Raw genomic sequence first — 72,089 nt, 5'->3', positions numbered from 1 at the left:
GAAATATTTCCCTCGTCTTTCTCGATATCGAAACCCAAAGATTTCGATCCACGAATCATACATCAAGGTAAGCCAACCTTGACCACGTGAGTAAATCATCTCACGTGCTACTCCGCACGAAGAGACAAACAAAATAATCACCTTAGTCCAACAGACAATCGAGTTATACACCGCAATTTATTTCCAAAAGACATCAAATCTGAAAATTATAAGCCACGTAAGCATGTCATTCAGCAAAACAACTTAATCATTCCAAAAGACAATTATCAAGACATGCGAGGACAAGCTTTGAATTTTCGTATTAATATCCACTTGTAATCATATTATCTTTTAAGAGTACGCTTCAAAATTTATTTTGAAATTTAAAGTCCAATACGAAAACTTCCAAAAGTTTTAATTGAGCTCCACGGTTAAAACAAATCACAATTTGTAAGAGTCTCTTCTTATTTATATATTTCTTTAAAACGGATACCCAAGTATCTCAAACCATAAAATCATCGAGCTAGCCGAGTCATTACAACTATCAAGCTCAACTCCTAAATTTGGGTGACCCAAGTCGATCCCAAAACAATCGTTTATAAAACGTGTTCAAAATATTATTAAATCCGGAAAAATATTTAAATAAATTTTTTTTCCTTTTAAAATTAAGAGCTTAACAAACCCAAACGTGAAACAGAGATTTAAAAGTCAAATGAGAAATCTTTAATCTCAAACAACCATTTTGTAAATCCCAATATTCTAAGATGTGACAAAATAAAATTAACGTTAAATTTTTAACACGACAAATTATCATGTAAATAATAACCTTTAGAAAATCGTCGTTTGTCAACATCAAACAAAATATAATGTTTCAAAATACTATAATTTCTTTTACTGGTAATTTAACAAAAATCAAACTTATAAGGATATAAAATCAAACTTCTCCTTTGATTCTGTGTCAAAACACAAATCGAATAAAAATAACTTCCTCAATAAAAACCCTTAAAACAACATGTGATCAAACAAGTATGACCACAAAACATAATAAAAGATTTTATAATCGAAATTATTTATATTAGAAACAAGGCCAAAGCCTAACAAAATATTATTTTTTTAATTATCCATGTTCTCGGCCCAAGCCAAACTACTCACTAAATAACTCAAAGTTATTAAAATCATAAAATCCAAAACTTATCAAACAACATCATACCCAAGTATGAGTTTTAGAAAAATTTACCAACCCAAAATTTCCCGAGAAATCGAAAGCAATAATAACCACCCAAGTGAAATAATCTTAACATGATAAAACACAGCAAGTAACATCCAAGTGAAATTAATTGTCAATCATAACATTAACACCAAATAAAGACTGACAGACATCACCTATAGGATGTAGGCTGAAAGTTTGAAAATAAATGATGACGTTTTAAAGACAAGACACGAATCCTAATTCCGCAGTAGTTCCTATGATACGACACCACTTATCATGCCAAAACAAATAACAAATAACATGCATAAGGCCTTGGTTTGAAACCAAAGCTCTGATACCAAGTTTGTCACGACCCATTTTCATGAATCGTGACCGGCGCTAGGGTATGGGTATGGTTGTACCAAAACCCGTAGCAAGCCTTGCGGATAACCATATAAGTACATAAACCTGCAAGAAACCCATGCTCGGGGGCAACCGAGACTTCAGCCTAATTCTATCAGTTTATAATAATCACATTTATATAGTAAGTGCTCGAACAACTGCGAGTCTCCAACATGGCATAAATACATATTAACCCAAGTTAATATAAGAATGCTAAATAAAATATAAATCAATTGAAAATTTGTATAACAAGTATTAGACAAATAAGACTTCTAATTACTACTGCGGTCTAAGAATAAAATCAATTTAATAACTTTAATAAAAATAAGACCTCCGAGGAAATAAAGAATCGGAGACCAGCTGACTCGCTCAAAATCATAACCCTGGAAAAAATTGGGAGAACAACGGGGTCAGATATACTGAGATGAGTTCATATAACTATTTACATTTATTAAGTGAAAACCTTTAAAACACTTTTAAAACATTTATAAAGCAATTTATCATTATGGATAAGCATTGAAACCCTAAACCACAATATACTAAATCCATTGTCGTGTCGGTGAGACGTATCTCAATAACCGATCCCCGACTGTCACTCGACTAAAACATGTGAGTCCCAGGAGACGTATCTTCCACCGGCGTCCTCACTAGGTGAGACGTATCTCTAACCTACCTCAAATACCATATATGATCATACCGGTGCGCACACAGTCTCGATGATGCCCATCAAGTAGCCCGTTCCAATTCAGATCCATAATGCCGAAAACAGTTCGAAATCTGTTTATACAATATATACATATATACAAAATACAATTTACTTAATAAAGCGGTAAATAGCGATATAAACTCACTGCTTGCTAATCCACGTGAAAACTCCTGGCAAGCAGCCTAAACTCGGTTCGTCTCAAAAGCACGAACAGTCGACGAGTCTAAACAAATATAAATAATCATTAAAAACAGACCCTAACTCTATGGAGTACTAGACACCACATAAGACTAGCACAAACAACAAGTCAAGGTAAAGCCAAACAGAGTAAACGCAATACTCAAATAATTATATAGTTAACAACAAGTCAAGTTTATCGAGTTCTCGCTTTAAAGTCCTTTTCAGAAAATATTATTTAAATATTATTTAAATAATAAATTAAAAAAAAAATGGGTTAGCCGAGTTACCGTAACTGCCAGGCTAACCTCAAATGTCAGGCGACCCAAGTCCAACCCGATCCACACATTAATCCAAAATTATAAACCATAGTTTATAATTTAAAAATATACACATTTTTTAAAACAATAAATTTGGAACTCAATATCTTAAAATTCAAGTAATTATAAATTACCGGCAAGATGTCTCATTAAATAAATCAATAAATCATTAAATGGCTAAATTACAAATTTAGCCCAATTGGCACGCTAAAACAAAATCACTAAAATAATAATTAAATGATAAAGTCCAATTCTCATTTAATATAATCAAAATAAATAATTCAAATGAAAATCATTTAAATAAGATTAATATAAATTCTCAATTTAACGTAATGATGCCCCAAAGTATTTTAAAATCATAATTAGCAATTTAAATTGCCAAAATAAAAGTCGGAACTAAATCCGTAGATTAAAATCAAAAATCAATTTTTGAAAACAGTTAATAAATAGCTTAAGAATCAATATGTTTTAAGTCAAATAATCCAGGGATTTACAGAGCCTTTAGCCAAAAAACAAAACAATACAACCAATAACTAAAGGCCACATCATCTTCTTCATCATTAAGCATATCACAACTCACGTATTACAGTAACCAAACAAAATGAAGTTTGAGCTTTCATGAAATCTACCAAATCATTAAAAACCATAACAAGAATCAAGGACAATAAATCAAGAACAAAACCTAAAAGGAAGCTAAACATATGAATTCCACATAACAACAACTTGATACATCAAACAAGAACAACGGCAGCGACATGGAGTAATTCAACAACTGCCCGAATTCTACGACGGCAACGCACCATGAACAAATGCAACCAAAGCAACATGCTCTAATACTCTATCCAGTATAGGTTCAGATAAACAAAGTAATGGCAGCAGCAAATACCATAAGAACGGCATCAACAACACAACAAGTAACGACGAAACCGAACGGCGAAAGAAAAGGATTGAATCACGTACCAAAAACGATTCCAACACGTAGGGAATGATGAGTTCGTTCAGTGAGGATGAACGAAGTGAATGATCTCAGCAATAAGCTAGAATAAAAGTGTAACGAATCACAACGAGTATTGATCAAGAATGAATAACGATGAAACGAGAGCGATATACTTACCGATTCCGAAGCGAATGAAAGGGGGGAAGAACGAATGATGTTTTTAGAGTGTTTCTAATAATGGGTCGGCTAGGGTTCCTCTGAAATAAATTAGGGTTCTGAATAAAAGAAGAGATCGAATGACAACAGGTCTATTTATAGACCTGTTGCCCGCTGGTGTGCGATCGCACACTAGGTGTGCGTTCGCACACTCGAAAATTAATCCAATTCATCTTAAATTTTGATCCAACGGTCAATTGTTTGTCGTGCACAGCATATCCAAAGATGAGCCTGATCCAACGGTGCAATTGGGAGATATGCATGGTTTATCAAAACACATCAGATTTAGAAGGCACACAAACACAACATCGATTGTAATTCGGATACAAATCAAATCGTCATCGAAACTTCACGCGATACGTGCGACATATACAAGATACAACTCCAACCCCAAATAAAGTTTCACACTTGCTAAGTCCACCATTAATAATCCGAAACTAAGTCGGAAACACAACGAAACCATGACGGAAAAAATACGGGATATTACACCGAACCTATTCATCAACCTTTTGAGGAACTTCAAAACCACCTTGGCGTCATTGGTAGGTAGAGCTTCCGCTTCCACCCATTTCGAGACATAACATACGCCCACTAAAATATATAGGTTCCCATGCGACATCGGAAAAGGACCCATGAAGTCAATCCCCCAAACATCAAAGATCTCTACCTCTTGCACGGAAGTCAATGGCATCTCATCCCTTTTAGAAATGTTCCCAACCCGTTGGCACCTATCACAATGGCTCACAAAGTCCTTAGCATCACGGAATAAGGTAGGCCAAAAGAATCCGCTCTCCAACACCTTGGCGGCGGTCCTCGCCACTCCATAATGACCGGCATAATCGGATGTATGACAAGCCTCCAAGATGGGCATCATTTCCTTCAAAGCAACACATCGCCTCAACATTCTGTCTCCACATTCCTTATACAAATACGGCTCATCCCAAAGAAACCTTTTGGCATCGGAGAGGAATTTCTTTCTTTGATGGTGCGTCAAATCCGGAGGCATTACCTTAGATGAAAGGAAGTTAGCAATATCGGCATACCAAGGAGTTTCCAATTCCCGTATCACCATAAGCATTTCATCCGGAAACCACTCATTGATTTCCATACCGATAGGAATTGGCTCCGGATTCTCGAATCTTGACAAATGGTCCGCCACCACGTTCTCTGTTCCCTTCTTATCCCGAATCTCAATATCGAATTCTTGCATTAGGAGGATCCATCGGATGAGTCTTGGCTTGGCATCTTGTTTGGTAAAGAGGTATTTCAAAGCGGCATGGTCGGTGTAGATGATACACTTGGATCCAAGCAAGTATTGTCAAAATTTATCCAAAGCGAAGACTACCGCCAACATTTCCTTTTCGGTAGTGGTGTAGTTGAGTTGGGCCCCCGCCATTGTCCGGCTTGCATAATAGATCACGTGCACTTTTTTGTCCTTCCGTTGACCCAATACACATCCCAAGGCTTGATCGCTTGCATCACACATAAGCTCAAAGGGCAAGCTCCAATCCGGAGATGAAATAATAGGAGCGGTCACAAGGGCCTCCTTCAATTTCTCAAAGGCCTCTTGACACTCCTTGGTGAACTCAAATGGGGCATCCTTTACTAGAAAACTCGTTAATGGCCTCGCAATGGATGAGAAATCCTTGATGAACCGGCGACAGAAACCCGCATGGCCCAAAAACGCCCGGACTCCTTTAACCGTCACCGGAGCCACCAACTTCTCAATAACCTCCGTCTTTGCCCTATCTACCTCAATACCCGCTTCCGAGATTCTATGCCCGAGCACAATTCCCTCTTCTACCATGAAATGGCATTTCTCCCAATTAAGTACCAAGTTGGTCTCCTCACACCGTGCTAGAACACGCTCAAGATTTGCCAAACAACCATCAAACGAATCACCAAAAACGGAAAAGTCGTCCATAAATACCTCCATTATATCCTCCACCATGTCATTGAATATCGAGGTCATGCATCGTTGAAATGTGGCGGGTGCGTTGCATAGACCAAAAGGCATTCGTCGGTATGCAAAGGTGCCATAGGGGCAAGTGAACGTTGTTTTCTCTTGGTCATCCGGAAAGATCAAGATTTGGTTGTAGCCAGAATATCCATCGAGAAAGCAATAGTACTTGTGACCCGCCACCCTTTCAAGCATTTGATCAATGAATGGTAGCGGGTAGTGGTCCTTCCTAGTCTCCGCGTTCAACCTTCGATAGTCAATACAAACTCTCCACCCGGTAACCGTTCTTCTAGAGATTTGTTCCCCTTTCTCGTTCTCCACTACCGTCATTCCTCCCTTCTTAGGTACGCATTGAACCGGACTAACCCAACCACTATCGGAGATCGGATAAATAATCCCGGCATCTAGAAGCTTCACTATTTCCTTGTGCACAACCTCCTTCATGTTAGGGTTCAATCTTCTTTGCCTTTGAGTACACTTCTTGGCTTCATCCTCAAGGTGGATCTTGTGCATCACCACTTGAGGACTTATGCCTCGAATGTCAGAGATTTGCCACCCCATGGCTAACACATGCTCTTTCACTACTTGCACAACCCTCTTCTCTTGTTCCTTAGAAAGCTTGTTGGAAATGATTATCGGCAAAGTCTCATTTTCTCCAACAAAGGTGTACCGGAGATGAGACGGAAGTGGCTTCATCTCGACGTTTGGTGGCAACTCGGAAGATGGCGGAGTCACACCATTGTTCTTGTTCAAATTCTAAGGCTTAGGTTCATTATCTTCGGTGTATTCATCATTAGGATCATCGGAATGGAAGACAACATTAGAAACTTGCGAAATTCCCCCCTTTTCTGTGCTTCTCGATCGAGAAGTGGTTTGGGAATTGCTTCTCGATCGAGAAGCTCTTCTTTGGAAAAATCTGTCATTTTCACCTCTTCTTGTCGATCGAGAAGTAAGGAGTAATTCTGCTTCTCGATCGAGAAGCTCCTGATCATAGGTGAAATTGTCAAATCTTTCCAATGATCCCCGGTTGAATGCTTCCACATTTTCCTCGATTTGATCCTTCACAACCTCATCCACCATGTCAACTCTCATACACTCTTCTTCCTCGATGGTACCCCTCATTGCTTTCTTCATATCGAACTCAACCGTTTCCTCATCAATTCGCAAAGTCAATTTTCCACCATGCACATCAATCAAAGCTCTCCCGGTGTTCATAAAAGGCCGCCCTAAGATCATCGGGAATTCCTTATCCACCGCATAATCCAAGATAACAAAATCAACCGGGAATATGAACTTATCCACTTTCACAAGCACATCCTCAACAATTCCATACGGCCTCTTCAATGAATGATCCGCCAATTGGAGTACCATCGAGGTGCTCTTCACGGTTTGATCGCCACATAAAGTTCTGAAAAGAGTTAGAGGCATAGGATTAATGCTAGCACCAAGATCACATAAGCAATTTATTGAACTCATGTTTCCAATAGTACAAGGTATAGAGAAACTCCCTGGATCCTTTAACTTAGCCGGTAAATCATTCAAAATAATGGAGCTACACACTTCCGGAATAGGGACCGTGGAGCCACTATCCCAACTTCTTTTGTTGGTAATGATGTCCTTCAAGAACTTGGCATATTGTGGCATCTCCTAAAACGCATCCGCCAAGCTAAGGTTGATTTGCAATTTCTTGAAGATCTCAAGGAACTTATGAAACTTTTCGTTCCCTTGAGCTTTTCTCAACCGGCTTGGGAACGGGACCGGTGGTACAAATGGTGGAGGTGGTGGTGGTCTAATATATGGCTCTTCAACATCAATAGTCACCTCCTCACAAACATTAGGTGGATCTTGACCTGAGCTTGCTATGTCGATCACCACTTGAGGCTCATCCTCCTCAATAACATGCTTCTTCCCATTGGCTTTCTCAAGGTTCCTTCCGCTTCGAAGCTCTACCGCCTTGAGGTGCTCCCTTGGGTTGTTTTCCGTAGTAGAGGGCAATCCCCCTTGAGGTCTACCTTGAAGTGAGATATCCATTTGAGAAATTTGAGTTTCCAAATGATGAATGGTGGAAGCTTGGTTCTTCTCCCTTTTCTCCATTTTTTCCAATTTCTCAAGTACCTTGGCAAGCACATTTCCCTCATCCGTGTTCCGTGGTTGTTGAAAACCGGGAGGGTGTTGCGGTCTACCACCATAATTGTTCCCATGGTTTGAGTTTTCTTGGTAGTGACCTTATTGTTGTGGAGGTCTATTGTGACTTTGAAAGTTTGAACCCGCTTGATTAGATCCTTGAGCATTGCCTTGCCCCTCTTGATTCCGCCATCCGAAGTTTGGATGATTCCTCCATCCGGGATTGTAGGTGTTGGAATAAGGATCATTTACTTGCCTTTGACCCCCGACATAGTTTACTTGCTCACTTAAAGCTTGCCCCGTAACTAGGCATTCTCCCCCCGAATGGTTGAAATCACCACAAAACTCACACCCGACTTGAACATAAGCCACCGGAGCATTTCTAGGCGCAACTTGTTTTTTCAAAGCATCCAATTGTGCTTGGAGTGAAGCATTTTTTTCCTTGATAGCCTCCATCTCTCTAACTTGGTCAAGCGTCATTACCGACTTTTGACTAGCCGGTGCCCTTCTATCCGTGGGCCCCCATGTGCTACTAACCATGGCCAACTTTTCTACCAACTCAAGAGCCTCTTCATACGTCTTTTGCATCAAAGACCCCCCCGAAGCCGCATCAATAATAGCTCTAGTGGTGACATTCGTTGCATCATAAAAAATTTGAATCACATGCTCCTTGTTAAGCTTATGATTGTAAATCCTTAAAACGCTCCCAAGCTTCATAGAGTGACTCCCCGTCGAATTGCACAAACTCAAGAATGTCCTTGGTTAGCTTTGTTGTCTTGCCATGTGGAAAATACTTGTTAAGAAAAGCTTGAGCTAACTCCCTCCAAGTATGGATTGATTCATTGGGTAGAGATTGGAGCCACAAACTAGCTTTATCCCTCAAGGAGAAAGGGAACATCCGGAGCTTGATTTGGTCCGCGGTTATCCCATGAAGCTTGAATGTGTTAAGAACACCCAAGAACTTGGCTATGTGGGCATTCGGATCCTCGTGTTTCAACCCATAGAAAGCACAACGGTTCTCCAAGATTGGATAGTACTAGGCTTGATTTCAAAAGTCGCCGCTTGAACCGGCATAGCGAAACATCCGAACGTGGCGTTATCCACATCCGGCAAGAAAAACTCGCCCAAAGTTTGCCTCGGTTGATTTTGCACTTGCGGTTGCACTCGAGGGCGAACATCCCTTGGTCGCTCTTGTTGCCTTTGTTGATTCACATTCTCAAGAGGAGGAGGGGGTGGATATTGTTGTTCCCCTTCATCCACTAGAGGATTGAATCCTTCTTCTACCTCATAATCATGCCCGTCACCCTCCATAATTAACGGAATTCGGGCTCTTCTTCTCACGCCTCTTTCGTAACTACCGAGATCCTCTTGGAAAGGTTCTAGTGAAAGGTTAGCACGTCGTGTATTATGCATACACGAAGGGTAGATTCCTACACAAACAAAGACAAGAGAACCGAGCGTAAATCACGAAAACGTAAGAACGAACAATAAAAGTAAAAACAGAAAATAACGCTAACTCGACCGAATTTCAAAATACTTTCAATCAATTAAATGCAACCTAGTCCCCGGCAACGGCGCCAAAAACTTGTTGAGAATTAACCCAACTTGTAGTAACTCGACAAGTCGAGTGTCGATCCCACGGAGACAAGGGGTTTAAAGTGAATGAAATTGACTTTGATTTTCAATTCGGAAAGCAAAGAGTAGTTGGATTTTTGATTGAAAACAACGGAACTAAAAGTAAGCAATCACTGATTAGACTAAGAAGCAATTAAGAATTAAACAACTAATTGATTAAAGGATTAAAAACAATAATTAAAGCGCCTAAGGGTTGCTAATCATGCCAACGAGATTCCTAGGTAATAGGTCGGGTATACGGGTATTGGTTCAGGTCGAGCCATTCTAAGGTGTCTAAATCCGCTCTCTCGAGCCAGAAGTTGACGAACCGACAATTGATTAATGAGTCGAAATCCAACTCACTCTCGCACAATTGGATGTCGACTACAACAATCAATCCGATTAATCCGCAAACTCAAACAACCGCTAAATCCCTAAATCACTCTCGCGCATTTAGGTCTTAAGCTTATGCTCAACTAGGTCTATTCGATTAGCTTAACTCTCGCCCTCACTAATCAGACACAAATCATAAATTAAGAAGCTAACTTAATCTAAGCATTAAGATCGTTAAACACAACAAAACCCTAACCCATACAACCCTAACCCATACAACCCTAACCAATCATCTAGCAATCATATATAGCAATCATAAACAACCCCTAGACTAGGAGTTTAGCTACTCATGATTAAAGTTAAAACAACAACTAAGCAATAGTAAATCAACATAATAAAAGTGAGAAAGCTTACCTCAAATAACAATGAAGAACAATAAAGCATGAACAAGATAATGAAGATTCAATAACTAAGCTTGTATTAAAGATGAATTCAAAACCCAAAATCTGGAAATAAAAGCTTGAAATCCTTAACAATGGAGGAATCTCCAAGAACAAGTCACACCAACTAAGAGAATAATTGCTAGAGTATAAATTGTTGCTACAAAAAGAGGCTTAACCTAAAATGTGACATTGTTAGCAAAAATACTAACTTGTAGTAATCCGGAAATACGGAATCGATCCCACGAAGACAAGAGGTTTAAAGTGAGCGAACATGTAATTGGAAATTCAATTCGGAAAGCAATGATCAATTGGAATTATAGTAATGACTACGGAATTTAAAACTAGTGAAATCAACACTTTAAGCAATTAAAAACTAAAGCAATTAATTGATAACGGGGTAAAACAATAGGTAAAAGGCGTTTAGAGGTTGTTAAATCATGCCACTAACGAATCCTAGAAAATTGGGTATAGTAGTGTTATAGGTTCGGGTCAAGTTTTCCTAGATTGCCTAATCCGCTCTCTCGAGTCCGCAATTAGGTCTAATTGAGATTAGATTATCAAGTTGACATCTAAATCGCTCTCGCGTAATTAGAATTCAACAATGACAATCTAATCCAATCGCGAAGCTAACTTCTAACCACCTAATCCCTAAACCGCCCTAGCGTGATTAGATTTTAGGTTTGTGATCAACTAAGTCCGTCTAATTAATTGACTCTCGCCTAATTAACTAGTCTCTAAACATAGATTAATAGATCAAGTTAATCTAAGCATTAAGCCCCAATAATCACAACAAACTCCCAACACAACTCAACCCTAATCAACTATTCAACTAATCATGGCAATCATCAACAACCCCCAAACAAGGAGTTTAGCTAGCCATTATCAAAACTAAAGCAATAATTAAACAAGAATTAAACATACTATTAAGATGTAGAAAGATTACCTTTAATAAGTAGAAGAAAAACATTCAACAATAACTATAATAATGAAGCTTGAATAATAATAATCTTGCATTAATCACCAAAGTTAAGAACAAGAATTTGGAATTAAAACTAAGAACAATTGTATCTAAAAATCTGAGAATAGTAATAGGAAATGGGGGCTACAAATCTAAATCTAGTGCATAACCCTAAAAAGGGAAAATAAGGTATCCTTATATAGTACTACCCAAAATAGGGAATAAAAATACAACCCATCTAGAATGTTTGGCCCAATAGGGAAAGAAACCAAGAAAATCTGAGCTCCCTCTAGTACTATGGTCTCGAATCGAGACACTCAACTTATGAGTGTGTCTCGATTCGAGACACACCAAGCAGAAAAATCTGCTTCTCTAGGACTTGTGTCTCGATTCGAGACACCCATTTAAGTGGGATGTCTCGATTCGAGACACCTCTTCAGAAGGGGGAGGATTTGCTTCTTTTGCTTCCGGCTTTCGACTTCTTTCGCGCTCGACTTCCGCTTCCGCTCATTTTCCACTATTTCGGCCTCAAAACTCTTCGTAATGCTCTTGATTCCCTGAAACATAAACACCCTCTATAAGCTAATCAATTCCATATAAAAGCGGGGTGAAAACACATAAAAGCATACGAAAAGACATCCTAAAGATAGGAGTATTTCACTCCTATCAAACCTCCTCACACTAAAACCTTGCTTGTCCCCAAGCAAGAAATGAATCTCACTATCAACCACAACAATTAACAACCTTGGTGATTGTAAACACCAGACAACACACGAACTCCCAACCAATGAAGGCACAAGACAAATTTCTAGTGTTATCAATTGTAAGCGATGCAACCAACGATGAATGCAATTATAATGACATAGTCCAATGACATTGAGAATACTATTGGTAAGGCATTTGTGTTAAGCAAATTCGGAGTTACAATCATCTACGGGACATGCACACATTGGCCAAAGTGAAATGGTAAATCATGGCATTACTCTCATAGGAACCAAGCAAAGCACAATGAAACTCACAAGATATCACTCCAACACACAAGTGTTTAGGGTAAACAATTAAACTCACATCGTGCTTATTCACCATAAGCTTGCCTTTAGTCCCGAACTCCACTATTTGGTTCGGTAATCAACAACTATCATATGGACTTGTGAGGGTTGTAACTTGGCTATGGGTTAGGGGTAGGTAGATTTGGATACTTGGCTAAAACTTGATTTGAACGACTCTTTTCTAATATACTTTCGACCTAGCTCGGATTTTCAACACTTGTGAACTTTTGAATTATTTTTATTTATTGCCTTTGTTTATCCTTTCTTTCTTTTCTTTTCTTTTCTTCATTTTCCTCTTTTTATTTTTGTTTTCTCTTTTCTTTTTTTTTTTCTTTTTCTTCTTGAAATTGTTTTTATTCTTTCTTTCTTTTGATTTTCTTTTTTCTCGAGGCAAATTTCTATTCTTTTAACACTTTCACATTTCTTTCTAGTCATCAAGCTAGTGTCGCATTTTTCTCATCATTAAGTCATTCAAATCAAATTGGGTGTTTTAAGAGGTAAGTTGTTGAAATGAGTTGTGTGATTTGTGTTTGACAAGGAAAGGCTTAGGCTCAAAATGGTGATTCTAAAGGTAGAGGGTAGGCTTTTAAGTGATTTTGTTCAAAAGATTGGGGTATTCCTAATGCCATACTCATCTAGTCATTGACACTCAACCTCTATAGTTTTGAGCGGACACCAAGCAAGTTCTAGGAATTTAGCATGCAATCAATACTCACAACAACGAATAGGCTCAATAATCACTCAATAAAAGGGTGTCATGCCAAAAACTTAATTCCTATGAAAACATGCCAATCATACTCAACTTTCCAAAAATGGCACAAATTGTCAATTTAAAAGCACACATCATGCATCCGTATTAAGCACTACAACTTGTCAAAACACAACACCAATTAACATGGAATTAACTCGAATTTCATTGAACCATGTCATACAACTTGCATCTTATTAAACACATCCACATTTGATTGATTTAAACTAGAAAAATGCACTTGCTAACTTCATTGATCGGGAATAAAACTTTCATTTCACAAATACACCAAGGTCACTAATCATGCTTCAACATACACAAGCCAACGATTTAGTGCGAGGTGACTCAAAATAAACAACATAAAACAAACAAACTAGACTCCTACATTAAAAACAAAACAATAAAACCGAGACTCTAACGCATTCATATTTTCAACAACCCCTCCTCACACTATTTCTATGCTATGTCCCCATGGCAATGAAATAAAACGGAAAATTGCATGAGTTAGAGTTGAAGAAAGCAAATCTTCGAGTTCAATCGAACTCGGGTGGCTCCGGCGAAGGTGTAGGCGGGCTAATATGCGTCTTGTAAAAGTCCTATATCGCGCCACATCATCAATCCAAGTGATAATTTAAAGATCAATGAGAAAATTCGAGTTCTTCCCTCTTAAGTAGAGTGTCTCGAATCGAGACACCCTTGTTACTAAGGTGTCTCGATTCGAGACACAGAAGAAAAGGGGGCAGATTGATCTGCACCCCCTGTCTCGATTCGAGACAACTTACTAAGAAGCTTGTCTCGAATCGAGACAAGGTTTAGCAGAAAAAACTGCTCCTTTCTCTTTTCGTGTCTCTCGATTCCTCGTTCCGTTGATTCCCCGGACTCCTACACATCCAAAAACTGAACACACCCGACATCAAATCGAACATAAATAACAAAAAGAACAACATAAAAAAAACACAAAATTAAAAGCTAAGAACATAAGATAAAAGGTAGAAAATCGAACCTCTCGGGAATGCCTCCCGAGCGCGCTTGTTTAAAGTCGAAAGCTCGACTAGCAATCTTCAAAATCATGGAGGATCAAAAAGAGCGACTTGCTCACGGCCCTCATTCCTCAACACTCTTGGATATGGTTTGCACCATTCCCCAAGCACCTTAAAAACATCTCCATTGTCCCCCTCCAACTCAATCAAATCATCCTCCAATTTGCGTCGTGTTTTAAATGGTCCGCTCCATTGAGAAATCAACTTCCCCGCATGCGAATGCTCTTGGGAGGTTCGAACTTGGACGTACTCACCAAGAGTAGCAACTTCCTTGCACATTTGTCTCTTGCTTGCGGTTGCTATCCCATTGAGCTTCAACTTCCATGATGCCCAATGTCTTGGTTTTCCCTTCCGTGGCTTGACATGAGGTGTCATGTTAGTTTTGGCACACCCAATTTTGGGTTCTTTCTTATGAACCTCCTTTAAAGGCACATGCAATGTGGGTTTAATGGCATCAATCTTCATACATTGCTCCTCCTCACACTTGCTTTTTCCATGTCTCATGTCAAATTCCATGCTCTCGTCATTCATTCTCAATGTTATCTTTCCCGCATTCACATCAACCAATGCTCGTCCCGTATTTAGAAAAGGGCGCCCAAGAATCATGGGGCAATCTTTGTCGACCGCATAATCAAGCACAACAAAGTCCACCGGAAAGATGAACTTGCCCATTTTTACTAGCACGTCTTCCGCAACCCCGTGCGGTCTCTTGAGCGAATGGTCGGCCAATTGGAGCATCATGGAAGTTTGTTTTATCGGTTGGTTTCCACATATTTTCCTGAAAAGACACAATGGCATTAAATTTATACTTGCACCCAAATCGCAAAGACAATTAAGAGAAGTAGAAGTTCCAATTGAACAAGGAATAGTGAAACTCCCTGGGTCCTTTAGCTTTGTCGGTAGATCACTTTGGATAATAGCACTACAATTCTCCGTGAGGGAAATTGTTGCGCTTTGTTCCCAACTTCGCTTGTTCATTATTATGTCCTTCAAGAACTTTGCGTATTGGGGCATCTCTCTCAAAGCATCCGCCAAACTCAAGTGGATTTGAATTTTCTTGAATATTTCAAGGAACTTTTTGAACTTTTCATTGTCCGGAGCTTTTCTTAACCGGCTCGGAAATGGAACCGGAGGCACAAACGGTGGCGGTGGTACATAAGGCTCTTCGACTTCGATAACCACCTCCTCACATTCCCGAGGCAACTCTCGACTTGAACTTGCTATGTCAATTACCACTTGAGGCTCATCCTCCTCAACAACTTGTTTCTTTCCATTGGCTTTCTCCAAGTTCCGCCCACTCCGAAGCTCTACAACTTTGATGGCTTTCACATGCTCCCTAGGATTAGTCTCCGTAGTGGAAGGCAATCCTCCTTGAGGTCTCCCTTGAAGGTTGATAGCAAGTTGTGAGATTTGAGTTTCAAGCATTTGATTAGTGGCGGCTTGGTTCCTCTCTCTTTGTCTAGCATCAAGCTCTCTTTGCTTGGCTTCAAGTTCCATCCTATCAAATCTCTCAAGCACCTTAGCAAGCAAGCTTCCCTCATCCGGACTCCGTTGTTGTTGGAAACCGGGAGGGTGTGGAGGTCGATTGCCCAAATTGTTCCCTTGATTGTGATTGTGGTTCCCTTGATTGTTATGATAAGGGCCTTGATAAGGACCTTGTTGTTGTGGAGGCCTATTATTGCTTTGAAAGCTTGAACCCGCATGATTAGACCCTTGAGCATTGCCTTGCCCTTCTTGATTTCTCCACCCGAAGTTTGGATGATTCCTCCATCCGGGGTTGTAGGTGTTAGAGTAGGGGTCATTAGCTTGCCTTTGTCCCCCGATGTAGTTGACTTGCTCACTCAAAGCTTGACCCGTAACTAGGCATTCTCCTCCCGAATGGCCAAAATCACCACAAAATTCACAACCTACTTGCACATAAGCCACCGGAGCGTTTCTTTGCATCGGAGCGACTTGTTTCTTGAGAGCATCCACTTGAGCTTGAAGCGAAGCATTTGCGGCTTTGATGGACTCCATCTCCCTCACTTGATCAAGAGTCATGAGTGACTTTTGAGTAGGTGGCGCTCTTCTTTCCATAGGACCCCAAGTACTACTAACCACGGCCAATTTCTCCACCAATTCAAGGGCTTCCTCATAGGTCTTTTGCATAAGTGAACCCCCCGAAGCCGCATCGATAGTAGCTCGGGTAGTGACATTCGTCCCATCATAGAAGATTTGTATAACATGCTCTCTATTGAGCCGATGATGGGGTACACTTCGTTGTAAATCCTTGAACCGCTCCCATGCTTCATGAAGTGATTCTCCTTCAAATTGGACAAACTCAAGTATGTCTTTAGTCAACTTTGTAGTCTTGCCATGAGGGAAATATTTGTTAAGGAAGGCTTGAGCCAACTCCCTCCAATTGTGAATGGACTCATTAGGTAGAGAATGCAACCAAATGCTAGCCTTGTCCCTCAAGGAAAAAGGAAACATCCGAAGTTTAATTTGGTCCGCCGTTATCCCATGAAGCTTGAATGTGTTTAGAACACCCAAAAACTTGGCGATATGCTCATTAGGATCCTCATGACTCAACCCAAAGAAGGCACAACGATTTTCCAAAAGTTGAATGGTACTCGGCTTGATCTCAAAAGTTGCCGCTTGAACCGGCATTGCGAAGCATCCAAAAGTTGCATTGTCCACATCCGGCAAGAAAAACTCACCCAAAGTTTGTCTTTGTTGGTTTGGCACTTGTGCGTGCGCTTGGGGTCGATCATCCCTTGGGTGGTCTTGTTGCCTTGGTCGGTTCACATTCCCTAATGGAGGAGCGGGTGGATATTGTTGTTCCCCTCCATCCATTAGAGGATTGAACCTCCCCTCTTCATCATAATTGTTTCCCTCGTTGTTCATAACTTCGGGTATACGGGCTCTTCTTCTTACACCTCTTTCGTAGTTACCGAGGTTATCTTGGAACGGTTCTAGTGGTAGATTTGCTCGTCGCGTATTGTGCATACACAAAAATCAAATTCCCTACACAAACAACAACAAGAAAACCGAGTGTAAACCACGAAAGATAATTAATAACAAAAAACCAAAAACAGAAAATAACGCTAACTCGACCGAATTTCACAATACTTTCAATCAATTAAACGCAACCTTGTCCCCGGCAACGGCGCCAAAAACTTGTTAGCAAAAATACTAACTTGTAGTAATCCGGAAATGCGGAATCGATCCCACGAAGACAAGAGGTTTAAAGTGAGCGAACATGTAATTGGAAATTCAATTCGGAAAGCAATGATCAATTGGAATTATAGTAATGACTACGGAATTTAAAACTAGTGAAATCAACACTTTAAGCAATTAAAAACTAAAGCAATTAATTGATAACGGGGTAAAACAATAGGTAAAAGGCGTTTAGAGGTTGTTAAATCATGCCACTAACGAATCCTAGAAAATTGGGTATAGTAGTGTTATAGGTTCGGGTCAAGTTTTCCTAGATTGCCTAATCCGCTCTCTCGAGTCCGCAATTAGGTCTAATTGAGATTAGATTATCAAGTTGACATCTAAATCGCTCTCGCGTAATTAGAATTCAACAATGACAATCTAATCCAATCGCGAAGCTAACTTCTAACCACCTAATCCCTAAACCGCCCTAGCGTGATTAGATTTTAGGTTTGTGATCAACTAAGTCCGTCTAATTAATTGACTCTCGCCTAATTAACTAGTCTCTAAACATAGATTAATAGATCAAGTTAATCTAAGCATTAAGCCCCAATAATCACAACAAACTCCCAACACAACTCAACCCTAATCAACTATTCAACTAATCATGGCAATCATCAACAACCCCCAAACAAGGAGTTTAGCTAGCCATTATCAAAACTAAAGCAATAATTAAACAAGAATTAAACATACTATTAAGATGTAGAAAGATTACCTTTAATAAGTAGAAGAAAAACATTCAACAATAACTATAATAATGAAGCTTGAATAATAATAATCTTGCATTAATCACCAAAGTTAAGAACAAGAATTTGGAATTAAAACTAAGAACAATTGTATCTAAAAATCTGAGAATAGTAATAGGAAATGGGGGCTACAAATCTAAATCTAGTGCATAACCCTAAAAAGGGAAAATAAGGTATCCTTATATAGTACTACCCAAAATAGGGAATAAAAATACAACCCATCTAGAATGTTTGGCCCAATAGGGAAAGAAACCAAGAAAATCTGAGCTCCCTCTAGTACTATGGTCTCGAATCGAGACACTCAACTTATGAGTGTGTCTCGATTCGAGACACACCAAGCAGAAAAATCTGCTTCTCTAGGACTTGTGTCTCGATTCGAGACACCCATTTAAGTGGGATGTCTCGATTCGAGACACCTCTTCAGAAGGGGGAGGATTTGCTTCTTTTGCTTCCGGCTTTCGACTTCTTTCGCGCTCGACTTCCGCTTCCGCTCATTTTCCACTATTTCGGCCTCAAAACTCTTCGTAATGCTCTTGATTCCCTGAAACATAAACACCCTCTATAAGCTAATCAATTCCATATAAAAGCGGGGTGAAAACACATAAAAGCATACGAAAAGACATCCTAAAGATAGGAGTATTTCACTCCTATCAGACATAAGGTGCCTTTATATAGTAAAGCCCAAAAAGGAAATAAAAAACATCCTATTACAAGCTTGTTTGTCCAAAAGTGGAAGTGGGCCAAGAGAGCACAAGAACCCAAAAGGATTTAAAGTGCTGAGAACAGGGCCTTCTCGATCGAGAAGCTTCATTAAACTCAGCTTCTCGATCGAGAAGCATGAGGTCTTGAATCTCTGCCAAATTTGGCTCTTCTTCTCGATCGAGAAGCTCAGTGCAACTCTGCTTCTCAATCGAGATCAAGCAGAAGAAGGGCTTCTCGATCTTTACTTCGCTCCTTGCTTCAATCTAACTTCCGACTTCCAAATATCATCGATTCTTTGCTCTTTTGGACTCAAAAACCCTTCACATACGCTCCGTTTAAGCGATATAATCACTCGAAACATGCACAAAAGTACACAAAGCGATGCAAAAGTGACTCGTAATATAGGAGTATTTTACTCCTATCAATGAGCTATGTGGCATGCTGACTAATTGTCACAGTAGATCTGAGCAGAAATAGCATTTGTGACTTGTAGATCTTTCATTAAATAATCAATCCGTTGAACTTCACATGTTGTATTTGCAAGTGCTCTATATTCTGCTTCTGAGCTGGATTTAGAACTGTTACTTATTTCTTTATCTTCCAGGAAATAAGAGCTTCTCCAAGGAAAATGCATTAACCTGTTATTGAACTTATGGTCTCAGAACAGGTGGCCCAGTCTGAATCTGAAAAAGCTTTCAATTTCAAGGTGTTCTTTACTGGAAAGAAAATTCAAGATACCTTAACACTCTTGATATTGTAGCAAAATGATTCTTTGTTGGGCAATCCATGAATTGTGACAGTTGTTGTACTGGAAATGATATATCTGGACGAGTACTGCACAAATATACCAGCTTGCCTACTAGTCTTCTATATTCAGATATGTCTGGATGAGGAGCTGAATTATCTTCTTTTGTCAATCTTTTCATTGCTATCATAGGAGTTGCTGCAGGTTTTGATCCAGTAAAACCAGTTTCCTGAAGTAGATCAATAACATACTTGCGTTGACACAAATTTATGACAGACTTTGATCTAGCCACTTCTAATCCCACAAAGAATTTCAAAACACCAAGATCTTTTATTTTGAAAGTCTTGTCCAAATAATCCTTAACTTCTTGTATTTAATCTTGATTATTTCCTGCTAGTATTACATCATTAACATAAACTAGCATGGATGTAAATGATCCTTTTTGTTTCTTTGTTAATAAAGAAGATTCTGATATTGCTTGTGTAAATCTTTGAGTAATCAATGCCTCAGTTAACTTCACATTCCACTGTCTACTTGCCTGCTTCAAACCATACAGAGATTTTATAAATTTACAGACTTGATTTGGTTTTGAAGAAGACAAACCTGGTGGAACTTGCATGTAGACTTATTCATTGAGGTCTCCATGTAAGAAAGCATTGTTGATGTCCAACTGTTGTAAGAACCAACCATTTGCAAATGCTATTGCTAATAAAACTCTAACAGTTGTCATCTTAGCTATAGGTGAAAATGTTTTGTATAATCTATTCCATTCGGCTGTGTGTAACCCTTAGCAACTAATCTAGCCTTATGTCTTTCAATTGTTCCATTACTATTATATTTAACATTAAAGACCCATTTACACCCTATTGGTTCCTTTTGATATGGTAAATCAGTGAAAAACCATGTTTTATTTTGTTCTAAAGCACTTAACTCCTTTTGAATTGCTTCCAGCCAACAAGCATGTTTTATTGATTCTTCGTAAGTTTTTGGTTCTATTGTAACATCTGTATTAACAACAAATATTCTATGACAATTATTTAGTTTTTAATAAGACAAAACTTTTGATAATGCATGAGGTGTTATTCTTGTTTTCTGAGACAAAACATTATCATTTTTAGAAAGCTGACAAATATAATCCCTTAAGTGTACTGGTTCAGCTGTTTTTTAGATGATATTCTAAGAGGAGGATTTGTAACTACTTCTACTGGTTGAACTAAATCCTCAGTATGAATATCATGATTCCTATCTACATTAATCAAGTTGTAATCTATGTCAGGAATATCAATATATGCAAGTAAAACTACTGATGAAATTGAATCAAGCAAAATACTTAAATCTTTAAAAGGAAAAAGATGCTCATAAAATCTGACATCTCTAGAAATTAGAACCTGTTTTGTTTCAAGATTAAACAATCTATACCCCTTTGTATTAGCTGGATGACCAATAAAAATACATGGACTAGACCTAGGAGTAAACTTATGTCTAGTGTGCAGTAAGGTTGAAGCATAAACTAAACAACCAAAGACTTTAAGATCTTTAAAAACAGGTTGTTTCTTATATAAAATCTCATAAGTGTCTTATTATCTATGACAAGAGAAGGTACTTTATGAATAAGAAAAACAGCATTCATAATACAATCTAACCAGAAAGAAATATCAACAGAAGACTGAAACTTCAATGCTACATTCAATAAATGCTGATGCTTCCTTTCAACTATTGAATTTTGTTCAGGAGTATATACACATGTGGTTTGGTGTATAATTCCCTTTGAACTAAAGAAGTCTGACATATTTAATTCATGTCCATTGTCTGATCAAATGAACTTAATTTTAGCAGAAAACTGATTTTCAACATATGCACAGAAAGTTTGTATCATACTTCTTGAATCTGATTTTAATTTTAACATAAAAATCCATGTGTACCTACTCTTGTCATCCACAATAGTCAGAAAATATTTGTGACCATATATTGAATCAAACCTTGATGGTCCCCATATGTCTATATGTAATAAATCAAAACAATTATCAACTATTGAATTATTCAAAGGAAATGCATTCTTTTTCTGTTTTGTTAAATGACAGATTTGACAATAAGAATCAATTGGAACTTTTATTGATGAATCTATGTTTTGCAAACATTTAAGTCTTGAATTAGCCAAATGACCAAACTGATAATGCCACAAAGAATCACTACTAATAGAATTCACATAGGAAAATTTTCCAGATACATCAATCTCAGTAGACTTATTAATATCAAATGATGCTTTATCAAGTATATAAAGACCTTGGACTTTCTCATCTAATCCAATCATCTTCTAGCTCACATAATCCTATATACTACAAACATTTTTATGCAGAATAATACAATATTCATAATATGATGTTATTTTACTTGTAGAGATTAAACTGAATGCAATTTTTGGGAACATACAACAGATTATGTAATTTGAATTTTTCACTAAAAATACTGTACCTATATGTGTTACTTTTATCTTTTATGAATTAGGTAAAGTGACACTAACATTGTTAACAGGCTTATAGGATGTGAAAAAATTCAAAGAGCAATCAATATGATCTGTTGTTCTTGAATCTACTATCCATAATGCATTATCATGTTTGGAGACAAATGAACAAGCAGAAAAATGCATACCTGAATCTTCTGTTGTAGAAGAATAATTTGCAGATACAGTATTAATTTTGACAGAGTTTGCTGAAGCATTATGTTGCAGCATGCCCATAAGTTGCTCATATTGTTCTTGAGTAAACATTGGAACGGAATTTGTTGCAACATTTTTAGAAGTATTTGAAGAAAAAGTTTGATTATAATCAAACTCTCTCCTTTCTTTGACATTTCCAGTAGCATCTTCAACATAATAACCTTCATAAGTCTGACTTTCATAACCCTGATCTTGATCATTATAACCTTGATCTTGGTCATTTCCAATCATAGAATCTCCTACTTGATTAACATAATCTGCATTCTAGGCCTAGGAACGAAGCCTGGTGGATAACCATGCTTCTTAAAGAAAATGTCCACATTGTGACCAGAAATTCCACAAAAAGTACAAACTGGTTTGTCACTATTAGAATTAGAATAAAATCTCCTTTGCCCTCCCTGTGAGGCTGTGACCTATTATTATTAGAACTTCCAGAATTTCCATTAGCAAAAGAATTATTAGCACTAAAAGACCTATTTCCAGAATTATAAAAAACAAATTTCCTAGCTTGAGTAGCAAAAACAACAGGTTATACATTTTGAATTCTAGATTCTATGATTCCTAATCCCAACTGTCTTTCATGCTATAAGGTTAAAGAAAACACCTTATTGAGTTTAGGCTAATATTCTTTCATCAAAACTCGAGTCCTAATAGTTGCAAAATTTTCATTCAAACCTTTCAAGAATCTTATAACATAGTCTGGCTTTTGCTGGTTCTTAACAGATTTTAAAGCTTCACAAATACACTGAAGATTACAACTACACACATGAATCATTTATGAGTTTGAATACTCATCCCATGATATTTTTAACTGTGTGAAATAATATGTAACAAAATGATTATTTTGCCTAAAAACATATATCTCTTCTTATAAATCAGGAATTCTTACGGCATTACCTTGAGAAAATCTGTCAAACAAATCTTTTCAAACATCAAGAGTAGAATCAACCCACAAAATACTTTGAGCTATGGGTGGAGATAAAAAAACCTGACTATCCAAGAAATCACCATAGTATTACATCGCTCCAAAATAGGATACATATAATCTCCTTTAAATGGAACAACAATACTCCCATCTACAAACTTCAGTTTATTCTTTGACATTAAACACATTCTCATGGATCTTGACCAAGAATGGTAATTTTTCCCATTAAGCAATGCAGAAACAAAAACAAAAGATGGGTTTCCACTCAGATGTAGATAATAAGGACTAGAAAAATGATCAAAATCTTGATTAAAAGCCATGTTTCTAGGTTTTTAGAAACAAAAAAAATAAAATGAATCAGAAATTAAATTAAGAACTGAGTCAAAGATAGCTTTAATTGAAGAACGAGTTGATTAAGAAGAAAAGACAAAGATTACTTTGATTGAAGATGATTTTATTGTAACTTGTTGCTTTGATACCATATAAAAATTGAAGAATTGAGAGATTATAGAATGAAGAAGATGATTAAAGAAGGAAAAAATGAACTGATTCTCATTCAGAAATAACCGTTGCATCTGTTTACAATATAAAGAGAATGTATTTGACACTTGTCACACATGCATTGAGCTATTCTCCTAAATAGCTAAACAGCTATAATAACTAAAACAACTTTATTAACAATTGTTTAATACCTAACAAACTAACTGACAAACAGACTTTTATAACAAACTTCTATAACTAACTTAATCCTAACTTCTCGATTCTGATATTCTCTAATAATCGGAGTGTATTCGAACTAAAACAGGTCCGAATCATTCTAACCTATTTTCTCTTTTTCAGATTGATTGAAGGAGCTGTGGAAGCCACACCAAAATCATTAGTACTGATGGTGGATGGCGGTGAATGACTCTTTCAGATGATGAGAAATTTGTATATTCTATTTAAAACAATCGGATTTCTAATTAGAATGAAATTGCAAAGGATATTGATATTAAACATTATGGATCATTGAATTTATCTGTTGTTACAGAAGGAGCACCAAGCATCATTTTTTTATAAAAAAAACCATTCATCTTTGAACGTCATTTATATAAAACGCAACATTTTCATATTAAAATACACCGTTTTTTGCTTACGTGGCAAGCCGGAATTACAAACAGGATACAACTAATTCTTTTGTGATTCACTATAAGCTCATTATCCTTTTTGGAGTTAAATATTTTTTACATCACCGAACTATAATATATTTACAATACAATTATCAAATTAACTAAACCGGCACCAGTAAAATCTGGTTGTAATAAAAGGTAAGTTACTTGTTTAGAAAGAAAGAAAAAAAATTATTGTCGGGCGTCGAAGTAAAAGGACAAAATGTGCTTTAAAAAGAAAGAAAAAAAATTAAACGTCAATCTAAATCACAAGTAATTTTTATATATATAATATAGAGTTATTTTATATAATTTAATATTTTAAATTTGTATTTTATATTAAATTGTTGGTGGTATAGATTCTATTAACAAGTTCATAAAAAAAGACGTCAAAAATATTGATGTAAGAAGTATATAATATTATATCTTTTTTATAAAATAAAAATTTATTATTTAATGTATTTTTAGGATGAATGCATCAATTATGATCAAGAAGATCTGAACATCAAATTACAAGTATTGAAAAATACTACTCAGGTACATGCATATTGTGATATTATTTTAAAATATATTTCATAGATTTATAATTTGAATAATTTTTATTTTATTTTTACTTGAAGGAATCAAGTGAAAAATATTTATGTGAAGACTTTATTACTACTCAAGCGATAATAAAAAGTTCATCATAGAATGATTGTTCTTATACATTTTCCAATTAAAATCGATTCTCGTATACTCAGCTTCTTCAGGTAATTTATCATTTAAAAAAATTAAATTATTTATATTATTTATAAAATTTATTTATATCTATAATTTTATTTTTGTAGGATGCAATTGCAGATTTCAAGAGGAAAAGGATCGAATAAATTTTAAAATTTTATTTTTGATTAGGTTATGTTCAAGCGTAAAATTACTTTTTGGTTTTAATATATATTTTATGATGACATATGTATTTATTAGTTTTATGTTATTAATATAATAAATATGGGTGTTAAAAATTATCTAATTATTAAAAGGATATGGTTAATTAATCAAGCATATAAAAATTTGGCATGTACTGGACAATTACCCATAACTGAATGGTCATTTAACCATTTTTATAAACAAATTGTATGTATAATAACGTGGCAAAATTTGGGCCACTATTGCAGAAGTTCCTGCAAAAAACTATAGCAGGAAAATTTTGCTCTACAAAGAAATATATATTATGCATGCCTCACGTCAGGGTTTGCTGTTTTCATGCTCCACAAAATCATAAGTTGTCGTGGATACTTTCCAATTAAGCAGCTTTATAATCTATATAAGTCGGCAAATAACTTTTACTTGGCCCTTATTCTCGGAACTTGAATTTGTCTTAACCTAGTTCTTGCATCATCTACTACACCGCCGTTGTACTCCAATGATTATATAAACACATATGACCAGATGCAATGCATATCAAATTTCTAATTTCTAGTCATAACTGTTTATTATAATAATCAATTCATGGTTGAAATCCATGGAGAAGTGGACTCTTCAATCTCTACTCCAGAAGTAGAAGAAGAAGTCGAAGAGGAAGAAGTCGACGAGGAGGAAGAAATAAGCTATGACGACCTCAAGAAGCGCATGTGGAAAGATAGCGTGCTTATGCAAAAGCTTGAAGAGAAGCGTATGAATGAAGAGGCTGATAATGCTGCAGCGAAACAAGTGGCGTCGCGTCGAAAAAAGATGTCGAGAGCGCAAGATTCGGTTCTTAAGTACATGTTGAAGATCATGGAAGTTTGTAAAGCTCAAGGGTTTGTTTACGGGATTGTTCCGGAGAAGGGTAAGCCTATTACGGGCTCTTCTGATAGTCTCCGTCAATGGTGGAACGATAAAGTTCGATTCAATCAAAATGCCCCGTTGGCTGTTGAAGAATCGCTAGCGGTTTTAGCTCAAGCCCAACTCGACCCCGTTTCTGTCATGTATTTACTTCATGAGTTGCAAGATTCTACTTTAGGCTCTCTACTTTCTGCTCTCATGCAGAAGTGTGTGCCTCCCCAAAGGCGGTTTCCCCTCGAAAGAGGTTTAGCTCCGCCTTGGTGGCCTACCGGGGATGAAATGTGGTGGGGCGAACAAGGATCATCGCAAGAACACGGTGCTCCTCCGTACAAGAAACCTCATGATCTCAAAAAAGCATGGAAGGTAAGCGCCTTGGCGGCGGTTATCAAACACATGTCGCCCAATTTTGATCGAATGCGACGCATTGTTATGCAATCAAAGTGTTTGCAAGCTAAGATGACAGCTAAAGAAAGCACTACATGGTCTGCCGTCGTTAATCAAGAAGAAGCTCTCTCGGGTCTTATGAACACATGCCTCCAAATCGAAGATGATGATCCCGAAGAGATCGACCAAAACGCGACGAGTGACTTAAACCTTGCTGAGAAAAGGAAGCGTGTGTTTGATCGAGAAGCAGCTTCTTTGGATAGGACTTATTGGTGCCAAAACTTGGAGTGTCCGCAGAGCGAAGAACATTCGGGATTTATAGACAAGAACGCGAGGTCTGATCATCAACTCCGGTGTGATTATCGTGTCGAAGAAAGGGACAGCAGTAGCCCAAATAATCTTCCCTGGCCGTCCGATGAGGCGAGCTTGATCATCAGTCCTGATCAGCTGCCGGATGGGTTAAGTGTAAGTGATTGGGCTAATACAGTGCTAGAAAATGCTAACTATACGAATATAGAAACCGGAGATCATGAGTGTGGATATAAAATGCAAGACTATCAAGATTATTGGGGAGCTGAGGTTGAAGATTTAGCTATGAATGATGAGTACCAAAACGAAGATATGGAGTTGAATCAAAATAGAGAAACACTAAATTCTATTTGGAATTTGGAAAATGATTGGCCACAACCTGGCCAACTGCAAAACAAGTAATTGCTCTATCCTTATTAATTTGTAGGCTTAATGTTTAAAAAATACCAATCTCAATCTTTTTCGGATGAGGTCAATTATAATCAAATTCGTCAAAACGCCAATTTTAACTATGTTTTGATAAGCATATTTCAATTTTAGCGTCTTTTCATTTGAAAAATATTTATCAAATAAATGGTATAGTTGAACAAATCGAAAAGTTTTGATAATTTTTTTAAATATGTGATTACCTAAAATTGAGATGTTGAACAAAATTGTTTAAAATTGGTGTTTTTACAAGGTTTGATTAGAATTGACTTCAGTCGATTATTTTTGTTATTTTAAAGACATTAAGCCTAATTAGTATTAATATTTTTGTGTCCTTCTGTTAGCTTTTCTAGGGGTAATTGATTATGCGAGTTATTAAATTTTGTGATTATTTTGATTTGGTTATGAAATTTTAATTTATTTTATTTTTGTGATTAAACTTTAATTTTATTTCAACAAAAAGATTTTTTTATCAATAAACACATATAAATATCAAACTGATTGCCACGTATACATTGTTGCGCTTGAAATTAAAAAAAAACAAATCTTTCCATTAAAATAAAGTTAAAATTTACTCACCAAAATGGAAAAAATAAAAGTTCTATAACAAGAATGAAATAACTCAAAAGTTCAATGACTCCCAGAATCAATAATCCACTTTTTTTTAGCATACCAAATAAATACTATAGTTTGCCACATAATAAATTTCCAGTCACCCAATTAAGCCTTTGTTTCAAATTTTCTACGACATTTTTGTTCCTTTTTGTATCACGCTTTTAAATTGAGGTAGACGATGAATTTTAATAAAATTTTGATATATTTTTATTGATGTGATCGTTCGAGAACAATTTTTTTAAAAATGTCCTCTACATCGGTAGTTACATCATCAGCTACGTTATAAGTAATTACTAAATTTATTTGATGTGGTTGTCGATATGGATGCTAATGTAAAGAATATCATTAGAAATTTCCTTTTTGCGGACATATCAGTAAAAATTAACTAAAATATCACTAAATACTTATTATTAAATTCAAAACTGAAATCTGGTTATTAAAAAAAATTAAAATTTGATATCAATTTTAAAATAATAATAATAGTTTAACTGTTAGTTTTTTGGCTTAACTATTTAAAAACCACTCATCTTGAACTTTTTTTTCGTTTATACCCTGACTTAGGAAAAAATTCATACCCTAACGTATTCATCTCTACCCCGAGGCACTAAATTAACCTCTTTTCATTAATAAAAAAATTTAAAATAGTTCTTCATTTTTAACCTAAGCTAATTAGAATTAATTAGAAATGATTTTTTCTCTAAATGAAGGACTATTTTAAACTTTTTTTTAGATGAAAAGAGGTTAATTTAATGCCTCGGGGTAGAGGTGAAACATAAACGCATACGTCAGGGTATAAATGAACTTTTTCCTAAATCAGGGTATAAACAAAAAAAAAGTTCAAAGTGGGTGGTTTTTAAGTAATTAAGCCTAGTTTTTTTTAACTAATTGTTAAGAGTTTGTTACCAAAGTTTGTCATAAATAGGAGTGATAATCATTCTGCCCATCATGAATTGAAGCCTCATTTTAAATTTTCTCGGCTTGTTGTGCAGCACCATTAGCCAGAGTAAGCCTTTGATTCAAAATTCTAATAAACAAATCAAAAACATTCAATAATTTACAACTACCACAAAGCACAACAAATCATGCATATTAGTAAGACAATCACAACATCATAAGTTGACTAGAAAGAAGACATATATAACAATAACACAGAAAGGCCTAAGTATAGTAAATCATTAATTGCTCTGATATCAATTTTGTCAAAATTCAATTTCACGGGCCGCCAGTAATACTAGAAAATGGAAGTAGTAGCTAGAAAAATTGTAGCTAGCCCAACGAAAAATAACATTTCTCAACAAATAAACATAACATGTACGCATTCAAATCTAGCCTAAATAACCTATCCAACCTATCGCTCAATTATGTTCAAATTTGAGCCTCAATCTCAAATAGTATTCAACAATAAAACAAATATGCATAATCACAACGTAAAACCGATATACATAACCGAATCTACAAATACAAACTAATTGCAATATAATGAGTTCAACGAATTAAAGTCGAATACAAAACACATCATTAACATCTCAAACGAGTCCAAAATAAATATAACAACATGTTCAGTTAATATAAAATCTGTAGTATTTTTTGAATTTTTTTATTATATTTAATATTGAAATTAAGTAAGGAATGATAAAAAAAAAATTACATTACAAAATTAGAAAGGAGTACGCTTGCTAGAAGATTTGCTCGGGTTCACAAACTTCAACAACCACATATCTAGAATGGTTAAACCCATCTCGAGGTCCCTGTACTTTAAACCTATTTTTCCATAGGTTCTTACACTTCAATTTTGTATTACTTGATCCATCTAATTACTTATTTTTCAATTTTTAGGTCCTTTTCTAGTTTTTCCGGTCCCTCTACTTACAATTTTGTTTTCCTCCAATAACATAAAAGGACATAAAAATCAAAAAATAGGTAAGTAAAATGACCAACTAATACAAAATTAAAGTATAAGGACATCCGGAAAAAAAATGTTTAAAGTACAAGGACTTTCAGATGGGTTTGGCCATCTAGAATTAAAACACTTAACATTTGCTCACATACTTCAAAGGCAAAATCTATACGGAGGCCCCTTTATTTTACCGTTTTTGTTCGAGAGGCCCAACCCTAAAGTTGTTCACGTTCAGGTCCCTCACTACTAGAAATCTGTCATTTAGCTACGGATTTCGTCGCTAAATGGCATAAATCCGTCGCCAAATGGCTTTAGCGACAGATTTAATCCGTCGCTATATTCCTGGTCGCTAAATCATTTAGCTACGGAAAAAAAAAATTAACGACGGATTTTAAAAAATTTAGCGACGGAGTTAGCGACGGATTTTAATCCGTCACTAATTTTTTTTTAAAAAAAATAAAAAAAATTAATTTTTTTAATTAAAGCTAAAAATAAAATATTATTTAATCTATAGCCCACGGTCACCCACCCACCCGCGATAGGTCACCTATCGCCATCCTTCGGCAATTTTCGCAAACTTCCCAATAGGTCACCCATCCTTCAATTGCTCTCAGCCAAACCTCTTTAACCTTCTAGTTCCCACGCGCGTAACTCCATCTTAGCCAGCTCAGATTCTTGAAATATATCTATGTATATTATATTTAAATATAACTAAAAGGAACGAATATTTACTCCCGCAATCAACAGTCACATTATAAAATAATTATTTTTTCATACTAATTATTTTTTCTAATAATTATTTTGAATAAAAATAACAAATTATTACTTTTACACTTTACTACCGCATTCTAATATAATAAATTTTCTAATTAATAGTAATTTTTTTAATAAATAATTATTTTTTATGAATAATTATTTTTTACTGAATAATTATTTTTTATACATAATTAATTTTTTAATAAATAATTAATTTTTTAATAAATAAATATTTTTTTAACAAATAAATATTTTTTAAATAAATAATTGTTTTTTAATAGAATTAATACTTTTAGCAACGGATTGTGGAATCCGTCGCTAACAGTTAGCATTTAGTGACGGATTGTGTAATCCGTCGCTAAATGTATTACGTCGCTAAAAGTAAAAAAAATTGACGGGGTTTGTCCCGCCATTTTAGGGCGGAATTTCTGTCGCTAAAGTTGGCGGGATGAATCCCGCCAATTTTTTTGGGGATTTAGCGACGGATTTTGAATCCGTCACTAAATCTGTCGCTAATCGACGGTTTTCTAGTAGTGCCTGTACTTGCCAAATCCCGATTTTCATATTTTTTTGAGGACTGGAGGAACAAAAACTTTGTAAGTAGAGGGGACTACAAAAAACTAAAAAAAGGACCTGAAAATTCAAAATTAGATAAATAGAGGGACCTGATGAATAAAAAAATAGTACAAGGACTTCCTGAATAAAAATGATATAGTATAAGGGCATCTAAATGGGTTTAGCCTACTTTAAATAAACAAGTTTTCTGACATGAATGATGTTTGGAAATGAATGTTCAAGAACAATCCTGAATGAGTTTATAAAATAAGGAGAAATCAATAACATTTTTTGAAATTAAGCGAGTTCATATTATTAAAATCAATTAATAAATTATAAACTAAAAACTGTGAAAATATTTGAAGAAAATAGTTTTATTATTATATAAACAAACGGAATCCTATTCCAAATATTCATACAATTAACAATAATAATAGCGATAATTATCATATTCCAATTTAAGGCCTCGGTCTCGAGTAGGGCTGAGCACGGTTCGGTTCGGTTCGGTGCGGAGTCCAAATTCCCAGAACCGAACCAAACCACTTTTATTTTAAGGGAACCAAACCATGCAATTCGGTATACGGTTTTTTCGGTTCGGTGGACCGAAAGTTCGGTTTAACCGTCCGAACCGAGCCGTTTGAACCGAATTTTAAATATATAGAAAATAATTAAAAAAAATAATAAACTATATATATTTGACAGTTTTACAAAAAATTACAAATTATAATCAAAAGGCCAATCATTTGCAATTTTTCATAATTGCATTGGCTCAAAATCACCCATCACTAAGCCTATATAAATATCAAGTTTAGTATACTAAACTATAGCTTAGCTTTACAAAAAAAACATAACTAAGCTATTACATTTTTACAATTAATGGGTGTACAAAATATTCACCAAAAATATACCCTAAATCTGTCAGCTTTAGGTCAAAACAAGCCTGTACAGCTTCAAAATTTCCTTCACAAGTCAATCCTGCAAAATAACACAATGAAATAAGACAGTATCCAAAAGCAAAATAGTATTCACATTAATGTAAGTAAAAGAAAAAGGCTCAGACTTCAAATATAAGTCATTTAAGCTCAAATCAATTAAAAGGCAACAATTAATGTCACACAGTTAATGATCAAATCAATTAAAGGCAACAATTAATGTCACACAGTTAATGATCAAGCTATCAGACTTAAACAAGTGGAAGCTTCATCACAGCCAAAATATGTAATGATAAATTAGCAAAGACATAGCAGAGAAATCAACAGAAAAACATAAATAGATCTCATCAGCAATGTCAAAAGCTTTAAAGGCTCAGATATAAGATATGTCAAGCACAAACACTAAGTCCATAAAATGGTGGCATAAATATAGTGCCTCATCAATTTACAGTCATTAGTATTCAAACTTGGATGGTGGAAGCATCATCACAGCCAATATGAAGCATAAAGACAGAGAAATCAAATCCAACAACACACATATAAACTATGTCTATGCTAACTTATCAGAAGGCAACTAGATCATAAAGGCAACAAGCTCAGATTTGGCTTCCTAGTCCAACATGCCAACATGTCATATGACCAAACAAACATCAAGTAAATTGAGAAAAGGACATATAGACAAACAACAGCATTAGTGTTAGCATTGGTTGGTTCTTGAAAGCCTGCAAAAAAAGAATAATAGAGAGTTAATAATTCATAAATAATCAAAGTAAAATGTAAATAAACTAAAATTTAAGTTTGACAGTATAATACCTTCTTCAAACTGCTCCAATTCATCCAAAGACTCCTCAACAGAAACAGGTTTAGTTGGGTCTTTAAGCCAATCCTGAGTGCAGATTAGAGCTTCCACAAGTGTTGGAGTCAGGCTACTCCTGAAGTCATCTAGCACTCTTCCACCAGTGCTAAATGCTGACTCAGAAGCAACTGTGGAGACTGGGACTGCAAGAATGTCTCTAGCCATTTTAGAGAGGACAGGCAACCTCTCTGAGTTCAGCTTCCACCATCTGAGAATGTCAAAATTCTCCTCATTTGCAACTACTGCCTCTCCAAGGTACAAATCCAATTCAGATTTCTTGGTCCCACCAACACCACCAGTCTCCTTCATTTCTTGTAGATACCTCTCTTTCAACACAGAATTGGCTTGAGATAAGCCACCAACATGCTCAGATGACACACTAGTCTGGCCACCACCAATGGCCTTTTCTTTCTTATGTTGTAATTCATAGTCATTGAATAATGCAAGCAAATCATCCATCAGACCAGAAAACAGAAATTTACCCTCTTGAACACCATACATATGAGTCAATGTGTACTCCAAATAAAGAATTCTATCCCTAGGATCTAAAATGTTAGCAAAGAATATCAACTTGTTCATTACAATAGGATCACCCCAGTATTTATCAAATTTTTGTTTCATTTTAGACCCCATAGACCTCAATGACACATCATCAGACCTTGTCCAGTCTTGCAAGATTGTACACAAATCAGAAATTTCATTGAAATGGTTGTTAGAAGTCACATAAAGAGAACCAGAAATTCTCAATGTCATTTTGTAAAAACATTCTAACATGCCACATAACTCCTTAACATGTTCCCAATCCAAGAAACCAGGAACACTATCACCCAAATCTTTTTTAAAGCTTGACTCTGTTTCTTCATACTCCTCAAAGACTTTTTGATACAAACAGGCAGTACTCAACATGAGATAAGTTGAATTCCATCTAGTTGGGACATCTAGACATAATGAACGCTTACATTCTAACTCACATGTCTTTTTACATTCCTTAAACTTACTTAGTCTAAGAGGTGAGTTTTTAATATATCTAACAACCCCCCTAACTTTTTGAACAGAAGCTCCACTTTCTTTTAGACCATCAGACACAACCAGATTAAGAATATGAGCTATGCATCTCATGTGAGCAACTTTACATCTAGCAGGACTACAACCCCAAGTCAGCATTTTTTTCATGAAAAAACTCATGGCAGCAGTATTATTTTCAGCATTATCAAGGGTCACAGTAAAGATATTCTTGAGCCCCCACTCTTGCAAACAGGTTTCTAAAGCCTTAGACAAGTATTCACCCTTATGCCTAGAACAAGGTACAAAAGAAATTATCTTTTTATGAAGCTTCCACTCAGTGTCTATGAAATGGGCAGTGACACACATGTAATTAATTCTTTGATTAGAAGTCCATGCATCACTAGTTAGACTTACTCTCTGAGTATTAAATTTCATAAAATGTTTCAGTTTCAGCTTCTCTTCCACAAACATGGCATAGCAGTCTCTATTTACAGTCCATCTAGATGGAATTTTAAACCTAGGACATGCAATACTCATCAACTTTTTAAAACCCTGTTTCTCAACAAATTTCAGAGGCAATTCATCAACCACAATCATGTATGACACAGCCTTTCTAATGGCTTCCTGATCAAATTTCCAATTAGCAACATTGCACATTTGAGGACCACTATTAGGGACTACACCCACATTTACAGCAGGCTGAAAGGATAATAAAGCTTGTCTGGTTTCTAAACTATGCGGGTGCTTACTGCATCTAAGCATGTGACCTCTCAAAGTAGATGTACCATTTTTTTTGGCATGACAGTTATAAATACGAGCACAGTAAGAACACTTAGCTTGTATGATTACCCCATCAGCATCTTTAATAGCATTGAAATGGTCCCAAACAATTGATCTTTGGTGGACTTCCTTTCTCTTTCTAGTATTTGCTTCCACTGGATTATTTTGTCCACCACTACCACCAGCATGGTCTGGGTTAGTCACTGCATTTGCTTCCATTGGACTTTGTCCACCATTTCCATCTGGGGCAATCTCTTGGACAACAGGAAGTTGGCCAGTAATGGCTTCTAGATCAATTTCAGAATTAAGGTCAATTGCAGGGTCAGAATCAGTGTCCATCTACAAAAACACAAACACAGAAAACAAAAACACAGATTAGGTCATACACAATCTTAATCAAAATAAAAACATAATAAACAAACATTTTAATCATAAAAGCCAAAACATTACCTTTGTATAACAAAAACAGAGCTTCCACCAAAGTTTTAAGCACCAATTTGTGCAAAGAGTTCATGAAATAAGAAGAAACAACCAAACTCAGAGACATGGAACACAAGAAAATCAAAGACCAAACATCAACAACAATACAAGAACTCAGGAAAGCAAGCATTAGGTTTTACCTTAGAATAGTGCAGATTGGGGCTTCCACCAAAGCCTTTAATACCAACAAATTTCAGCCATTGAAACATGAAAACAGGACCGATATTAGCAATCAAAACCACGAATCAATACGAATCAAAACAGAGAGACATGGGATAGAAATTGACAGTAACAGAGTCCACAGATAAGGGTTTACCTTAATAACTCTTTTTTAGGTCATAAAGGAAACACAATCTACAAGAAGAGACAAAAATAAAAAGAAAAATGTTAGATCAAAGCAAAATAAAAAAATAGAGGAAAATATAATCATTTGTATTAGTATTACCTTATGATTCGTGTGTTTCGACAGAAATCAGCATAAGTCTAGCATCGATTGATACTTTGCGAGCCAAAAACTTCACAAGCAAAGGAGATAAAAACTTCACTGGAAGACTGGAACAGAGAAACAAATGCTAGCAAACGAAGAATCGATGGTAGACTATGCTGGGAAGGGAAGATTATCTGCTAAAATGAGAGATAAGTCGAGCGATTAGGCTTAAATTGTTAGGGTTTCGTAGAGAGAAGGAGGAGCGTTTTTTAGAGAGAGAGTGAGGCGGTGCAAATGAGAGCGAGAGATCAGTTTTTAGGGTTAGGTTTAGGAAATAAAATTATTTATATATCCTAGGGTTTCTTGTATAAAACGACGTAGTTTTATATTCGGTTTTCCTCGGTTCGGTTCGGTCACCGAAGGGAAAATCCAAACCAACTCCATAAACCGAGTTTTTTCTTACCCTAACACCAAACCACTCCATTTACTCCATTCTAACCACTCCATTATTTATTTCGGTTCGGTTTGACTCGGTTTTTCGGTTTGACTCGGTTTTTGCTCAGCCCTAGTCTCGAGAGCCTGAAATTTGATTGAATTAATTCATTATACACGAATCCAAAGAGCCCAAAGTTCCACCTAGTTAATCCTACATACCATCAATCGATTAATCCATCAAATTCAATTTATGATGACGATTACAGACATGAAATCAATTAATAGCGGCGCGCGCACAGTCCTAGTCATGTGCAATAAGATACATGTTCCAATATAACCATAACGATTTAGAAATCCATTATGAAATTAAAATGTATAAAATAGTTTATTATTAAAACATTCCAGTTATTTAATAATCAAATATAATAATACAAACTCACATATTGATCACTTAAATTTCCACAAACTCAAGTTAGAGAAGTTAAGTGGTCTAGAAACAATCAAGAATTAAGATATTGACTAATATAATGGGAACATAAAGCATAACTCTAAAGTACTTCTAGACTGAACACTTTGACATTAGTCAATTAACAAATAAACAATCAAACTGCATTACACATATCAATTTCAGAGAAATCACCGCATTGCAACATCGCAATATCAACCAAGTCACAACTCAAGGTTTAATACATAAACATAAAATATTTAAATATAAAAAAAATCTTATTCTATACTTCCATCAGTAAAAATCTATTCAAAATTTATGCTTCGGGTTTCGAAACAAATCATTTACGAATTGAAATCATGAATATCTCATAGATATCAAAGTTGTCCAAAATCATATAAAATAAAACTGGATAGAAATCGAGGAAAAATATAAGAGTAACGATTACACATATCAGACTCTGCCTCCCAAATACATTCTTCAACTGAATGATTTCTCAAAAGGACCTTCAACATCACAATTTCCTTATTCCGCGGCCTCTTGACTTGAGTGCCCAAAATCTTAACGTATTCCTCTTTACACTACTAAAAAACTGCATTTTAGCGACGGATTCAAAATCCTTCACTAAATATTTTTTAGCGACGGATGTTGAATCCGTCGCTAAATTCGTCAAATAATTGGCGCGAGTTATCCCATCAATTTTAGCGACGGATTTGATGGATTTAGCAACAGATTTTAAATCCATCCCTAAATTAGCGACATATTTGGAATCCTATATTTAGCGACAAATTCATAATTTCGTCGCTAAATATGCAGATTTAGCGACGGATTCAGAATTTCGTGGCTAAATATGGAGATTTAGCGACGGATTTTTGAATCCTCCACTAAATAATTATTTATTAAAAAATATAATTTATAATTTTAAAAAATATTTATTGAAATATATTAATTTTTTTTCAAAAAATACTTATTTAAATATTATTAATTTAAAAAATTGGCACGAGTTATCCCGCAAATTTTAGCGACGGATTTTGACGGATTTAGCAACAAATTTTAAATCCGTCACTAAATTAACGACGTGTTAGCGACGGATTTGGAATCCTATTTTTAGCGACGAATTCATATTTCCATCGCTGAATATGCAGATTTAGCGACAGATTCATAATGTCGTCGCTAAATATGCAGATTTAGCGACGGATTCAGAATTCCGTTGCTAAATATGCAGATGTAGCGAAAGAATTCTGTCGCTAAATATGGAGATTTAGCGACAGATTTCTGAATCGCTCGCTAAATAATTGTTTATTCAAAACATAATTTTTAATTTTAAAAAAAATTATTAAAATATATTAATTTTTTTAAAAAAAATTATTTAAAAATTATAAATTTTTTATTTAAAAAATATTTATTTAAAAAAGGTTATTTTAAAACAAAATATTTCAAAAAATTATTATTATTTTAAAAAATTATTATTTAAAAAAATAAAAAAGTTTATTAAAAATATTTCTTTAAAAATATTTTAAAAGAATATTAATTTTTTTCTTAAATAATTATTATGAAAAAATAATTATTTTAGTATGTGAGAGTAAATATTTGTTCTTTTTTAGTTGTATTTAAATAATAATATAGATAGATATAGAATAAGAATCTGAGTACGCGCGGGGAACTTCAAGTTTAAATAAGATTGAGGGGGAGCAATGGATGGATGGCTGACCTACTGGGAAGTTTGTGAAAATCATGGATAGTGACGGTGGGTGACTTGTCGCGGGTCGGTGGATGATGGTTAGCAGTAGATTAAATAATATAATTTATTTTACGATTAATTTAAAAATATTAATTTTTTAATTAAAAAAATTAGTGATGGATTCAAATTTGTCGCTATATTTTTAAAATTCCTATAGCGACGGATTTAATTCGTCGGTAATCCGTCGCTAAACGTATTAGCGACGGATTTTGGCCATTTAGTGACTGAAAAATTTGTCGCTAAATGGCAGAATTTTGGTAGTGTTATGTGATAACTCTTCAATAATCTATAGACTCCTGTGGTTGAATAACAAGGGAATGATCATATATGTATCTCCGCAATATAAGAACATGAAATACGCATACATGATGAACTTGCGATATATCGTTAAAGATAGATTAAGGGTCACATAATCTACACTTTTATGTTGAAGAGTAATATAATAACTGGATGGAATGACCCATTTTTAGGTCCCTAATTTATATATGTTTTTTTATCCGGTCCTTAAACTATTGTTTATCCTAATCTAGTCTTTTAACTTAGTAAAAAATCATTTTCAAGTCCCTAAACGATAAAAACGACGTTGTTTCGTTACTTTTGAAAATGCAATTTGCTACTTTAATCGACGTCGTTTTTGTCAATTAAGGACTCGAAAACGATTTTTCGCTAAGTTGAACAATTATATAAGGACAAAAAATAATTTAAGGACCGGATGAACAAAACAAATATAGTTTAAAGACCTGGAAATGGGTTATTCCTAGCTGGATTTGACATCCATGGATCCTGATGTAGCATATACTTAAATAAGTCTATATGGCAAAGAATGACATGGTAATGATAATGCTAATATGTGATATACATCATGAAGAATAAAGAGTTTTGGTGCAAAGGAATATTCCAACTCGAGCCATTGGAGTGTATAATTGGGGCCAGAGCTTTGCCTCCCGCAAGGGATCTATCCGGATCGAGTGGGGATTAATCTGAACGTGGAAGGCTTAAAGTTGTCGTTTCATAGTTGGAACTCGTTCAGGACACCTCATGATCAGATAAAAAAAAGTTTGGAATAGTAGAACAGTTAACATGAGGATTAATTTTGGACTAGAAGGAAACATACTAGATACCCAAGCATCTGCTAATATAGAAACATTTTGTCCGGTATTAAATTGCCAAATAATCCATTGCTACAATAATTGTAGACCATAATAAAGACTTCTCCATCCCCATAAAGCTAACTGTGTTAAAGTAGCATGAAATATATTTGTATTTCGAAAATATTTACTCTGTAGAACCTTATATAATAAGGAATGTTTATGTAATGAAATTCTCCATAGTTGTTTAGCAAGTCAAGCTTGATATCCATCAGAACTTTTACTCTGACACGTTGTTTTCCATGATTTCCAATGTAATTTTCTTTCTTCATGGATTTGTCCATACCAAAATTGTTCCATCATATAATTAATACGTTTGCATAAAGAAATCGGCATAACAAAGACTCGAATTGTTAAAATAACCATGATCAATAAAATTTCCTTACCCTACCAAAATTGTTCCATCATATAATTAATATGCTTCCATAAAGAAATCGGCATAACAAAGACTCGAATTGTTAAAAGAGAAAATGTCATGGAATCCCTCAAAAATTGAAAAGTTTATGTTAGTAACCCATGATTTCATTTTTTGCAAAAATCTCTCAAATTTTAAAAAAAACTTTCCATGCCTACCTTTTTATAATTACTCTTCCTATTTTATCCCTATGGTGTATTTTACCTATTGTGTTTTTGTTACACTCAATAATTTCCCCATTTTTTATAAATCAAACCATTGGTCGGAATATTATTGACCGGACCATTTCCGGTCAACGGAAGTCAACGGCTGGTCAACGCCGGTCAACGGAAGTCAACGGCAGGTCAACGCCGGTCAACGGCCGGTCAACAGAAGTCAACGGCCGGTTGACATCAGGTCGGACCATTGCTGGTCGGACCAACAATGGTTTGTGGTCTAACCATTTTTAATGGTTGAACCAATGTTGGTTAGATAATTAAAAATTAAATAAAACACCATTTTGTGGATAAGGAGATTGCCCTCTTGAATGAGAGACTTTGCGCTTTGCCATCAAGGCAAGGCCTTATTGTTGTCAATGTTTGCTCTATATGATATATATATAACTCATTATAAATTTAAATTAATTTGTTAAAATGAAATTAGTTCTACAATACAAATTAAATAAAATATAAATATCTAATTAAATTAAATTTACTATAAATATAATATTAAATTAGTCTAATTTAATTTATTTATTAAAAAATAAAAAAATAAAAATATTTATATTTCACTTTTTATTCATACATGAGTAAAACTAGTAAGATTTTTCACTTGTTAAAATTAAAAAATATATTTTGTTTGTTAAAATTAATAAATATGGTGGTTCGGTGGTCGGACCGAAGTGGTCATGGTCGGATACGTGGTAGTGGTACCCGTCGTGGTGTGCGTAAACTCAATATCAACTCAATGTCAACTTCATTATTTATACTACTAAAAATAATTTATGAAATGAGATAAATTAATAGTAATTTGAATTAAACTATCTAAGGTTTTATTAAAATGAACAAAAAGTAAATTTAAAATAAGTGAACTGAATATCAACTCAATATCAACTTAATGTGAACTCAATATAAACTTAATTTGAACTCAATATAAATTTAATGTCAACTTAATATCAGCGCAATGTAAATTTAACATTAACTTAACGTCGACTCAATGTCAACGCAATGTAAACCTAATATCAACTCAATGTGAACCTAATGTCAACTCAATATAAACCTAATGTCAACTCCATATAAACCTAATGTCAACTCAATGTAAATTTAATATCAATATGAAGTAATTTTTTAGTAAATTGTTTTAATTTTAAAATGTAAACTAATATTAACTCAATGTAAACTTAATAAATCAATGTTGACTGAATGTGAACCTAATGTCTACTCAATGTCAACTCAATGTAAACTTGATATAAACTACGTGTCAATTCAAAGTAATTTTTTTAGTAAAATATTATAATTTTAAAAATTAACTTAATATCAACTGAAGGTCGACTCAATGTCTACTTAATGACGACTCAATGTAAACCTAACGTCAATTCAATATAATCCTAATGTCAATTCAATATAATTATAATATCAACTTAATGTAAACTTAATAACTCAACGTTGAATCAATGTCAACTCAATGTGAACCTAATGTTCACTCAATGTCAACTCAATGTGAACCTAATGTTCACTCAATGTCAACTCAATATAAACTTAATAACTCAACGTTGAATCAATGTCAACTCAATGTGAACCTAATGTTCACTAAATGTCAACTCAATGTAAACCCAATGTTCACTCAATGTCAACTCAATGTAAATTTGATATAAACTACATGTCAATCCAAAGTAATTTTTTTTAGTAAAATATTATATTTTTAAAAATTAACTTAATATCAACTGAAGGTCGACTCAATGTCTACTTAATGACGACTCAATATAAACCTAACGTCAATTCAATATAATCCTAATGTCAACTCAATATAATTATAATATTAACTCAATGTAAACCTATTGTCAATCTGAAGTAATATTTTAGAAAATTATTTTAATTTTGAAATGTAAATTAATATCAACTCAATATAAACTTAGTAACTCAACGCTGACTCAATGTCAACCTAATGTAAACTCAATGTCAACTCATTGTAAATTACATGTCAATGCAAGATAATTTTTTTAATAAATTACTATAATTTTAAAAATTAACTTAATATCAACTCAATTAACTTATATAATCTATTTTGAGTTTTTGTCGAGTTGATATTAAGTTAATTGTGTTTGTAATACATTAATATAATCTATTTAACTTAGTTTACTTTAAGTTAATATTTAATTTACACTACTATTAATTTAATTAGAGTAATTTAATTTAAATTTTGACAAGAGTAATATCTTATTAGTGTTTTTATAATCAACCATTTTAGTAGGTTATATTTAGTTTATATGCTTTTTTATACATTATTAAAGAGTACATGTATTAATATTAAAGAGTAAATAAAGACAACAAGAATGTCTTGCCTTGGTGGTTAGGCACATGGACAAAGAGTGAGAGGTCATGGGTTCGAATCCCACTAAGAGCAAAATTATATTTTATTAATTCTTTTAAAATCTCACCACTACAGTTGACCGCCGCTGACCGGGAGTTGACCGCCGCTGACCGAGCTGACCGGGCGTTGACCGCCGTTGACTGGTCGTTGACCGCCGTTGACCGAGCGTTGACCGGTCGGTCTGCCCGGAATTTGACCGGTTGTCGGTTGTGGTTGGTTGGTTGGTCTAACCAAACCCATATTTGCCACGTGTCAACATTTTATTGACTAAAATATAGACCAATGAGATGTTGCCAAATCGTGAGGACAATATTGTCTTTTTTTTTATTTTGGGTTATGAGGGATTCTTGAACACTTTTTTTTTGGGAGATTTTTGCCAAAATCAAAATGGTGAGGGAAAAGTGAAACACTATAGCACTTTTGAGGGATTTGTGTAAAAAATCCTTGTTAAAATAACCATGATCAATAAAATTTCCTTATCCTACCAAAATTGTTCCATCATATAATTAATACGCTTCCATAAAGAAATCGGCATAACTAAGACTCGAATTGTTAAAATAACTACGTTCAATAAAATTTCCTTACCTTCCATTTGTAAATTTGTGATTTCCAATCCATAAGCTTGTGTTGAATATTATTAATAATATAGACAAACACAAGTTTCTTGGACCTAGGAAAGAAAGTACATAGGTAATCCTAGATAAAAAGATTAAGACTGATTACCAGAAATATTGAGAACAGCTGAAATATTTTTTCTTGGGTTAATTGCATATAAAATCACCACCTTTACTCGAAATTGCAAAAATAACACGACCTTTAAAACGTGGCAATTCAGGACACCACCTTTCATTTCTTTTCAAAAATAACACGGGCATATTTTTAGTGGCATTTTTGCTGACGTGGCGTGACACGTGGCACTCTCATCGGGTGTCCAAGTCAGCAAAATTTTATCAAAAAACGTACCCATGTTGTTTTTGAAAAAAAATAAAAAGTGATGCCTTGAATTGACACGTTTTAAAGGTCGTGTTATTTTTGAAAATTCGTGTAAAGGTGATGATTTTATATGTAATTAACCCTTTTTTCTTTGAACTATAGACATGTTAGCACTAAAAAAGATATCAGACTTTTGATTATTAATAGACCGCCCACTGATGGAAGCATATGTATCCAAAATATGAGAAATTGTCTGAGTAGATTGTTGATAAGCGGAAGAAATTCATTTTATTTGAGTCGATTCATCAATATAATTGTTTTAAATTCATCTAAAAAATTAAGTTTAGATCAAATTATAACAAAAGTTCAATTAATTTAATACATAATAAATTTTGAATGTCAACTTTTATAACTAGCTCAATTTAAAATTTATAATATTCAAATTTAATTTTAAAATTGTATCATATATGGTATATCAAAGTATTTCTATATTTTAAATTTTAATACTGCTTATCTTAAACTGTGTGTTTTTTATCATTAAATTTAAATGCAATATTTTTTTTAGAAGAAATTTTCTAAAGTACACTATTTTGTATTTTATTTTCAACTTTACATTGTTTTCAAACATATTTACAGGCCGTATGTTTTTTTTTATCAAAAATACTTTTTTAAAAAAATTTCTAAAATACATTTTTTCTTTTTTTATAGAATTTTTTCTGAAGTTTTTTTTTTGTGTTTTATTATCGTGTTATTTTAGTGTAAATATGGTGTTTTTTTAGTATAACTATGGTGTTTTTTTATTGTACCTATATTGTTTTAATAGTGTATCTATGGTGTATATATAATGTATTTATAATGTTTTTGTAGTGTATACCATAAAAACACTTCAAATACACCAGAAAAATATAGATACACCAAAAAAACATAAATACACCAAAAAAATCAGAAATACACTGTAGATGCACCAAAAATACACTATAACATAAATACGCCATAAAAACATTGTACATACCCCATAAATCACTTTATTTTTACAAAATCAGTAGCATCAGAATAAAAGAACAAATCTATGAACAAGAGAAAGACAAAAAAATTATATCAATAATAGAAAAATTTATAAAAAATAATAATAGATATACAATAATCTCTTTATAAAAAATTTAAATTATCATAAAAAAATATAAAAAATTACAAAAAAATATAAAAACGATATCGAGGAATCCAGTGGAAGAAACGCGGTGACTAAAAAAAGCAATGGAAGAACCGCGACGATAAGAGATCCACCGATAAAACGCGACAGTAAGAGACACGACGAAAAATCCACCAGAAGACGCGCGACGGCAAGATGAAAAAAAGCGATGTGTGGCGGAAGTAAACGAACGAAAAAGAAATTTGAAAGAAGTAGAGAGAGAGAGAGAGAGAGAGAGAAGAGAATATTGAGAAGAAGAAAGTAGAGAGAGAGAAGTGCAACTGTGTGAAAATTATGATTTAAAATGAGTGAAGCCTTCTATATATAGTAGGTACCTTTATAAATATGTTTGTAATTAGAATAGCGAAGATAATTAAGAAAAGATGGGCGGAAAAAGTTTAAATAAATTTAAAAATCAGATATTTTAAAAATAATCCCCTTTTTTTTATGTATTTGAAATGTATCATATATTAATAGTATTTTAGAGATAATTCATTTGTGTATTATTGTATGCATTATTGATAACAATGTATTAGTTTTGTCATTATTAAATGACATTTCTCTCCCGTTTTGTTTTGTTGTTTTATAGTCTATGATAGTTGCAATGTATTTCATATGTATTTGTGATGTAAGAGATGTAATTGAAGATGTATTTAAGATGTCTTTACGACGTATTGGAAATTTATCAGAGTTCTTTTCTTTTGTTTACAGACTGGTGTTATAGTTTCAATATGAAATATATTTTAGGATTAATTACATATAAAATCACCACCTTTACACGAATTTTCAAAAATAACTCGACTTTTAATACAAGTCAATTCAAGTCGCCACCTTTTGTTTCTTTTCAAAAACAGCATCAGAAATTCTTAGTGGCGTTTTTGCTGACGTGGAAGGACACGTGGCAGACCCATTGGGTGTCCAAGTCAGCAAAATTTTACCTAAAATTGTGCCCATATTGTTTTTGAAAAGAAATGATAGGTGATGCCCTGAATTGACACGTTTTAAAAGTCGAGTTATTTTTGAAAAATCGTGTAAAAATGGTGATTTTATATGTAATTAACCCTACATTTTATTTGTGCATTTGATATATATTCTCAAATATGTATACAATTCACTTCGATCGTAAGTCTTCATAGTCTTTCTTATCCAAAACACATAAATCTAAAACGCATAAATATTAAAAATATTTCACCGAGAGGTGCTATTTTTTATATCATGTATTTTATATTTTTGAAGTTTAATGTACCATTTTTTTTTCTCAAAAATGGATTTATGTTATTTATGAGATATTTTTGAGAATAAAAGATGTCTTTGTATATGAACTATTTTTAATATTTATTTGAGATGCTTTCAAGATGTACTATTTTGAATAGTTTTGTGATTTTTTAATATTCGTAAATATTTAAAAATAATAAAATACCATATATAAAATTATATATTTCAAAAATCAAAAAATTATCTATTTTATTTTTATGCAGAACGTATCTACGATATATCAGAGGTGTATGAAAGATGTGTTAGACGATATACCAGAAATGTATCTCTGATTCGCTGATGCTAACGCGCTGACGCGCTCTGACATGCAAGCCACGTGTGCTAGTTGTTTTGATTACTTTTGTTGGACTGATGTCATGTTATCCATGTGTCACCTATTCAATATAAAAGCATTTGTTGTAAAGTTTTGTGTTTTTTATATGGTGTTGTAAAAGTCTTGGGTGAAGTGTATTTGTTGTAAAATATAGGCATTTATGGACAATTTTATTCTTTTCTCAACAATTAATTGCTAAATTAATTTTATATTAATATATTTATTCATATTTATTAGTTAAATTTTTTTAATCATTATTGGTAACACGGTACATGGAGAACAACTGCAAATCATCAAAAGGCTAAAATAATAGGCCTACCTGAGACAAATCTTTTTTTTTTCTTTGGTAGAAAGAGCCTGAAGGGCCATTACAGGATAGAGTCAGTGGCGATTTTCCATAAAAAATTTGTTTTCTCCACTTTCGCCAAATTGTGAACATCCAGATTTGATTTTCTCTCAATCTAGACAAAATATATCTCTTGAAAGGAGTTCTTTAGCAGTCATATATCTTGACAGATTCCTCAATCTATAGTTATCGAGCATAAGCCGACATTTATGAATTCGGTCACCGAACTACGTCTCCTTTAAAGATCACATTTCTCCATCCAAGACAAACCTAACTAAAAAAAACAGTGGACGTATAATCATATAACAACATTAGTCCTACTAATCATATGTATAGTTTTCGAACACAAAGAAACATGTCTATTGCACCCCACGCATCAGCCACATTCTTCCTAAAAGAATAACAAAAATCTACAGCTCGACAAATTGATGTTGAGATTTGTGAGAGAAGCCACACATCGCAAACTTTTTCCATATACACGTCTTCAGGTAAAACTCTAATATTTTTTTGATGAACAATGATTATATTAAAAGTCACGAAAGGTGACAAAAACTCAAGCTAAAAGATTTCGTACAAAAAGTGGATCACACGGAACACGCTATGGGTTACGACTTAAAGTAAGGAAAATTACAAGTCCGAGAACAAAATACATCGAGTATTCCTGAAAAAGTCCAAACTTGAATAAAAAAAAGGCTTAATGGCGTAAAAAATCATAAACTTTAGCGTGTTTTGCAAATTTAACATAAACTATCAATTTTGGCAAATTAAATCACAAACTTTTGATTTTTTGCAATTTTAGCACCGATCAATTTTCCTTCAAAAAAATAGAGAAAAATGCTGATGTGGATGCCGGAATAGTGGTTATTCCGGTGTACACATCAGCATTTTTTTCACGAAAAATTGCTTGGTGCTAAAATTGCCAAAAATCAAAAGTTTGTGTATTAATTTGCCAAAATTGAAAGTTTATGTTAAATTTGCAAAACACGCTAAAGTTTGTGATTTTTTACGCAATTAAGCCTAAAAAAAATTCCAATTACAAGTTTTAAACAACCAAATTGCCTTAGATAGGTAGTTAAAAATAACATCTCCTTTGTTTGTTTTTAAGTTTTGAAAGACTCTTTTGTTTCTGCATTTCCATAATTCCCAAATAATAAACATCCAAGTAACCTCCCATAATTTCATATACTGACCTCTAGGAATAATATCCTGCCATTAATACTCTTTTAATCTACATTCTCTATACTCTTGCTATTCTAATCTTCTTTTTCCACTTATACATGATTGTTGGTGTGGATGTTTGAAATTCCCTTCCGACGTTCTTATAACGAGTTTGTTCTTATTCTCAAATGGACTATCCGCCATTTAGACTTTGAATTACTCTGTGATTCATCAATTATTAATTAAATTTTAAAGAATTTAAAAGAATTATCCAATACAAGTCATTTAGTGATCGGATGAAATCTCGTATTAACGGAATAATTACCGGATTGACAATAAGGTCTTATTTGTTTACTTTTATAATTTTAAGGGTTAAAATTACAACAAAACTAAATATCAAGTCCTTGAATGTCCTTAGGTCAAAAGTGTAAGTCTATTTCATTACATTTGTTTTCAAATATTAAATTCTTAATTTAACCATTTGATTGAAGTTCCTCCTCATCGTCTTCAACTTTCTCATCGTTAAATTTATCTTATAACAACAACTAAAAACTCTTCGTTTACATAACTCGAAAATCAAGTCAGCGATTACAACCAGTAAGTTAAATAACTGTTCTCTTTTTTAAAATCGCTAGCCGTTCAATTACCTGTAAAATTAATTTTTAATGCTCGATTAGCTTTCTGAGTATTATTTACTTTCTGGGTTTTGTTTATTTGTAGTGATTATGCGTTATTTTGCTGCAATTTTGAGATAAATCAACTGGGTGGTTGTAAAGGTGGTATAATCTCAAGGTTTTTATTTAAGGGTTTGTGAATTTATCTATTAATTTGTTTTAAATATGGCATCTAACCATAGTAATACTAGTAATACTCACACTGAAGCTGCCAAAGTAGAACAAATTATTACTGAATTCTTTGCTAAAAGTCTCCATATAATATTGGAATCGAGGTCCTCGTTTATGTCGTCGCGTAATTATAGTGGAGAACAAGTTTTTTCGTCTCCGTCTCCGTCTTCGTCATCATCGTCTTCTTCGGGTGTTAGGCCGCGGGATAAATGGTTTAATTTAGCTCTTAGGGAATGCCCTGCTGCTCTTGAGAATCTTGATATTTGGAGGCAGGGTAATCTTGAACCTATGGTTGTTGATGTTGTATTGGTCGAGAGGCCGCTTGATTGGGACCCGCTTAATTGTTCCCCGAGAAAGGATTTTGGTAGGACTTGGAATTTTGATCAGGAAGAAGTGGGTTGTGATGCTGATAAGAGCGAAAAGATTGTCGAGAGATGGATACTGCAATATGAGAGTAGGAAGACACGGGACAGTGGTTCTGGTAGTAGGCGATCGAGTAATACTTTGCATACGTTGTATAAGAAATCGATTTTGCTTTTGAGGTCTTTGTATTTAACTGTTAGGCTTCTGCCTGCATATAAGATTTTCCGTGACTTGAGTTCATCTGGACAGATTCAGACATTTACTCTTACTCATAGGGTATCTTCTTTTGCTGATCCATTCAGCCGCAAAGAAGAGGCTGAAATGCAGCGATTCGGTTTTAGTCCTGTTGAAACATCTTCTGGTAGGCTTTGCCTTTCAGTGTTGTATCATGCATCACTGTCAGATGTAAGATCGGAATCATCAACCCCAGTCTCCCCACAGTTTATCCCTAATTATGTTGGGAGTCCATTGGCAGACCCGATAAAAAGGTTTCCCTCTCTTCCTGCGTCACATGGTTCTCCGTCATCTTTGCCATTCTCAAGACGACACAGTTGGAGTTATGACCGTTATAAAGCTTCACCACCTTCATTTTCATTCTCCCCATCTCCGACTCATTCAGAATCACATGCTTCGCTTTCTAATCCAAATTATCGTCGCTTACTACAAGTGAATTTGCCCCCTCATCCACCTGAAACATCTTCTAGTTATAAGAAGAATACAAGCTTTGATGAGTATAGTCCTTCTCCTAACTTCACCCCCTCACCATCCCCTTCACCACCAATCTACATTCCCGGTAGCCATCTTTCTAAAGCTCTTTTGCGATCTGAAAGTGCACCAGTTAGCATACCTGCATCCAAACTTGTTGGCTCTCCTGTGTTGTCCAGCAAGCAAAATTTGCCTCCATCGCCTCCAATCAAAGGAATCAGATCCAGTAATCCTAGAGCTGATAGAAATGCAGGTCAGGCCCAGACTGGTATATCAGTTGAAAAGGTAATATATATGCTCATTGCAGAAGTAGTTTATTTCAGACATAATTCCTTAGCTATGATTGATTTTTTTCATTTGCTGTAGTGTTTCTCTCTTGGGAAATATGATGTTAAAAGGTATTCGGGAATGAAGATATCATCCAACTGTTCTCCGCAGATTTCATATTCTAGAAGTTCCAGCAGGTCTTACCAGGATGATTTTGATGAATCGGATTTTCCTTGCCCATTTGATTTGGAGGAAGATGATATGACAGATCCTGGTAGCAGGTAACTGTTTAGTAGTTTCTACTATCTGTTTTTTTTTTTTTTTATTCTCAGTGCAAGAATCTAAGTTCTTCAAATTTACTGGTTGTCGTATGATTGGAATTTGAACTCAATTAGTAATGGATGCTCTTATATGATTGAATATAAAAGTACTGTTTCTTGGCTTACAAACACGGACAAATGTGCAGTATAAATTTTAAATAGATCAAGGTTTAAACATTTATTAAAATATATCAGTTTGGTGATTAGTCTTTTGTTGAACTTCATATTTTATAAAAGGTGAACTTTAACATTTTGGCACATGTAAAAGCAATAAGTAAACTTAAGTGATCTTGGATATCTATTATGTATTGTTGCTATGTATGTATGGTTGCATAGTAAATAATGTTCTACTGTTTGCAAGTTCCAAAGAAATTTTACAGAAATAAAAAACTTGCCACCTGCTGCTTTCCAGTTTTCTGCTTTTGAACCTGTATCCGAAGATGGATATGATTTACATTTCATTTCAATGTCTTCAGTTGTATGCTGTAAATCCAGTTGATTCTGTTATTTCAGAATCCTGTCAATGCAAGTGCTCCATGTGCATCATTCTATTCATAAATTGATTTAAGAGGAGGCTTATCAATATAATATGTGATGGAAGAGTCTCGTGAGGTATTGTCTGTGGTATGTAGTCGAACTTTGAAGTTATTAGCTGTTTCTATTTGTTCAATTTTCAAGCCAATGAACAAAAGTGGAACTTTTATATCCTTACAGAAAGGAAATAGGTAGAAATTTTAGAACTAAAGGAGTCGGCACACCACAAAGTATGCTGCTGATGCTTATCTGCACTGGATGTGTTCACTTCCAATCTAGTAACTGTAAGAGGTCTTAGTATGTGTCAAATGTAGATTTTTTCGGTGTTCGGGTATATCGGAAAACGAGTTAATAGGAAAATGCTCATCTATTTAAAGAAATCCCTATTTACAGAGTAAACATTTTGTTCTCAGTGCTGGATGTTATTTTCCAAACCTTCGCAAAAAAATTGTAAGGATTATGAGAGAATGTTGTATTGGCACATACTTAGTACTCACTAGCCGATTGGTCTCTAAAGACTGTTGCTAGCAGTCACCTACTCTGGTACTCATTGACAATGATAGCTACCACCATTGGTCCACAACCTTCAAGTTTAAATATGCTATAATGCAGTGAGCCATAGTAGCACAGAGATGATACCTCATTAACAAGGTATTTATCTAACAGATTTTAACTTAATTTCTTTCTTATCATTTCTTTTTCTTACCAAAACAAAAACAAGTTGTAAATGACTATCACAAAAGGTTTCTTGGTGATTTTCTTTTCACGCATACCCTCTAGGTATATGTGCCCAGAATCGTCTTAGGCCAAGCTCTATTACTGAGGTACAGGGCATAGTAGAATGTACTGTTTAAGGTAGACTAGGTTATCATTGGTTGGCAATTGGGACTAACGAGCTCTTTTGAGGATTTTGAAACTATAGTACCTAACTCAATAGTGTTCAAATTAAACAGGCTCTTAAGTCCGTCTTCACAGGTTTTAACATTTTAAATTCATATAAACTCTTAACCTATTAAATACTGCAGTAATTATAGTAATAATGTTATGTTTATTGTTTTTAAGGGTAAAAATCGAGATGTTATTATTCAGTTCTCATCGCAACTATTCTATCACTCAGCTTGACTATCTAGAACAATGATTACATAATGCTTCCAGGTAATTAGGTGATTAGGTACAATCCATATTAAATCAGAGAAAGGGATACTTTGAAGGAGATGAGTGAACATGTAGAACACTTGAAATGTTCTATTATTTGATGATGATTATGATTGCCGACTTAATTCTTTGAATAAATTGGGATGTCTATTAGTTTTAACTATTCGGTTTGAGATGAAATACTCTGAGTTATAATGGCTACATCCTTTACACTCGCAACTTCTATTGAACTTAGATAGCTTATTCATTTCATCCTTTTATTAGCTTGACAAAGATTTTGAAGTATTATGATCTTGTGTGTTTGTGATTTCTCTATTCTGCACATGGGTCTTGCTGATTCATGCTTGCTAGGCCTGAAACACCCTTAGGTTCCAGCCCCAGGCCATGCCTATCCTAGACTGAAGCACCGATGCCTATCGGGTTTATTTTCCATCTTTTATTGTATGATTGTATTATTTCTCACATTAATATGCCTGTCTCGATAATGCCAATACTATATGTGAAATTACAAATATTATGGTTGTGTGATAGTGCATTTTGCAACAGGAATTCAAAAAGAAATGTTTTTGAATGTCACTGCTGCTCGTCTTTTGCAAACTATAATATGCAGTATTATACCGGTCATTCATTCCGTGCATGCTTCTTTTCTTGTGTCTGCTTGTCTAATCATGAATTATGAACTCTGGATTTTTGGATGTTTCATGATAAAAATATAACTACAGATCAAGTCTCATACCTACTAGTAAAACAATCTGGCATGGATCATTCAACTAAATTTAAATAAAATTTTCAAGCAGAAATGGGAAAAAAGGATTATGTTGTTGGAACTGTATTTTGCATTTAACCTAGTGTATTCTCTGACAGGCCTGAATCATATGATCAAAAGGGTCCTTTGTTTGATCCACTTGAGCCGGGAGGATTATTTCCAATAAAAATATCACAGGACGCTGCTGTTGGTGCTCTCGTGCGCATGTTGAAGAAAGCACCACCTCTGCGCCAAGACTTCTCCACTTCAGTCGACATCTTGCAAGAGTCCCGTCCGAAATTATGTAACAGCAACCTTCAGGAGCATATTCAAATATCTGAGACACCTGCATTTCAGCAAGTTTCTTCAAGCATTGCATCTTCAGGGTTTGTCGCCTCAAAGACAACGGCTGATGCGCTTGAAGAACTCCAGGGTTACAAAGAGATCATGAAAGAGTTATTACTTAATCAAGCCAGTAGGTCCAGCACATCAGTCCAACACATCGGGTAATGGCACTTAGAAGCGGCAACGCAACTGCGTGAAATAATGTTAATACTTGCACATATGTACAGAATATGGTTTTAAGAGGTAATTTCATAGAATACAGATGAATGTTTTATTAGCGCCCATTTCGGTGTGTATATACGAGGCGACATGAGAGGATGAGTGAGGTTTATATGATGACAAAAGGTTTATCAGCGGAACCACAATTCCAGTATATTTTGTAGGTAAATCTGTACTGTATCTACAGCTATTTTTAACATATTGGGAGCTTGGCCTCTATGCCATGCATCTATATATATTTTGTTGGTAATCCGTACAATTCATAAGCTATTTATATTTTGCCTGCGTATTGTATTCCATACATAATATGAGTTTGCTTTCTTTATATAAGAATAAAGTAAGAAATTTAAACAAAACAATTGTAGGAAGTAACTTGGGGTGCATTATGTAATCATTGTTCAAAACATGAAGGCTTAATTACTTAAAAACCACCCATCTTAAACTTTTTTTTCGTGTTGCTCCGAAACCCGTAGCAAGCCTATAAACGATAAATCTTTTTCTTTCAAGACATGCATACTTAGGAAAACAAAACAAACGGAAGCATATACATATATACTAGTCACCGAGTAACCGATACTATACTAGTGAGCTTCTGGCTTCCGTATCTACATACGTACTAGCTCCACCATGATCACATACAAAACTATCATATACAAACTAGCATAATTCACAACCAGGCAAACATGGCACTATAGAACCATGGCAAAAATACTAAGTCTCGCAGCCTACAAAACATATATACAAAGACAGCAGAATAAACAACATATATGTACCACCATGCTGTAACGACTATGATTGACTATCAATTACTGCAGCTCCTAACTGAAGTCATGTACTGTACATGCCAAAAAGAAGACTCCCGAAATAGGTTAGGAAGCCTTGTCGATCAAACTCTAGGTGCCTGAAATGTTTAAACAATAACGGGTCAGACCGTGTTGAGTGAGTCCACAATTACTTAAGGTATCGTATAAAATAACATTGCATATCAAAACAAAACGATAATAAAAATACACAGGTAATAGATCCAATCGAAACCCTAATACTGAAACGATCCTGAACTAGGTATATTCCTAGTACTAACGAGCGATAAAGTTTATCAAGTCCTTTTGGTAAGGTCCCGAGATAGTTCGACTGCGTTTAACCTATACCAAGTGGTACAGTCCCGGGATAGTTAGACCGAGTTAAACTAGTACCATTACTTATAACCAAACGATCGATATGAGTCTCGGGATAGTTCCACCGAGTTAACTCTAGATACAAGTCCCGGGATAATTCTACCGAGTTCAACCTCGTATCTAATACAAAAGAGTTAGTATATTCTATCATCTAAGATTTACCCGTCACCGGTTATCACACAATCCTATTGAAGTCCAATAGGTAGCCCGTTTCTTCAGATCATTACTCTGGTTTTCGTACTTTTAGGCAAATCACAAACAATAAGCATTTCGATAAAATCCATAGTATGCAATGCGTTTTATATAGTATATCATATATTAAACATTTTTATGTACAATACACAAAAGTAATATGTAACTCACAAAAACCGATATGCGAATGCTAATACGATAACTCGCCGATCGATCGATCCCTCGAATATGCAACCTCAGTGTCCCATGTGCTTAGAAGCTGTGCTGGTAGGATTTGCCATAACCCTGTGTTTGTAGCTATGGTGGGGGTAGTGTTAGACGAGTTAGGGGACGTGGCTCAAGTATAGTGATCAGGGAGCCTAGCAATCCACACCAAGCACCCCCAGGTATGAAATGGTTTGTGTGATTATGTGTTTAAATGTTTGCATTGTTTTGAATTGTTGTGCGTGTTGCATAGTTAAAGTTTGATCGATAAGGCGCACATTTATAGAATAGAACATCATATAGCTAAGGCCTATAGAGATAGATTTTGGTGAACCGCGTTTAGTAAAGGAACACATATACATAAGTTACTAGAATAGTAATTGAACGAAAAACACATAAAATACATATGACGTGAAATGTAATTCCTGATTTTACGTTTGTTTACCGCGAACAGTGGTAAGTGATATTGAAGAAAGATCGTTGTGAAGAATCGATACATATGGCTAAGGGCTATCTGATACAAGTTTGTGATCAAGAAGATGGATTGTGAAGATTGATAAGTATTGGAAGGATTTGAACAGAATGGTTAATCAGAAATGTTGGAGGAGAGTGTCGTTGGTCGCGAAATACTTAAATAAGTGTTAATGGATAACAAAAATACCAATATCAAAATCATAATAAACTCCAATAAATAAGAAAGAATAGCCATTAATTCGCCGAGTTTGTAATCTGAAGTAACTTCCGAGTTTACAAAGATGTGAAAAGTTTTATGATTTTGAATAAGTACAATTGTGCTCAAACCTCGCATATCGTATGTCATATTGATCACGTTAGAAATGTACTAGCATATGTATATATTTTCTATATAAAGTGCATTTTGTTTTAAAATGTAAATCATGCTCACTATTATGCAAGTACTATAGCAAGAACGTGATTTAAAAGAGCAACTCTTTGGTGATAAGAGGCGTCATCACTCTGGCTATTTTCTCCTTCAGGTCTTCTTCAGCTACGTACGTGGTTTTACTTTTTTGTGGGGATTCGGACGATTCGCCTTCATCCTCCTGATTTTTCTTCTTTGATTGTGCTTTCCTTGCTTCTTTTTCTTGCCTTTTTTCTTCGCATGAGCATCATCTCTTTTCCTTTGCTCTTATCTTTTCGAGTTTAGCCCGCTTCTGGCTTTATCTGGATTTTTTCCATTTCGGGTGGCGTTCCCTCAATTTGTCTCTTTTCCATTCTCGTTCCTCCTCTCTTCGTTCTCAGGGCTCTCGCGCTCTTCATTACTTCGTTTTGTTTTGTCGTTTCCTCTAGTAGCTCCTTGATTATCGGGATTCCTTCCTTCTGTTTCCACTCTCTATCGACTGGATGGCATGGTGAATTGGTTTCTCATAATCTCATAGTTTCCGTATGAGCGTTTGTTGAATTTCGGGCTTCTTCAGTCATCTTGTCCAAGTTGGCCTGGAATGCTTCTAGCATTTTTTTAACACCTCGTGATAGGCTTATGGGAAGACCACGTTTGGAGTTAGATCGCTGTTTCCACCTAGATCTGGAAAGACAATAGTGTTGCTTCCCCTGATCTGTTGCGTCTGATATGGGGGTGTTGAGTATAAAGTTCCACCAGCGTTGGTGTTTGCTAATGTGGTATTGATACCGTCGTTGCTAATGGCATTAGACATTTTGGAGGTGTTTAAACTTTGTGGAGGAGTCTGACCAGGTTCTTTGGATCCATAGGTTGCTTATTTTTGAGATTTGATTCGTTAGAATTCATTCCTTCAGTGAGAATTTATTTTGAGTTCAGAAAAGTTTCATCGAGTTTGAAGTTGTCAAGCTTTTTCCACAGACGCCGCCAATTGATGGAGTCTGCCTTCTGATCCTCTTGATTAAACCTGCAAAACAGGGTAGAAGGTCAATCGAACGGTGGTTGTCCGATTAACTCTCCAATGCTAAAGTCAATATTGAGTTTTGAGCAGTGTTTTAGCGTATTGAATGTAATTGTGCGTTTAGGAATACCTCAAAGTCTTTATATAGTTGTTGAGAGAATACATATTTTAGTCCAAATAGGAAAGTGATTCCTACTTAGTAGCTTTGTGTTTAAATAGAAAAGTGATTCCTTTCAAAGGAAGTCTTATTCAGGAATATCCTCCTTAATAAGCTTATCTTCCTATAGAAGTTTATCTCCGAATAGGAAAGCGATCCCGAATATTTGGTCTTCTATATATTATTCTTCCCGTATAAATAGGTATTTGGCGACGCGCTTTGACCGAGTCCTTTGGGAGTCGGTCTTTCTGGAGATTCGGGCAAATTCTTTTTTAATCTTCAAACTCGATCACGAGTCTCGTGGTCTCCAGTGCCGATGTCATTAGGCTTTCCCCTTTGGGCGAGTTTTAGGATTCTCCCAGAAGGACAGATCTTGTACGACTCGGTTCCACTATACTTATGGCAGAATTCAGTTTCCATCAATTCTCATTTCACTTATCCTCAATGTGAAATTTTAAACTTTTTTTCTTTCTTTTAGGGACAAAACTATTTATCGTTATGAAATAATAACATTTAAAAACGACAAAAATTAAATCGTTGGTAAAGCATATAATTTAAATGACATGATTAGTCGTTATAAAGTAATTATATTTAAAAACGATATAAATTAAGTCGTTACTAAAAGTATAATTTTTAATAACAACTTTATTCGGTGTTGTCAAGTAATACATTTAAAACGGTATTAAAATAATCGTTATAAAAGCTATACATACGGTAACAATTTTAATAGTCGTTCCATTACTAAAAGTCACTTTTTTTATAGTGACCCTTAAAAATGAAGAGAAAACCAATTTTAAATTCAATTTGATCGTATCTAACTCAACAAAGATTTTAGACTAGAAATAGTTTCTAGGTCTAAATCAAAAATGGTCCAATTAGAAACTATAATCAAAATCAAAGCAAAAAATACAGAATTCCAACTAAAGAAAAGAAAACTCTATCAAAACTAAAATTTTGGATTTATGAGGTTTTGGAGATGTTTGTTCAAAAATAATAGTAAAATTAAATATGTATTGGATTGATTTTTATTTAGTAAAATAAAAAATTCAATCATTTATTTGATTTATAATTATAATTATTTTGAAATTTTGATTAATGAATATAAAAATTAATAATAAATCATTGCAAATCAATATTTCCAAAGCTTAATATTTTAAAATGCCAAACTTTTTTTGTGAGGTGATTTTTACAAAACCTTTCATAAATTAAATACATTTTAATTTTGACTAATCACTCATTCTTCTTCGAAAAATACTAAACCTTTTATAATGTTTTCAATTCTAACCAAATCTTATTTTTTTCCATTTGAAAAATACTTATCAAATTAGGATATAAATTATGAAATGGTTATAAGTGAAACAAATCAAAAAATTATAATATTCTTTTGAGGAAAAAAAAGAATAAGTAGATAAAATTGAAACATATTTATGAAAAGTTGGCTAAAATAGTGTTTTTAAAAAGTTTGATTAGATTTGACTTCACTTAAAAATATTTGATAATTTTAAGACGATCATCAACATATTTATTAAAATTTAATTTGGCGGTATATGGTGGTCAAAGTAATTGTTAATTGTGGACAATAAGTTTTTATCTTTACATAACTATAATATTGAAACACTATGTTCAGTGTCACAATATACGTTTTGTCTTTATTTAGAATGTCTACGATGGTTCATAAGCAGTTAGAATTGTATATGATGTGTTTTCATTGAAGGGGTGATATTTCTAATCGTGTTATAAGTAAGGTGGTGTGGAAAATGGTTTGTCAAAATTTTAAAAACGGGGGGATTGAGAATTTATAATCTGCGTATTAGAAATCAGAGTCTTTTATTCAAATGGATTTGGAAGCTTCAGACTACTAATCGAGACTCTCTTTGGTTCAATGTTAACTCTTGCTGGTCTTTAGTGTTTGACTGGGATTCTCTTAATTTTGGAGATTTGAAGAAAATGTCTTTTATTTGGAAAGATTACAAAAATTTGTTTCCGTGATGAAGAAGGATGGGGTGTTTTTATTGCTAATTTGAAATTCATAGTCGGTATAGGGGACTCTACTTCTCTTTAGCATGACAGTTGGATTAGTAATGGTCCGACAACTCTTTTATTTCCCGTCAATATAATATTTCTAATAAAAAACAAGCCATAATTGAGGATATTTGGAGGGGGAATTGGAGGTGGAGACGTAAATTGTGCGGTGATAAGCTGTTGTTGCTTAATGATTTTCAGTCCATATTTGGTCGGCTTAATCAAAATTCAAGTCGTAAGGATGAAGTTCAGTGAAATATTTGTTCAGGTATATATACTGCCGCCTCATTTCACGATTTGTTGGCGAGTTTTCTGTCTACAACAGTTGATTCTTGATCTTCTAACAATCAAAAGGAGACCTGCTGCCAGTGTTGTGATGGGTTCGTCAAGGGCATCTTCTAGTGTTGTGTTAGGTTTGTCAGGGGAAGCTGCTGGTCCTTCTATTGCGGGAGTTGTTTGGGTCTCAGATGTAACTTACTCAAAAGATGTTCAGGTAAACTCAGCAGTAGCAGGTCCATTTTCTGCTCAGCCTGTTGCTTGCTTATTTAATTCTGATTCGTGCTTAGTGGAGTTGGAAATAGGCTCCGAATCCATAATCCGTTTATACAAGTTTGAAAATCGAAAGCTCCTCCGAGGGTTAAATTCTTTTTGTGAATTGTCATTCATGGAAGAGTGCCCACTCTTGATTTTTTGACAAAGCGTTCTATCATTCTGATAGAAAATTCTTTGTGCTCTCTTTGTGATGAAGTTGAAATGTAGACGCACCTATTTATTTACTGTTCTTTTACTAGGAGTATTTGGTGTAGTGTGTTGGAGAAGTTGGATGTTGTTTGGGTTGCTCCATTTTCTTTTGTGGATTTCTTGATTCAGTGGCAAAACATCATTCCATTGCGTCTCGTTGTATTTTGTTCTCGAGCCGTTGATCGTTGTCCCTCACTGTTGAACTAAGCCTTTAGTGTGCTTCTTTATAAGTCACTCGTTGTGCGAAGGTCTTGAGCATCGGTTTTTTACCACTTATTTGTGTCTTTTAATATATATATTATTCACAAAAAAAATTCGTACTTTTATATATGTCGGGCACTAATACAATTTGTTACTTTTTTTCAATATTGTTATGATGAATAGAATGATTTGAATATAATTTTTTTTTTTGATAATTTGGGAAGGGGGGAGCGCTTGAGGGAGGAAACGAACCCACGACCTAACAGTTTGCTGCTTAGCGCTTATACCATTTGAGCTATAGCTCATTGGTGATTTGAATATAATTTTAAATGTTACATTTTTATATGACATAAAATATATATTTTATAAATTTGTGATAAATTTATCAATGTAGATTTTAAAATACAAATTATCTATTATTTAAGTGGTAGTTTATATTCAAACTCAAAACAAATTATTAATTAAACTAATAGAAATTTATTGATTTAAAATTCATTTAGCGTGGTTTTAATTTAAAACTTTAATTCAACAAAGTTTAATTTGAAATTAACGAAATTAACACATTAATCGAAATTTATTAGCTTGATTGATTTTGAGTGTCCTAGGGCTCTTTTTCGTCCAAAATAGATAAATTAATCAAAAAGTGTTTTTTATCTTCAAACCTTTTTCGAGCCTTTTTGATTATTTATCTTTTTAGTGCTTAATGTAGGGACCTTTTTAGAGATATCCTTCTGCTCACTTCCCTACTTATTTAATGGGACGGTTGCTTTCTGTCTATCTTCTTCTCCTTTTCCAACAATAAGAAGATAGTATCAATGAAAGATATATTATGTGATTTTTTTCAATTTTAAAATAAACCATTTTTATTTATAATATGAAGAAGTGTTTGCCTTTCAAATAATAAATCCTAATTGTCTATAATTTTTTTATTTTGGCGTAATAGTAAAAAAAATTAAACTTCTATAATTTGTTGCAATTTAAACCGAACCTTTTAATTTTTATAATAATAATCAAATTGCATCTTTTTGTTGCAATAATAGTCAAATTGGTGGCCGAACTTGCAAAAATAATTCAAGTTTGGCTATTATTGCAACAAAAAAATACAAGTTGAATATTATTATAAAAATTAAAAGGTTTGATTTAAATTGAAACAAGTCGTAAAGATTTAGTTTTTTTTTCGCCATTAAGCCTTTTATTTTAGTACATAATTTATGTTTGCCGTTTACGGTAACTATTTTTTTATATGTAAAAATTTGAATTTCATATAATTTAACAAATACTCAAATTATCACGGATTAAGAATCGGATATAGATCGAAATTTTTTCAACAATTAAGATGAAATTGTAATATTTCTCGTCCTTATTATAAGATCATACGAACTCAATTTATTATTTTGAGATAGAAATATAGAAATAGAAAAAGATATATGGAGAGCAAATAAGTTTTCAAAAGATTTCATGCGAGTATTTCTACATCTTTTATTTCTTTCCCCATCCTTTGTTGGATTTGAATGAGATTTAGGACATATAGGTTGACTGTTTCCATTATATTTTTATTAGTAAACACCAGTAATTGTTGTGTGATTTGTTGAAACATAAACTTTTTCCTATTTGTTTCCTTTTTATTTTTAGGAAGAAGAAAATTTTAGTTAGTTAAAAGATCCGTCCTTTTTTATTTCTTTGTATTTTATAAAAAAAAGAATAATGTTAAGAAAAATAAAGTGGTAATTTCCTGAAATACATGTTTCAGTAACTTATTTAAATTTTTATCTGTCAAATTTTAACTTTTTTTTCTGACTTTTATATTTACGAAAAATCCTTTTTCTTAAAAAAAATTTACAAATACTTTTTTCGGTTTTCAATTTTGGTTTTTGGTTTTTTCAGTTCAGTCGATCGAACCCCGTATCGACCGATTGCACAGCCCTTTTTTTCATTTTTTTAATAATTTATTCTTTTTTATTGATTTTTTTCCGATTTTTTTAAAGTGTAACAATAGTCATTACAAGAAATTCTATATTTGGCAACAAATTTTTTTACAGTTAATTTTTTTCGCTGCTAAAAAACATTTTGCAGCATTAATTTTGAAAGTTGCTGCCATTAGTTAAGTTATAGCAACATTTTACAGCAAATTTTGTTAGCAATTACTAAAGGCAACGTTTTATTAGCAGCAACATGACACAATTTTTTTTTGTTGCTATATGTTAATAATAAGGTTTAAGGTCTGAAAAACTACCGACCTTTCAAATATTTTCAATTGCACCCTCACCTTGTAATTTCTTTAATAGCACCCTATTTCGTATTTTTGGCTTTCAATAGCACCCCGACCCTGTAAAACAGTCAATTTTACCCTATTTTATATTTTTGACTTTCAATAGCACCATAAATCATCAAATTAAACTCATTTATCGAGGATTTATTTGAATTTTTTTAAGTTAAAAGACTTGTTTAAAAGTGTCCAAGTAGAAAAAAGTATGATTTCACCTTTAAATTTAGCTTTTTTGAAATTTTTCATCCTTATAGTAATCAAATCATCTATTTTTTTTTTAATTTAGAGTGCTATTGAAAGCCAAAAATACAAAATAGGGTGCTATTGAAAAAATTACAAGGTGAGGGTGCTATTAAAAATAATTTGAAAGGTCGGTAGTTTTTCAGAGCTTAAGCCAAATAATAACAATTTTAGTACTATTAGCAGCAAATATACTATATATAGTATTTTATGGTGTTTTTATAGTGTAAGATTAGTGTATATATCATTTACCAAAAAAAAAAGATTAATGTATATACAGTGTATTTATGGCATTTTATAATGTTTTATACTCTATACCATGAAAACACTGCAAATACACCATAAATACTGCAAATACACCATAAACACTGTAAATGCACCATAAATATACTAAAAAACAACAGAAATACACCAAAAAAACATAAATATCCCGAAAAACATCAGAAATACACTATAGGTTTTATTCACTTAAAAATGTCAAACGTTTGCGTTTTGTGTCAATCATAGCCAAATCTTTTCAGCTCACCAGATTTAGTCAATTTTCATATATCATGTTCTTTTTTTAGCCTTTTGCGAATCAAACCGAATTTCTTGCCACTTTGTCATCCTTGTCAGCTCCAATTCACCAAATTAGATGACATGGCAACTTTCCTCTAATCCAACTTAACCAAACCAAAGCACAAACCAAAATTAAATCCAACTTTTAAATTAAATAAATAAATAATTAATTATATTACTAAAAATCATACATAGAAAATTTATATTATTTAATTAATTCTAATTAAATTAATTAAAACTAATTTAAAATTATAATTAATTTAATTAAATCAAATTTAACCTAAACCTAATAAATTTTTGAGTTTGATAATTTAATAGATATATCATTTAAATTTTTACTTAAAAATCAAAGGACTTTTCTGCACTTTTACACCCATCTTTTACATCAAACCAAAAACCTAATTCCATCTTCTACTTCAATGCCGCCGTCACTCCCCTCACCTTGCAAGCCATCGTTCGTCGCCACCTTTTGTTAACTCCTCCACCAGATGTATGTACATCAAAGTTGAAGAGCTTTATTTTCGTCTTCTCCATCGTTCTTGGAACATCATCTCTGCTGCTGCCAAACCAGATTGAAAAATGATGGAGAAGACAAAAATAAAGGTCTTGAATTACCGCAGCAACGTTATTAGGAGTAGGACTGACGGCGACAATGGTGAGAGAAGGACTGACAGCGAGAAAGGAACAATCACCTCAATTCTTTTTTGGTTAATGTCATAAAAATTCACCAACTTTACACGTTTTCTCAATTTAATCACGTTCTTTAAAACTTCTCATAAACATACATCAACTTTCATTTTTTCCCAAATTCGTACATAGTGTTGATGTGTCACTCATTCATTGGTAAAAGTAACTTACACCTCAGCAAATTGCACCAATGAATGAGTGTCACGTCAGCACCGTGTATGAATTTGGGAAAAAATGAAAGTTGGTGTATGTTTTTAAGAAGTTTTAAAAAACGTGATAAAATTGAGAAAAGATGTAAAATTGGTGAATTTTTATGACATTATCCCTTCTTTTTTTTTCAAAGATTCAGTCTTTGAAAAAAGTTGATACCCATATGAGAATTTTGTAGAAATTTGTTGTCTGGAGATGTAAATTCAAGAAAATGAAAGATACCCAATAAAGAACACCGGAAAAGTGCAAATGGGTGTCCAAAAAAATGGGATTTTGTACAGTTATTGACCGGTGGTAGGATTGTATTAGTGACTTTTGAGAAATGGAGGCCTTGATGAAATGAAAACTCGTCATTTAGAAATGTAAATTCGTTGTCTGGGGATGTAAATTAGGGTTAAATTCAAGAAATGATCTAAATCAACTCAAAAATTTATAAAGTCTAGGTTAAATTTGATTTGATTAAATTAATTATAATTTTAAATTAGTTTTAATTAATGTTAATTACAATTAATTAGAGAATATAAATTTTCTAAATATGTATGTATATTTTTTTAGTAATATAACTAATTATTTATTTAATTTAAAAGTTGGATTTAATTTTTTGGTTGAACCATTATGTGGTTCATCATTTGGTTTGATTAAGCTGGGTTAGAGAAAAGTTGCCATGTCCTCTAATTTGGTGAGTTGGAGTTGATAGGGATGACAAGGTGGCAAAAAATCAGGTTTGATTCACAAAAAGCTAAAAAAAAGAACATAATATGTGAAAATTGGCTAAATCTGGTGAGTTGGAAAGGTTTGGCTATAACTGACACAAAACGCAAAGATTTAGCATTTTTACGTGAATAAGCCTACACTATAAATATGTGAGAAATACACTAAAACGTAAAGATATTATAAAATTACTACAAATGCACCATAAATCAATTTGTTCTTTACAAACTCAGTAGCAATAAACAAATTTATGAATAAGAGAAAGATAAAATAAATAATTATATGAATAATACAACAATTTTATAAACAAAAAATTATAGATCTACAATAATTGATTTACAAAATATTTAAATTATTACAAAAAACCTAAAAAATTACACAAATCTAAAACCGAGTCGAGAAATCCATAGCGCGAAAGGAAGAGACGAACGGACTACCGTGAACGGAAAAGACAAATGAAAAACGACCGGAAACGACGAGAAATCCATCGTAAGTAGATGAACGGAAGCGCGAACGGAAAAGCGAACGGAAAAGACGAACGGAGAAGTAACCGGACGAGACAAACTGAAAATCAAACGAAAAAAAAGTAAAAAAGAATAAAAAAAGAAGAGAGAAATTTGAGGGAGAAGAGAGAGAAAAGAGAGAAAAAATAGTAGTTATGTAAAAATTTAACCTGCATTTTTGAAATAAGTTAGAAAAATAGATAGCGTAGAAAATAAGAAAAAGATGGGCTAAAATGTTATAATTACTTTTTCAAAAATAGATATTTAAAAAATAATCTCAAAAATAAAATTATCTTTATTTCACGTGTAATGAATTTTACTGAACTAATACACTATTTGTATCTCCCGGCCAGTATGGATATATTCTTTACAAATTGGACATAAATAAAACATGAAATACCTTAAAAAAAATATGAAAAAATTGAATTGTATTTTGATGGCCTTATTGACATGAACATTATAGACCCTAAATTTATGAGTGTGTAAATTACTCTAGAGTTTTAGTCGTACACTATTCATAGGTTCAAATCCTTTCCATCCTGAAATGGAAAAAATAGTATAAAAGTAGCAAGGATTATTTCTCTTAGGGCGCTAAGCGATGAAAAAGTTTTTTCTATTCCCCAAAATTGAATACTACTATTTTATTTCTTATGTTTGTTTTAGTACTATTTAATTTGTTTATCGGAGCCATATGAACTTCTTTTAAGATGATTTATATTGATATTGGTAACATCATTTTATTGGACAATGAGAACACTCTATGCATTCCACCAGTTCTTAACATTCTAACAAAAATATTTAAATGCGTAAAAAAATCGAATACATCATTTTTTTTTATTTATCTTTCTTTTTAAAAGTTTTTTTTTTCGTAAATTTTCTTTCTTTTTATGAAGATTTATCAGGTGGTAATAAATCAGATGTCATAGTTGTAGTTTTTGATTTCAGATATCAGTTTCCATTGATGACGAGATATTTGGCTAATGGCAATGTTTTAATCGAGGATGCATTTTGTTTGTTAAATAGTTCGATAATTTATTTTTATTTTTATAAATGGATCTGCAAATCAAAAAACACACAAGTTAGCGTAAATACATGTTCCTTATCAGATCATTAGGTTTAGTTTTCAAATTTCTCAAATTTCTTGCAATAATTGTTTTTGATTCGAATTAATAAAATTTGATGAATTAAAACAAATGAAACAATATTTGTTATCTAGGATAAAAGTATATGGGTTTGAACTCTTGAGTTGGGGTAGAGCAGATGCTAGACTAATCAGAATAGCTGAACCGAACTAATTAGTTTAGTTAGATTCAATTCGATTCCATTTGGTGTAATAATGGGTTATTGCTAACAAAAAGAAAATTCCGTCTTTTACGTTTTTTTTTTCCGATTTAAGCATATTTTGTTGTAAAAATAGAGTGTTATTGATAATTGCTTGATGCGTGATGTCACTGCCCTTAAGAAATATTTCGCAGTATGTGCGATATCTCTCAGGATACAACAAGCTCTTCAGTTATATAACTGGAAGCATGAGAAGCAGTATTAAATCTTTGATACGAATCAAGTATCTCCCCTAATCCAGCAAGCCACGATTTGAAGTTTTAAAATCAAACTTAATTATCAAGTAAATGAATGTAGACATAAAATTGGTTAAGTTAAACAAAACTGAAAATCTTAGTGGAGGAGCAGTAATAAAACGTGGTTAAAATTTAAATAAAACGTTTTAATTAAACTGAAGGTAATAAAGCTTAGTCAAAGTTTGTTACCGGATTTTTAGGTCTCAACCAAAAATTATTTTACACATGCTAAAATAAGGCCTTCTCACATAAGGCTATAATTATTATTTAATAAATAATAAATAATAATAAAACCGGGTAGCAAAAAGATTAGTCAAGTCTCGGACAAGCTCACTTGACTTTCATCCCGAACCCAACCCACAAGCCTACTCCGGAGAGGGGGGGGGGGCGCGAGCCCATTGCTTTCCCCTCAACACACTTATGAGCCTATATTGTATAAACCCTTATAAATTCATTATTGAAGCTCTACACTTCCTATGTGGGATTTATGTTGTTGTTGTTTTGAAATAACACAAAAGGACAAATTAAGAATAGGACAAATTAAAAAATAATTTTTTCACAACAATCCCCCACTTATTTCAAAACAGAAAAACACTTGCTGGATTAGTTTCTCTTATAAATATAAATGCATCAGTTTCAGTGTCTTTTGGACTATGAACCAAAACCTGAAAAGAAGAGGTATAACTCACGGTAAGCCTGGTGAAGTTTTAAACTTCTATGAACCAAGAATTCCATTTGTAAGCTATAATTCTCATCCCTCACATCATACTTTCACAAACTGCTACTCAACGCGGTTGTGCGCATTTAGGCCGTGCGCGTACCTGTTTATTCATGAGTGCTCTAACGACTTAGCCACAAGTCATATAAGAGCGGCCCCACTCCACACTCACATAGGTGATTTCATCAAGTTTATATAGCAACTTACTCAACGCGGTTGTGCGCATTTAGGCCGTGCGCGTACCTGTTTATTCATGAGTGCTCTAACGACTTAGCCACAAGTCATATAAGAGCGGCCCCACTCCACACTCACATAGGTGATTTCATCAAGTTTATATAGCAACTAAATATAAACTATCCTTAAGGACTATGAAATCATTAAGAGTTATAAACTCAACCTCACAATAGTTGCTTCTAGCACAACTCACACCATAGGAATGAACTAAATCAGAATTTAGTACTAGCAGGACTAACACATGACTTGTTATTACCCGTATGAACCAAATTCATGGGATCTCCAATCACAGAGGTCGGGTTACCATCACGGTTAATACTCAATTGGCACAAGTCCCATTCCCCTCGATGTTTCAAGGATCATTTTCCTTCCCAAAGGTTTAGTCAGAGGATCGGCCAAATTCAGCTCTGACTTCACATAGTCAATGGACATAATTCCATCCTTTTGCAATTGCTTTACCACATCATGTCTTAGACGTAAATGTCTATTCTTTCCATTGTAAGCTTTATTCTTAGCAATGGCTATTGCCGCTTGGCAATCACAATGCATAGACACTGAAGGAGTTGGTTTTATTCCCAAAGGAATACTGACTAAGAAGTTTTTCAACCACTCAGCCTCATTGCCAGCTAATTCCAGAGCTATAAACTCGGACTCCATAGTAGATTTGGCAATTAACGTTTGCTTAGATGATCTCCAAGCAATCGCACCTCCTCCAAGTGTAAACACATAACCACTAGTGGATTTTGTCTCATCTGAATCAGAGATCCAGTTAGCATCACTGTACCCTTCTAGTACAGCGGGAAATCCACTGTATAGGATACCATAATTCATGGTTCCTCTCAAATATTTCATTAGTCTGACAATGCCATTCCAATGATCACGGTTGGGATTATGAGTATATCTACTCAATCTGCACACAGCATAAGCTATGTCAGGTCGAGAGAAATTCATCAGATGCATCAGACTCCCAATAACCTGAGCATACTCAGTTTGAGCCACAGGATCTCCTCTATTCTTCATTAACTTAGTGTTAGCATCATAAGGAGTACTCACAGGTGTGACATCAAAATGTCCAAACTTCTTAAGAAGTTTCTCAACATAATGCTCTTGTGATAGTATTATACTATCACCCTTCCTTATGATTTTAACACCCAAAATTACATTTGCTTCACCCATATCTTTCATATCAAATTGAGAAGCAAGAAAAGCCTTTGTTTCATGTACTATACTAAGACAAGTACCAAAGATAAGCATGTCATCCACATACAAACAAATAATGACAGACTCACCTTCAAGCACTTTAGTATAAACACATTTATCAGCTTCAATAGAGGAAAACCCATCACTAATCAGAACTTGGTCAAATTTCTCATGCCATTGTTTAGGAGCTTGTTTCAAACCATATAATGATTTTAAAAGTTTACAAACTTTGTTCTTTTGATTTGAAACAACACAACCCTCGGGTTGAGTCATATAAATTTCTTCTTGTAATTCGCCATTTAAAAACGCAGTTTTAACATCCATTTGATGAATAAAAAGTTTATGAATTGAAGCTAAGGCAATTAAAACTCTAATTGAAGCAATTCTAGTTACAGGTGCAAAAGTGTCAAAATAATCAATGTTTGGTTTTTGAGAAAAACCTTTCGCAACCAATCTAGCTTTATATTTTTCAATTGAACCATCAGGATTCATTTTTCTTTTGAAAATCCATTTACAGCCAATGGGTTTTGCGCCAGGAGGCAAATCAACTAAAACCCAAGTATTATTTTGATTAATTGAATCAATTTCTGTTTTAATGGCTTCTTTCCAAAAAACAGACTCAGAAGAAGAAACAGCTTCATTAAAATTTAAAGGTTCATTATCAACCAAATACGTATAAAAATCATTTCCAAAGGAATTTTCAATTCTTTGTCTTTTGCTCCGTCTCAACTCCTCAGTAGAGTTCACTGTTATATTTTCAGTTTCATTTTCATTAACAGTGGGCATATGAGAAATTGACTCAGTTTTTAGTGGATACACATTCTCAAAGAATTCAGCATTCTTAGTTTCAACAATTGTATTACAATCAAGTACATCACTTTTCAATACAAGGAACCTATAAGCAGCACTATGTTCAGCATATCCAATAAACAAGCAATCAGAGGTTTTAGAACCTATTTTCCTTTTCTTAGGGTCAGGTAACATTACTTTAGCTAGACACCCCCACACTTTTAAATATTTCAGGTTAGGTCTATAACCTTTCCATAATTCATAAGGTGTTTTTCCAGTTTTCTTATAAGGTATTCTATTCTGTAAATGACAGGCAGACAATATAGCTTCACCCCATAAGTTATCACTAGCAGAAGAACTAACTAGAAGTGCATTCATCATTTCTTTTAAGGTTCTATTTTTTCTTTCTGCTACGCCATTAGATTCAGGTGAATATGGAGGAGTTATTTCATGTATTATTCCTTCTTTTTCACAATATTCATTAAATGCTATATATTCGCCACCTCTATCTGATCTAATTCTTTTAATCTTTCTATTAAGTTGGTTTTCTACTTCAGCCTTATAAATTAAGAACATATCAAATGCTTCATCTTTATTTCTTAATAAATAAACTCTAGCATATCTAGAACAATCATCTATAAATGTCACATAATATTTTTTACCACCTCTAGTCATGGTTTGTTTTAGGTCTCCTAAATCTGTATGAATTAAACTAAGTAATTCAGATTCTCTAACTACAGAATGGCACGTTTTCTTAGTCGATTTAGTTTCAGCACATATTTGACATTTATCTATGTTCGTTTTATTTAGTCCAGTTATTATACCAAGTGTTTGCATTTTCTTAATATAGCTAGCATTCACATGTCCTAATCTAGCATGCCATAAATCAATAGAGTCAATCAAGTAAGCAGAAGTGGATGCATTTTTCATTATTTCAGCAACATTCAATACAAACAGACCCTGATTACAATAACCCCTGCCTATAAAGACATTATTCTTTGTCATTACAATCTGATCTGATTCAAATGACACCTTAACTCCACCCTTACCCATTAGTGCAACAGACAACAAATTAGCCCTAATATTTGGTACATGAAGTACTTCATTCAGAGCCAGTGTCTTTCCTGATGTGAGCTTGAGAAGAACCTTTCCTTTTCCAAGAACAGGAGCTGTTCGGGAATCACCAAGGAACACACATTCTTCTCCATCCCCTACTGGTGTGTAGGAGGTAAAAGCATCTCTGCTTGCACAGATATGTCTGGTAGCACCAGAGTCTACCACCCAGTTTCTCGCATCAGCAACCAGATTCACTTCAGAAATGACAGCAGCAATAATATCATCTCCTTCGACCAAATTCGCATTTGGCTTAGGAGGATTGCCATTTCTAAGTCTCTTTCTGCATTGAGCTGCAAAGTGACCTGGTTTTCCACACACAAAACAAGTACTCTTTCTCTTAAAAACAGTGGAGTTAGCTATCTTGGGTTTGTAATCAGTATTAACAACTACAGGGGGTTTTTGATCATACCTCTTGAAGTTCCCCTTGCTTTGCACCATATTCGCCCTTGCATTCAGCGCCTTATTTCGGGCAGCCTTGATTTCCTTTCGGTTCGTTTCCTCAATTATTATGTGTGTGATCAGTTCCTGCAATGTCAATTGTTTATGTTTGTGTTTAAGATTCTGTTTGTAGTCATTCCATGATTGAGGCAGTTTCTCAATCAGGATTCCAGCAACAAATTCCTCCGGCAGTGTGATTGATTCGCCCTTAAGATCTTCGAGCAGTTTGTGGTACTCGTTAATCTGAGCGATCATGTCCTTGTCCTCAGCCATCTCCCATTTGTAAAATTTACCAATCACGAACTTCTGTTTTCCAGCATCCTCGGCAGTGTACTTACTGATCATCGAATCCCATATCTGTTTTGCTTCCTTGTACGCACAATAAACGTCAAAAAGTTCATTAGATAAAGTACTAATTATTGTGTGTCGGCAAACCTTATTGGCATAAAGCCATGTTTCGGATTCCTTGACAGCAGTTGGAAGAGGCTTCGGATCAGTAAGGGCAGAAGCCACACCGTGCATATCAAGAACAGTAAAGATTCGTTCCTGCCAGCGCCTGAAGTTTTCACCATCAAAGACTTGAATCTTTGAGATGTCTGGGAACGGCTTCGCATAAGGAACATCAGTTAGCATAGACGGCGTAGCAACGCCTGAGGCAACAGCCACAGCAGGTGGAGCATCGTTTTTGTCACCATCAGCACTCTCAGTAGTAGACATATTTCTTAAGATTGTTGTAAAAATAGAGTGTTATTGATAATTGCTTGAGGCGTGATGTCACTGCCCTTAAGAAATATTTCGCAGTATGTGCGATATCTCTCAGGATACAACAAGCTCTTCAGTTATATAACTGGAAGCATGAGAAGCAGTATTAAATCTTTGATACGAATCAAGTATCTCCCCTAATCCAGCAAGCCACGATTTGAAGTTTTAAAATCAAACTTAATTATCAAGTAAATGAATGTAGACATAAAATTGGTTAAGTTAAACAAAACTGAAAATCTTAGTGGAGGAGCAGTAATAAAACGTGGTTAAAATTTAAATAAAACGTTTTAATTAAACTGAAGGTAATAAAGTTTAGTCAAAGTTTGTTACCGGATTTTTAGGTCTCAACCAAAAATTATTTTACACATGCTAAAATAAGGCCTTCTCACATAAGGCTATAATTATTATTTAATAAATAATAAATAATAATAAAACCGGGTAGCAAAAAGA

At 34.1% G+C, this 72,089-nt stretch overlaps 3 protein-coding genes across 4 annotated transcripts; 2 read left to right on the top strand and 1 right to left on the bottom strand.

Moving 5' to 3' along the window:
• The first annotated feature begins 25,860 nt into the window (after nucleotides 1-25,860).
• On the top strand, nucleotides 25,861-27,270 carry LOC126656843 (putative ETHYLENE INSENSITIVE 3-like 4 protein). The gene has a single exon (XM_050351467.1). The coding sequence runs from the start codon at nucleotides 25,861-25,863 to the stop codon at nucleotides 27,268-27,270; it is 1,410 nt and encodes a 469-aa protein (XP_050207424.1).
• Nucleotides 27,271-32,086: 4,816 nt separating this feature from the next.
• On the bottom strand, nucleotides 32,087-39,650 carry LOC126657599 (zinc finger BED domain-containing protein RICESLEEPER 2-like). The gene is made up of 7 exons (XM_056103763.1): nucleotides 39,498-39,650; nucleotides 35,671-35,722; nucleotides 35,311-35,345; nucleotides 32,863-35,029; nucleotides 32,699-32,771; nucleotides 32,517-32,604; nucleotides 32,087-32,092 (listed from the first exon to the last, which is right to left on the bottom strand). The coding sequence occupies exons 1-7, from the start codon at nucleotides 39,648-39,650 to the stop codon at nucleotides 32,087-32,089; spliced, it is 2,574 nt and encodes an 857-aa protein (XP_055959738.1).
• Nucleotides 39,651-48,040: 8,390 nt separating this feature from the next.
• LOC126655889 (autophagy-related protein 13b) lies at nucleotides 48,041-53,320 on the top strand. Of its 2 annotated transcripts, XM_050350238.2 has the most exons (4): nucleotides 48,041-48,160; nucleotides 48,284-49,761; nucleotides 49,843-50,024; nucleotides 52,617-53,320. In XM_050350238.2, exons 2-4 carry the CDS (start codon nucleotides 48,403-48,405, stop codon nucleotides 53,005-53,007), a joined length of 1,932 nt encoding a protein of 643 aa, XP_050206195.1. In that variant the 5' UTR covers nucleotides 48,041-48,160; nucleotides 48,284-48,402; the 3' UTR covers nucleotides 53,008-53,320. The 2 variants fall into 2 exon arrangements, with proteins under 2 accessions (XP_050206195.1, XP_050206196.1); XM_050350239.2 differs by having other exon boundaries at nucleotides 48,041-49,761.
• The last annotated feature ends 18,769 nt before the right edge of the window (nucleotides 53,321-72,089 follow it).

The sequence above is a fragment of the Mercurialis annua genome, linkage group LG7 (assembly GCF_937616625.2).
Source record: "Mercurialis annua linkage group LG7, ddMerAnnu1.2, whole genome shotgun sequence".
In the NCBI taxonomy this organism is placed as follows: Eukaryota; Viridiplantae; Streptophyta; class Magnoliopsida; order Malpighiales; family Euphorbiaceae; genus Mercurialis; species Mercurialis annua.
This window is presented reverse-complemented; position numbering and strand designations above follow the sequence as displayed.

What these genes read in the sequence shown, in the direction of transcription:
- LOC126656843 (XM_050351467.1), top strand. Translation starts at nt 25,861, where the DNA reads ATGGTTGAAATCCATGGAGAAGTGGACTCTTCAATCTCTACTCCAGAA.
- LOC126657599 (XM_056103763.1), bottom strand. Translation starts at nt 39,650, where the DNA reads ATGGACAAATCCATGAAGAAAGAAAATTACATTGGAAATCATGGAAAA. An exon ending in ATTATATAAGGTTCTACAGA is followed by an intron (nt 35,723 to 39,497) that starts GTAAATATTTTC and finishes TCTCTGTTCCAG; the next exon opens with TCTTCCAGTGAAGTTTTTAT. An exon ending in CCAATCTGCACTATTCTAAG is followed by an intron (nt 35,030 to 35,310) that starts GTAAAACCTAAT and finishes GTGTTTTTGTAG; the next exon opens with ATGGACACTGATTCTGACCC.
- LOC126655889 (XM_050350238.2), top strand. Translation starts at nt 48,403, where the DNA reads ATGGCATCTAACCATAGTAATACTAGTAATACTCACACTGAAGCTGCC. An exon ending in CTGGTATATCAGTTGAAAAG is followed by an intron (nt 49,762 to 49,842) that starts GTAATATATATG and finishes CATTTGCTGTAG; the next exon opens with TGTTTCTCTCTTGGGAAATA. An exon ending in ATGACAGATCCTGGTAGCAG is followed by an intron (nt 50,025 to 52,616) that starts GTAACTGTTTAG and finishes ATTCTCTGACAG; the next exon opens with GCCTGAATCATATGATCAAA.